Source organism: Lissotriton vulgaris, chromosome 10 (assembly GCF_964263255.1).
Source record: "Lissotriton vulgaris chromosome 10, aLisVul1.2, whole genome shotgun sequence".
Lineage (NCBI taxonomy): Eukaryota > Metazoa > Chordata > Amphibia > Caudata > Salamandridae > Lissotriton > Lissotriton vulgaris.
The window spans coordinates 905876482-905948570 of record NC_141698.1 but is presented as its reverse complement, the minus strand read 5'-3'; the positions used below and the strand labels follow the sequence as shown (position 1 = coordinate 905948570).

At 44.1% G+C, this 72089-nt stretch overlaps 1 protein-coding gene across 2 annotated transcripts; it reads right to left on the bottom strand.

Moving 5' to 3' along the window:
* Positions 1-30168: 30168 nt before the first annotated feature.
* GNGT1 (G protein subunit gamma transducin 1) lies at positions 30169-37375 on the bottom strand. Of its 2 annotated transcripts, XM_086939993.1 has the most exons (3): positions 37306-37375; positions 37093-37191; positions 30169-31369 (listed from the first exon to the last, which is right to left on the bottom strand). In XM_086939993.1, exons 2-3 carry the CDS (start codon positions 37186-37188, stop codon positions 31244-31246), a joined length of 222 nt encoding a protein of 73 aa, XP_086796119.1. In that variant the 5' UTR covers positions 37189-37191; positions 37306-37375; the 3' UTR covers positions 30169-31243. The 2 variants fall into 2 exon arrangements, with proteins under 2 accessions (XP_086796119.1, XP_086796118.1); XM_086939992.1 differs by lacking the exon at positions 37306-37375 and having other exon boundaries at positions 37093-37248.
* Between the last annotated feature and the right edge of the window lie 34714 nt (positions 37376-72089).

The following is a 72089-nucleotide window of genomic DNA, read 5'->3' as shown; positions in this document are numbered from 1 at the left end:
AGAAACGTGTGTAATTTCTAAATCGTTTAGAAATGTTAATCAGAATCCATGTTATGTAGCTGCTATTGAAGTATATGTAAGACTGCAACTGTAGAAATGTGCAGGCCTCATGGCAATGTATGAAGATCGACAACGTGTACTTACATCTTGGCATGACGTGGATTCACAATTATTCAGTAATTGATGCTCACATGTTAAGAAGCATGTTTTGTAGAATTGTTTTATATATTCGTGTTTTATAGAAGTGTTTTATATAATCAGAGTGTATTAACAAGAATCGTTTTAGTTTTAGAAATAAGGGTTCATGAAGCACAGGTCGCTTGCTAGATAATTTAGTAGGCCTGGAAAGATAAAGTGGCTTCTTTGATCTGCACGTGTTAGTTAGAATCGAGTCTCATTAGAGCATAAATTGTCATTCCTTTGTAAAGTTTATGGCCGGGGATAGATAACCAGAGAGTGGAATTTGGGGCCCTATTCATGGGTGTCTGTTTGCAGGTGCGAGGGGGGTCCCAATCAAGAGGGTGATGAATGGAGCTCTGACCGTAGAGCCAGGCACAGGCCTGGAGGAGTGTACTGGAATGTTCTGGGGGGTACCGGCGAGCTGGAGAAAGAGCCTGGGAAGCAAGGTCAACGCTAACGAGAGGCCCAGAAGAGAGCCATCATGGAAGAAACCCGAACTGAAACCACGTGAGGGGCGTCTCAGAGGGGCGTTCCAAATTTCGATTGTGATTTTGTATTAGGGACAGCTCCCTGGGGTGGAGGTAGGGCAGATGGCCTTAGGACCCTAAGAGAGCGGATGGGTAGGCAGAGAGGACATGATTGCTATGCATAGGTTTTTATCTAAGACTAAGAGAAGTGCGTGATCTTCTTTGGAAGTCACCACGGCTGACACCTTTTTAGGCTAAGATTCTGCTAAGTAGGGATGTCACTTAGTCTAGTGTAGGGACAGTCTAACCTAATTTTTCCTTTTCTGTAAATGACGCATAAGTTCCAACTTGTGTCTGTAATAGCTAACTTGCTGATCTTCGAAATAGTTTTGGTAGTTTTTTTCTGTCGTTTAAGAACATTCAGAGAATTCATGTTCGTATTGATGCCAGTGTATCTTTTGAATCTGATATTGAGATGTTTATACCTTCAGTTAACTCTTGCTTTACAATAAAACTTTAAAACTGATCCGTGGTAAGTGGTTCTTCAGAGTCGTACAATTATTGGTTTGATTAACCTAGTAGTGGATTACCTGTTTTACTCAATGACAGGCAACAAAGATTCAGTCGACTTGAGCAGGGATTTAGATCTAGAGTGATCAGATAAGAGATCAAAAATCCCACCCTCCCATCAGCATATAAAAATGGCCTATCTGCCCCTGGGGGGCGCATACCAAAAATAGTTTATCTATCATATGAGTGGCTCTTAGCCACTGTTCCTTTCCACCATCAACAAACGTGCCCTGGTGGTCCGGTGGGGCATATCTGCTGCAGAATCGAGGTCCCAACCTTGCACAGGAATGCAGAAATGAGAATCACTAACCTTCCCCCATTGAGACTTTTCCCTCCTGATACCGCCCCATCAAGCGGATCTTATCAAATTGAGGTCCAGGTTGGAGACGTGCTGGAAGCAAAATGGCACATTGAGGTCATGATCTCGCCAAGGGAAGTTTGGGGTGGCAGTGAAAGCTCTTCTGCTGTCATCCCCAGTGGGACAAATGTGGGAGCCCTGAGGGAGGAGCACCAGTGTTTCCCCTGAGGGTGAATTCTAGGATGGACTGGACACATTCTTAGAACCTCAGTTAGGTGCTGAGTACATGTCTAGAACTCCCTTAGCTGGCAAGCAGCTAAAGAGATTAGTGACTTCCTCACTAACTCTGGATACTCCAAAGAAATCCAACCTCATTAATTGGTTTCTGACCTTTAACCGTGCTCCGAGTTTTAGGCGCTGGATTGGTTCACTAATGTCCACATTGCAGGCCCTTCTCTGTGGGGTTTTAGGAGGACTGTCGATCTGTGACTCCAAAGTCCACTGTGGTCTAATTGTAATTTTAGACTCATTGTCATTTATTTGAGTGCTCGTAAAGTATTGCATGTCTTACTTCAGAATGCCTACAGATATGCAAGTAGCATATTAATATTGAAATGCGTATCTTTTCAATTGTACTTTCTGTTAAATGTACATATATAAACCATATAGTTTTAGATAGCCCTGTCTTTTCCCAGGGTAAATAGTAGATTCTATTATTTTCTTTAGCTTCTTACATAAAACGTCAATGTCTGAGGCATATCTAATTTCAAAGCGGCTAGTATGTTTCGATTAGCATATTTGAATATTAGTATCTCTAGTGAAGGCAACAGAGTGGCTGAGGCTCAATAATGTCTGGTACACACCTTTTGCTCCAACATTCCAATGTTTATCTTTCTGCCTATCCCTCTTTAATGTAGAACCTTCACCCTTTATTAAGAGGCTATAATGCTATAGAGTGACAGACATAAAAACAGTAAGATCTCTTGACATCTATTTTTTGCAACATTTTATATTGTGGGGGTTAGCCAGTCATGCCTAAAAATAATAGTCTCTTCCAATGCGTAAACAATGACTAATGTAGAGTTCCTCATTTTGTAGTGTGTATGTTTACTATAGGTAACATGGAAATAAACTTTTGAATCTATAGTAATCACACAAATGTTTGGAATCAACTTAAAGTCTATACTTGTATTTAATTAGAACCTTTGAGCGGTATAATGTGTTAGCCCAACTGGCCCTTGGCCTAGCCTTAAGTCCAGTACTAGCAAAGAGAGTGAGCTATGGCTAATAAGATGGATGTTAAAATGCAAGTTATCTTGTTAATGTGCGAATAGCACCCTTAGGTAGTGGGCGTCTAGAGCTAGCTGAGCACTTTGCTGTACTTACAGCAATTCTAATTACTAGTCCCGCTACTTTTCTACAGTGTTTACAATATTTGTTCTTATTTCATGTGCGTTTTTTCCCTGTTAGGGAACACTACTATCTATTTTCTGTTTGTTAAATGGCTGATAGTAGTTTCCAGTTTTAAAAGATTAAGAGGAGGAGGATTTTTCTTTACAGTCTGTGTTGCGGAGATCTGGAATCACATCCCTTTTCAACTCAGAAACATGACAGTAAGACTGCCTTTTGCAAATTGTTAAAAACTAATTTTTATTTGATTTTTTTAAAGAATTCTATATAGCGCTAGCCTGAACCGAAGGTATCGGAGCGCTTTACAACTTTGTCAGTTGTAGGGTTCATTAATACTTTAGTATGTACAAAGATTCAAGAAGCATCAAACAATACAGTTGTATAAAACATGTCACTTGTAAGATATGTTATCACCCTAGTATGTACAATGACCCATGTTGCTTTCCGTACTGTTGTCGTAGAGAGCACAATGACTCATGACAGGATGAGACCAAGGAGGGGGAAAAGAGGAGGTATTCATGAGGAAAGGGAGGTAGATGTCTTGATATCAAAGGTGTCTGTGTGCTACTGTGGGCAGGCTTCGGAGGTAAGGCTAAGGCTATCCATTCCGGAGAGATCGGTTGGGGAGGAGGTCTTTGAGCTGTCTTTTGAATTCTAGGTAAAAGGGATTGGTTCTGATATGGACTGGTATTTAGTTCCATATTTTGGGTGCATTTCCTGCGAAGGACCGAGATGCGTTTTTTGGTTTGCGAGTTTTCGGAGGGCCGAGTACTAGAGTGTTGGTACTCCTTAGGCTTATAGTCTGACCGGCCTTATGGAGTTTAGAGGCCAGGTAGGCGGGTTTCCCTGTGTGTAGCGCTTTGTGCGTGAGGCAGGCAGTTCTGAAGTTAGCATGCGTTAAGATTGGGAGCCATTGTAGCTCTCTGAGTGCAGGCGAAATGTGTTCATATTTCTTTACTCCAGTGACCATTCTGGCTGCTGCGTTTAGAGTTGATCTGAGGGGAGCTAGGTGCGATTTTGCTGCTCAAGTGAGGGTTGCATTTTTGTAGTCCAGTCTGGACAACACCAGGGATTGAGTGGCTTGTTTGAGATCGTTTGGAGGGATGAAAGGTTTCATTTTGTTAAGTAGTTTAAGATTGATGAAGGCGCTCTTTGCAGTGTTCTTGATGTGTTTGCTCATGTCTAATTTAGGATCCAGGGTAATTCCCAGCGATTTTACAGAGTCAACCAGGGTGGGGTTGTAGTTGAGAACGTCAATAGCTTTTAGCCATTCAGTGATTTGGGGGGTCTTCTCCTTGATGGAGATGAAGAGGATTTCCATTTTGTCTTGGTTTAGTTTCAAGTGGTTGCAGGATAACCAGTGTTGGACTTCTCTTAGAGTATCGTTTAGTCTCTGAATGTCTTCAATGTAGGAGGTTTTCAGATAGATCTGGGTATCGTCTGCATAGAGGGGGAGGGAATGTTGGTTCTTTTGAGTATGGCGGCAATGGGTTCTGTATAGATGTTGAAGAGTTGTGGGGAGAGGACTGATCCTTGGGGGACACCCCTGTTACGGGTATTAGGTCTGATAGGAAGTTTTTGATTTTTATTCTTTGGGTACGGTTCTGTAGGAAAGAGGTGAACCATTGTAGGACCATCCTCTTCTGCTAATATGTTTGGTCTATAACTCTAGTGTTACCAGGAGGTGCAGCCGGTGTAGGTCAGAGTGTTGGGGCAAAGCAGGGCCAGGGGATGAGGGGAAGTCAACACGCATTGGAATGGGGAAAATAAAATTAGAAAAAAAATAAAACCACTTACCTTGCGCTAGCCGCATCGCCGAGTTGCTATACGCATTTGTCAAAGATTCTAGAGAACAATTTCAATTCTATTTTGAAAACACATATGTATTTTTGCAGGTGGCACATAAAGATCATGTGGGACACAACAGCAGTTCTCAACAGCGTGACATCCAAACTTTCTTCTTGGATCCAAAACGCCTGTCAATGAGGGTGTGTGTGTGATGGGTGTAGGCAATTTCACGTCCACCAGAGGTGGATGCCATGTACAGAGGGTGAGGGCATCAAAAAAAAAAAGACTTACCTTACCTTCCTGGCTTGCTGCACGACATCCTCTTCGCTTGGGTCTTCTCTCCTTGAGACAGGCTCTAACGCAAGACCCAGCCAGTTCCCTTAACCAATCCTTCCGCTGCTCTCACTAGCATGAGATAAGCGCCGGGATTGGAGGGAGCAGCCTCACTCAGTGCTCTAAAGAGCACTGGAGGCCTGAATTTCTCTAACCCAGATGTGTAAGGCAGCTAAGTTAGGAAGTTTTAAAATGCACATGTCTGTCTGGCCATCGCACGACAGCCGACCAAAGAGACTTGTACATTTCAAACATTAGTGCACAGCTCCCTGCTGCCTCTCGGCAGCAATGGCCTCGCCCTGCCCTGACACTCAGTTCAGGACAGGCTCCTGAAAAATAAAATGTTAATAAATAAACTTTATTACCATTTTATTTTTCAGCTCTGGGGCTTGTGGTGTGACACAATGGAGGAGCCACCCCTGGTGGAACATGAAGTTAATGGAGTGGTGGTGTGGGGTCATGCTCATGTTGGGTCCTGTGTCAAGCAGGCTGTGTGATCTGTATCCTCGTCTATGAAGGCTTGAGGTCAGAGCCTGGCTCCAGAGCCAAAAGTATTGTGTCCCACCCAGAAATCAATGGGACCCGCTCTATCCTGAAGATCAACCTCCTATTGACCTTATCTCTGATCATTGCCCATTCCAAGAGCATGGGTTTCCAGGACTGGGTGGACAGGCGTTTGTCGCCTTCCAGTTCATCACTATTTTACGGTGACGCAAGGGCCAGATTAAACAAGGACCAGATTTATTTTTGGAATGCATGGAGATATTTGGCTATTTTTAGAAGTATATAACCCACAGGATAACAGTATATGTGTGCAATGCACAATTCTACTGATGATAACAAAATGTTTGCTCCACAGAATTTTTGTGAGAAGACAAAGGTGTGGTTGTACTTCTAAAGATTCTTTAAAACTATGCACATTTATATATAGACGAATATTTATCCAACAATAATGCACCTGTGGATGCTATAAGATATACAATAAATAGTAGGGTGTACGTGCTCAGTGGCCTGCCTACTAGTGAAGGCCTCTGCCCGGCAACCTATGTTGACACATGTTACTGTTTCCTGCCTTCTGGCAAGTGAAATAAAAATATCAACAGGCAATACCGTGAATACTTTATTTTCGAGTGTAAACTGCATGTAATTGGCCTCATTTCTCAGGGATCCAGGTTAAATAAAATCTATGAATTTCGCAAGTGTTTTGTCTCCAGTCATTAAACCCACATTTGCTTTGCCAAGTGTGCTCATACTGTCAACGTAAACAGAAGACTGTGTGACGGATTAGGCTAATATATAATCTAATGGCATTCTCTATCTTAACCATAGTGGCTATTAGCGTACCACGTGACCAAGTGATAAAGACAACTCACTTTTCAGTCAGCAACAAGAATTTTCTTTGCTGCAGCACTTTTATGCGCGTTTATAACCTTCATTGATGCATCTTTGCTTTCACGTAGAGTTGGATTATTAGCTCGGAGTGCCTTCTACTACAATGAAACTGTTTTTTTAAATGTAGCACTTACACCCTAATCGTTTTGTTTAGTAGCCCTGCTCATAACACCACTCACCATGTTTTAGCAAGTGGGCATTCATTGGATACAGTTGCATCAATTTTCCCTGACAAGATTTACAGTAGTCATATATCCCAAAATCTATCTTAACTGAAAGAACTCAAAGGCAAGATGGTGACTGCTAGACCTGGCATCATTGGTGTGAGTCTCTCTTCTATTTTTACTGATTGCCCCCTCTGTTTTTGATATGTCTTGCTGGTTATATGCTTTGGGCACGGTGTCACTGCTATTCAGTGCCGCAGTGCAAGTGCTCCCTATGTTAAATAGATGTATTAATTAGTGACACCATGATTGGGTTATTTGATTTACTTGTCAGACCCTAGTACAGTGCACCATGTGTGCCCAGGGCTGGTAAATCAAATGCTGCTGGTGGGCTGGCAGCACTGGTTGTGCCACCCACAGAAGCAGCTTGTAAAATGTGTCTCACGCCTTCCATTGCAGAGCCTATGTGCGGTCTAGTACTGCCATGCTGACTTGGCAAGTGCACCCACTTGCCAGTCCCCAAACGTTCCCTTTTCTTCATATAAGACACCCCTATGGTAGGCCCAAGGGCAGGGTGCATTGTAAGGATAAGGTAGGACATGCCCTGGTGTGTGTGGCATGTCCTAATACTGAATTACAGCCATTTTCGTTTTTCACTATTGCAAGGCTACCTGTTCTTCATAGGCCAGAATGGGCAGTTTGATTATTACATCTTATAATCCTAACTGACTCAGGGAACATGGTAGAAATTCGAATTTAGCATACCTGAACTCAGAATGATAACATACATCTTTTAGTAAAGTTAGTTGTAACATTCTGTGTTTGACAATACCACTTTTAGAAAGTAAGTATTTTCTTGCCTAACTATCCAAGCCTGCCTCTGCTAGGTTGTGTATTCCTTGCCTGGAGTTTGAGTGACAGGGGCTAGGGAGGCCAATAGACAGGATGAGTCAGCACAGTGTTAAATAGAGAGATCGGCATCTAGATGGGTGGGAGGAGTTGCACCTGGGACCTGAATAGGGATGTGCCTTCCCTCCACAAATCTGGCTCCACCTCCTGTGGTATGTCTGATGTCTCTGCCCTGCACTGTGAAAGGAAAGAAGGAGTCTTGCAAACAAAGTGATCCAGGACTGACCAGAACTGGTTTGGAGTAGGCAGAGGCCTCTCGGCCTTCAGAAAACAAATAGAAAAATAGTATAAATATTGGGACCCAGACCCAAGACCTTTGGATCATTTCTGGAACAACAAGACAAACCTCTGCCAAGGAGAAGAACGAAAGTAAGCTGTAGTAGTGGACTGCCCCCCTGCCAGTGTGATGTGTTGCTGGGTTGACCTACAATGGTGTCTTCAGTGCCAAGGAGAGGAGAAGGAACTTTGTGTGTACTTCATCATCTTGCAGAATATTTCTCCAAGGGCTTGAACTTGTGCTTGCCTCCTGCTGAAGTCTCAGGGACAAAAGACTTCATCACCAGGTCCCCTCTGAATTTCCTTGCTGGGAATTCTATCTGCAGAAGCCTGCGTATCGCTGGGAGCTGGAAACGCGACCCAACAAGAAGAAGTGTGTCGCCGCCACAGCTGTAGTCATCGCTTTGCCGGAGAAGCGTGCCGCAGCCGCATCTCCCCAGAAGCGTGTCTTCTTCACAGTTGTCTGCTGTCGCATCACCAGAGAGGCATGTCGCCCACGAGAGGGTTGCAGTTGCATCATCAGAGAAGCGTGTCGCAGGGCCTGTCGCGGCTCCAAAGTACAAAGTTGTCACAAGGCTGCCAGGGCATGTACGCACCGTCTTTGCATTGTCGCATTAAGGGTGCACCAGGATTGTCGCATCACATCGAGGCGCCATCTTGCGCATCGCAACCGGGCCGCAGAACAAGAATCTACGCATCACCTCCATTCCGGTAAGGATTAATACTCATCCCCTACTCTGCGCAAGCATTGAGGCACGACGCATCATCTCCCCCGAAGCACGGAACCAACGCATCTCCAGCGCTGCTAGCCTTTTGTTTGCTTTGCATTACGCATCCAGGTACTTTTGTGAGAATGGTGTCGCATTTATCACCAACTTGAACTAAGTAACTTCTACCATCTTTAAGTCAATTTAGAGTACAGTATTGTGGATTTTTGTCGTTTGTGGTCTTGTGTTAAGTCTATGATGGGAATTCTTATTTTTATTAAACCTGTATAGTGTCCATCTGTAGTGCTTTTACTGTATTACTGTGTGTATTCACAAATGCTTCACAAACTGCCTCTGAGATAAGCCTGTCTGCTCGTGCCAAGCTACCAAGGGGGTGAGCAGGGGTTATCTCGGAGTGTAATCCCCTTATCCTGACTTAGAAGCAAGGGTCCCTATTTGGACAAAGGTGTATACCATTGCCAACTAGAGACCCCCAGTTCTAACAGTGACTTTATGGTTTCTGACAGCATGATCCATGAAATAGCTGAAACTGCACTCACTCTTCCAAAAATGATAAGCAGCTGTGAGAAGGTCATACTTTGTGCCCTGATTTTTGTTGTTGTAAATCTGTTTATTATTTTCCACCACAATCAACTTACATAATGATCAAGTAGCACTTTTTGCCCTGATCACCCCCATTTTTTGACTGATACTGGTGGTAACTGACTCTGATTGTGCCCTGGGTTCTGCTAACCAGACCCAGGGCAAGTGTTCTGTGTAACTGGTATATGGTAATTTGGTGTTATAAGAATTGGTATAACAACCTACCTGTAGTCCCTAGTATGTGGTAGGGCATGTAGGTTAAGATGGCCAATTGATTTAATGCATGTAAGTGTGCACTGCTGTGGTGCCTGCTGTCATTTTAAAGGTTCTTTCAAAGTCTTAACCTACCTTATTTTGATATATATATGTCCCCACTAAGGTCTCCTCTAGGTACCCCAGGGATAGGGTGCCCTGTAACTATAACCAGGGGAAATATTTTTTAAAAATTCTACAGGCCCTGGTAAGCAAAAAACTGCAATTTTGTTTTCCCATTGTAGCACATTAGCACCATAGGCTAACATGGGAAGGCTTTATTAAACTTTAATAAAGTCTACCTATTTGCATGTGCAAATTAAAATAATACTTGAAACTAAGGCAGAAAAGAAGTTATAGAACTTGCTTTTCTGATGTTCCTAAATCCACCTCTAGAGTAGCCTCTCCTGACTGGCCAACCTTTGGCAGGCTGAGTCAAGCTGCTCTGATGAGGTACAAAGTTACCTGAAAGGAAACAAAGAAACATATGGTGAGAGGAGTCTGCAGTGGTAGAGCAAAAGGCAAGTAAGGGGCTGGGTAGCCAAACCAGTCTTCAGAGAGGGAAACACACATAGGAAACTGGCCCACCCCGACTTCCTCCACCCCCAGACAGATGTGAGCCCCTACAATTAAATTAGCAGAGGGGCTGGAAGGGGAGTGTTTGGAAAAGGTAGCCACACCAGTAGGTTGTTAGCCAGACCTTAAACTCCAGTAGCGATTTTTCCCATTTTTGATTTTAAAGAACAGTACTTTCTGGGCAAGAATATGCCATACTTTGCGGGAAGTTTTCATACCTGAGGGCGGTACCCTGCATTCCATTGTCCAAGCGTGCCCCCCAGGGCCGGACTAGCCGCAGCGGGCACCGGACATTTCCCCTGTGAGCCGTCAGGGTGGGGTCCGTTTGGGCCCCTGGGGGGCCATTTTGTTACAGGGCATTTTTGCAGCATAGCTGCAATCTCGGCCCCTGTAACAAAATCGGCTGAAATGGGCTCTGGCATATAGCTCAGCCGCAGCTCAACCCCCCGGGGAACCGTGCAAGCACTTTGCCAGGGCGGGTTTTGGTTCCCAGTCCGGCCTTGTTGTCACCCTACAAACCTGGATAAATCTGGAGATCCCTGCCTGAACAAACAAGAAGAAGAAGGACTGCCCTGATGGAACGCTCGCCTACACCAAGAGGACTGCACTCTGAATGACTGCACCTGCTTCACAGTTTGGAGCTATAGCAAAATAAGATATCTGCCTTGCACTGAAAGTGTATGGAGTGGGCTTCCTGAAAGCAACAGGTTAAAAGACCTCAACCGGCAGCATCTCCAGCAAGAAGAAACCAGCTGATCACCTTCAGCTGGACTTTAAAGGATTTGGCCAGGTGCATTGTGGGAACTGTAGTACCAACGTCCCAAGGATCAACTCAGAGATTCTAGAATGTTGGATTGGTGTTGTGAACACTTTGGAATCCCAAAAGAACCTTCTGCAGACATCTCCAGAAGTTTGAGATAATTTGGAGCATTTTGAACAAAAAAGAAAAAGCTCCAAAAAAGTGATGTCAGAAGGTAAAAACTTGACCTGGCCCTACTGCTCACTGTATCTGACCCTCTCTCTATTGCGGTCGGCCTGAAACTTTGACTTTATCCCGGTGCATGACCAGATGTCCCAAGTTGACTTTTTTTGCTTTACACACCTGTCTGCTAAGTTAAACCTCCATGCTCACAGCCAGATACCAAGGTTTGAGTAAGGGAATAATTTGAGACCTTGATTGGGCCTTTAGTTTTTATTGTGGCCTTATTACTAGTGGTAGGTACCTATTCACACCTACTTATAAAGCACATTTCAACAGCAGTATTCTAAATAGTCTTTGTATTTAAGGATTTTTCCTGTTTTTCTTGAAATTCCCTAATGTTGTTTTGGAGACAGATCTCACTAAAATAAATAGACTCCCACCTGATCTACCCAATAGGTTTTGAGCTTACTTTCTCTGAACCCAAACAGGTCTTTTTGGTTTAGCTGAAATAGTCCTTATTGGCATAGTTAGTTTTTTATTGACTGTTCAATTAATTAAAATCATTACAGTTAAAGAAATATTCAAAACCGTTACCCTCTACCCCCTCCCCACACACTCCAATGTCTCAGTCCTTGAATCAGGGATAGTCCCCTGGCTTGCATGTGCTCATACTCGAAGTTAATTGCACTTACTTATGGAAAGGGAGAATCAGAAGCACTGCTTTTGTTGGTGAGGAAGGATCCTCCTCGGGTTTGGCTTGCGCTATACTTTCCTGCACAAGGCCTTCCTCGTCATAATGATTAGTGGGCGACTAATAGTTCCAAAAATAAAATGAAATAATTTGAGGAAATCACAGTGGCCCTTGCCAATCCTCTCATCAGCTTCAGAAAAAGATTTACACTGCAGGAGCGTTGGATGAGTATAAAGTGCAAATAGTGCTGGTTTAAAAAGAAAAACTGTGTTTTCCCCCTGTGTGGCCTATTGAGAATTCCGTCCCAGCTCTAAAAATGCGTACGGATGGGTGCTAAAAACATAAAAATCTAGTCAAATGAGTTGAAATATGGATAAAACAATATGGTCGACCGGGAGGGTGAATAAAACAATATGGTCGACCCCCCCCACCCTGCTACCCCATTCAGAGAGTAAAGTGCACTGTGCTAGTACAATTGTGTGATTGTTAGCCTTTCAGGTGAGTAGCTTCAGCTTGTAGTGCCTCTTTAATATTAGTCCTGATTTGGTGCGTAAACTTCCCCAGTCAGTCTAGATTGCTTGCCGTGGATTAGGTTAAGCACAAGCCCAAAGCCTCCCTGCAAGTCCTGTCTCCCATTGCATTGAGAATTTGGCAAAGTAGGCACTGTCTCTCATCATTCAGTTTGGGGCAACAGCACAGGAGTTGGAGCCAAGATTCTTTAAAGTAGGAGCATAGCCTGCACAAAGCATTTTCCCCCTTGCGTGCCCAAACTGGATTAAAATCAGTGAAATGTAGCATGGTATGTCTCATGTAGAGTATTTTCGGACGGTTGCAGTGTCTTTTTCAAACTGTGTTACCAGTACCTGCTCTTTCACTACTTTTTTTCGAAGCCGATAGAGGAATGTCAGATAGTTGTGGGCCAACTGCATCAATCCTCAGGGTGTCAATGTCCTGGTCAAGAGTCAGGTGAGTCAGGCAGAGCCTTCCTCCTCAATTGATTTTTAATTGAATCTGCTGATGTCCTGAGGATCCTGATGTAAAGTTTAATTACGTCCCCCTGGGATGCCAGGTCCGGCCTCCCAAGGCCAAGCTCCAGTCTCAGCCTTGCATTTCTGGCGTGCTGTGGTATGAGCCCAATAAATGCCTTGGCCTGGGCAGTTATTAAGAACCTATCCAGTGCTCCTGGAAATGCCAAACTAATGACTGGTATCAGTTTTGCTTTTAGGAGTCTCAGTATTGGCTCAGCAGATGGGCTTAGAGGGTGGCTCCGTTGTTTCTATGAGTGGCTGACGCTGTTGGTCTTGGTGCTAAGATGTTTTTGGTGGATGTTTAAATTGGCCCTTTCTGAAAATCGGACCCCAAGGTAATTGTCGGCTATTGGTGTGCCAATTTGCAGTTCTCCCAGTTGCCAGTGAGCTTGCCTGGTATGTGGATGTTTCCCAATCACAACTACCTTGGTCTTACGCTGATTAACCAGTACATGGTTATCCTGGTTATAGTGATCCAGCATGTGCTGTGCTCTCTGGAGGAACACCCTGGTGTGGCCCATTATTTCTATATCATCCACATATTGCAAGAAATAGAGTCTCACCCTATCCATCCTTGGAGCTACGAAGCTGGAACCTTGCAGGGCGGCCTCCAAGTCTGCGGTGTAGAGGTTGAAGAGGAGGTGGGCAAATACACAGCCCTGTTTGAGCCCGTTATTTGTGGGAATTTTAGTGGTCACTGTGTTAGAGCTTGTTTTGACCCGGACCCATGTCCCTTCATATAGAGATGTTATTGCCTTTAAAAGTTTGGGTGGAATTCCCCCAAGTGGTTAGTTTCCCCATAGTCTGCTGTGATCCACCTTGTCAAAAATGGTGCTATAGTCATTAAAGCATCAGAAAATAATGATGGGCTCTTCTTCTTGACTGCTTGTGTGGATAAGTGTGTCTGCACTATAATATTGTCCATGGTTGGAGAGTGTAACCTGAAATCTGATTGATAAAACGGTCCTAACTGAGAAGTGTCCACTAATCTCCTCGAAATGGGACTACACTTCACTTAATATTTCTGAAAGACCACGTGTCACCACCATTAACTAAAGTAAATGTCACTTGAAATCCTGCTAATTAGATGCTGACAACAAACCTTTCTGTCAGTCTACCTACAAAAGATAACATCCCAGCATTTGCTGAACTCTAGGCTAAGCCTTGTCACACAAACCTAGTGTGAAATAATTTGTGTTTCATGAGTATACCAGTAACTTGGTTTAGCCATGTTGTTAGTTCTGCTCATGCTAACATATGCATCAAGTAAGTTCCCATTTCTGACATTTATGAGCCTCTCTTTCACATCGTGGGTCTGGAATGAGAAAGTGTTGATTAGGAGGCTCTGCTGAAATGTTTCTATTCTTTTTACAAATTGAAGGTTGTCTTCTTCCTTTTCCATGATCTCAGTCTTTTAATACCTTTATGATCCTGTTGTTTTAATTTATTATGTGTTCCTTATTGCAGAACTATTCATAAAATACTATAAGGTGTTCTTTGCCTTTGTTAACTCAAGCTTTATTCAGTCAAGACTGTAGTCCTCATCTTGGGATCCTCCCCCTCTGCCTGGGATGACTCTTGGTGTTCCACAGCGCTTTGAATCCCCCCCACACCCACGGACCACACATGAAACCTTGGCATCATACTGGAATCCTCGATCTCAATGAACCGCCAAATCAATGCTATCACGTCTGCCTGCTTTCACATGCTCTGCATCCTTCACAAGATCTTCAGTGGAACTGCCCTGAGTCCAGGAAAACAGTCCCCCATGCACTTATCAGCAGCAGACTCGACCACGGCAACACACTCTATCCTGGCACCACCCAGGAAATTCCAAAAGAAACTGCAGACCTTCCCGAATGCCTACCCAGACTCATCCTGAACATCCTATTCCACTACCACATCAATGGCCACCTGAGAGACCTTCACTGGCTACCGGTCAACAAGAGAATCACCTTCAAGCTTCTCACACACACCCTCAAAGTCCTCCACAATGCCAGACATGCATACCTCAATCACGCCTCTCCTTCTACACCCCCACCAGACATCTCCGCTTCGCCCAACTGGCGCTAGCCACCGTCTCACGGATTGGCAATACCACAGCTGGTGTAAGATCCTCCTCCTACGTCGGTGCGAAGACCTGAAACTCTCTGCCTCAGGCAATCACCATTGCTGCAGTAATTCAGGAACGACCTCAAGACCTGGTTGTTTGTCTGAACTGCAGACCCAGACCCTCCCCTGTGGTTCCGTGATCCCGAATTGGGCTCGATAGTTCCGGAACTCGATTTATAAAGATCGTCGGAAGTGGACAATTTTGGTGTCACAGACCGCAATTGGCGAGTGTAACGTGTCTGAGTGTTTTCGTATGAATCGATATAGGGGAACACTCTGCATTTGAGGATTTAGTTTGAACCCTCGGGTTCCATTTTGTATGTGGCAGCCATCTTGTGTGGTTGCCCTAACATAGGCCCTATGATCGTGGCTGAACGAGTCTTTGATACGCACGCCTTAGTTGACTTCTGGTTGACCTGGCCGAACTGACTCCTCGCCTGGGGCGAATCCCGCTGAGCCAGTTCCTTGTTCAGCAGCTGGACTGATAAAGATCAAAGAGCAGGACGTGCCCTGACTTGATGGCACACCGTTCCCACTCCTCTATCTCCTTTCCATCTGTTTCTGCCTTTCCTTTACGACATGTTCATCGATCTGGGTTGAAGGTTTTATGGTAGGTTTGTCCGGCCTGATCGAACAGGAAACTTAGCATATGTGCGATCATTTTGGTGGGCTGGACAACGGAAAGTGGGATTAACTTGGACTGTCGTGATTCGTTACTTTTTGAAATGCTACTTGTTCATTGGCTAGTTTGTATGCACCGAATGTAAATTGTGATGTTGCCAGAGGCGTAATTTTCGGCATAAAAGACCGAGTTTTGTTCATTGAAATGGTGCAGTCTCTGTCGAACTACCCGTGTGTACTTCGTAGACCTCTGTCCCTGGTTGCAACCAATAAACTTTGGTCTTTGACGTCATCGAGAAGTATCCCGTGTCTCTGTTTGCCAAGACAGGGGAATCCGGGGTCTTTGGGTTTTGCCCTGACACCGCTGGGTTATTGTAACAGTATTGGTTCCGAGAAAACCCAGTACCTCAATTGGCGCCCAACGTGGGGAGACTTCAGCGGTACCGGTCCAAGCCAGAGGTTCGTGAGAAAATTCCAGAGGTTGGCCAGCCACTTCAGCGACCCCTGTATGTCGACGTGGTTCCGAAGGTCTTTGCTGCGAGGTTTCCCGCGTCCCGACGGCTACGAAGGACTGCTGACCTGACTGTCGCCCTGTTTTGGAGCCTTAGACGTTTGTAGAGCGAGACGATTGACGGGTCTTCTGGTGACGCCATCGACAATTCAGTTAAGTATAAAGGGAGCGTCTCCTAGTTCTTAGTTTGTTTTGTATCCTTTAGTGGATAGCTTTGATTTGGTACCTGCAGGCCCCAAAGCCAAGGGATTTGTGTATTCATGAGCTTATCGATTTTAGATTACCCTTGTTGTTTGAAGCTAGACTAGTGAGCAAGATGCCTGACTTTAGCAGTCTTAGGAATTTGTTTAGTTGTGGTACGTTGAGGGATTCCCGGTTAGAGGATTTGTGTCCGGTTCCTCCGATCGGAACTCCTACATACGAGTTGTATGTGAAACATGGAGTAGGTCCTATTAGCTACAATGAGATTTGGGTAAAATATACGAAGAATGATGGTGTCCTACAGTGGCCCAGTTATGGTAGTTTTGAGACAGAAGTTTTAGATAACCTTGAAGTGAGGTTGTTCAAGAAGAAAGCCCGGCCGGCAATGTTTGACTCTTTCCGCATATGGTGCAAAGAAGCCAAACAGAAAGAAATTAAGTTAGCAAAGAAGAATAGAAAGGGTATGTCAATGGTGCAAGCTGCCGTTGCATACCGAGATGACGAAGAAGAGAAAAACAGTGAGCAGATGCTTAGAGTGAGGAAGTTAGCGGTAGACAGATGCTACCCAGTCTTGCCGGCTAAAGAGCAGAAAGACGATAAGGAGCTTGTGAAAGACCCTTTGATGTCGCATTTGCTAATTTCACCACCACCTTATGTGCAGAATGCTACTGCACCACCACCACCGGTTGTAGCCGCGCAAGCACCTATTGCTTTGCCTCCTGTTATTCCTCCACAGCCAGCTTCTTCGTTGGCTGTTGTTCCTTATGCGCAGCCTTCTCAAGGGTTGCCAACTTTGCCTTTTCCTGCTACTACTGCCTTTATGCCTGTTCCGACTATGGATCCTACTACTACTACTGTTTCGTCTCCTCTTGTCCTTCCGACTGTTCCTTCTCCTAGACAGCGGGTGACCGCTGCCTTTTCTAATTTTCTAACTCCTTTGTTGGAACAAATGGGTATGTCTCCTGTGAGTGAGCGTAGACAATTGCGTAGCCAATTGCCTGATACAGATGAGCGAGTGGTTTTGGACCATATGGCACGTAGATGGGTGACGTATAAGTCCCAGTATGATCTAGAAGGTATTATGGATGTTTTCCGACAATGGGAAGCACCAAAGCAGCGCTATGTTTTTGAGCGGATATAGATATGTTGTTTGGGAATGTTGTCCCACAGTCCATCTGGAATGTCATTCGGCATACAGATCATGATAATGAATTGGGCGATTAGTGGGTGAATCTTGTTGCAGCAAACGATAGACAAGTTGGAGGTGCTAAGCCTGAAGATGTTATTGCTGAACTTCCTGGTAGAATTATTACTTTCATGAAGACTTTAATGCCCGAAGTCCGTGTTAATTGGGACAAATTGTCAGCCTGTAAGCAGAAGAAAGACGAGTCTGTTTCAGACTTTTTCTCGCGTTTCGAGGAAACTTTTGTTGATCATAGTGGTCAGGATATGGCTACTGAAGGTGGCCAGAGATTGTTCGTTGATAAATTCGTGCACAATCTTCTTCCTGAGTTGTGTACTAAGTTGAAGGATTCCGAGAGTGCTTGGCCTATTTCTACGTCGGCGCAAATTCTTGCTACGGCTCAATACTACGAGAATAGGCGTAAGGATGAGTTAGAGAGAGCGGATAAGAAGACTAAAGAATTGAAGACTAAAGTTCTTCTACAGCAAGCTTATCCACCCCGTGTTAATAATCAGCGCGATTATCAGCCGCCTCAACAGTATTCGAGGAACTCGCAAAGAGACGAGACTCCTCAACAACAGCGTATTCAGTATGGGCCTAATCAGTGTGCATATTGCAGAGAAGAGGGCCATTATAAGAACAGTTGTCCGGTTTTGTTGCAACGTGCTAATAGTGCTCCTGGTGTTAGAGGTAGAGGTGCTCAACAAGCGCCTAGAGGTAGAGGTCGTGGACAAAACGTGCGCCCTTTGCCTCCGCAGAATTCAATGAACAGTTTCGATCAGCAGCAGAATTCTTCTGGTAGGTCTACACAGTACTACGTAGATGATTACTATGCTGAAGGTGATGAGGAGCAAGGTAATGATTGTTAGGACAGCCATGGACAAAGAGAGGGAGTTGTTTCAGTTCCGGTAGATCAGAGTGGACCTTACGTGGAAGTGATTGCATCAGGTGTGTCAGAGCCTTTTCTGCTAGACACTGGTGCTACGAAGAGTTCTATTATGCATTCTAAACTCCCTGGCGCACCTTTGTCTGGCTTTAATAATGTTTCTATAGGTTTTTCTGGCGCCCCCGTTATGAATCCGATTTTCGTTCCATTGCCTCTTTCTGTTGGTCCCCGTAGGTTCGAAGCACCCCTTCTTTTAACTACAGGTTGTAATGAGAACTTGCTAGGCCTTGACCTGTTGAAGAGATTGTATGCGACTTTGTACTGTTCTCCGTCAGGAGTACATCTTACTTTGGGTGAGAATGTGATCTCTCCGATATATGTTTCGAAAGATTGTCTTCCACCTGAGCTGTCTTCGTTACCGGATTCGTTATGGGCTACGGGTCCAAATGATGTGGGCCTGTTAGATATTCCCCCATATGTTGTGACGCTGAAGGCGAATGCTCAGTTACCGCGCATTCCGCAATATCGTATTTCAAGCGATGGTGAACGAGCGCTTTTGGCGATCATTTATGATCTGATCGACAAGGGTGTTATTGAAGAGACTCGAGGTAATGTGTGTAATAGTCCGGTTTTGCCTGTCTTGAAGAGAACTGATTCTTCACAGCCTCCTGTATATAGGCTTGTTATCGATCTTCGTGAAGTGAATAAAATTGTTGTTCCACAGTTTCCTGTTGTACCCGACATTACTGCATTATTGACATTGATTCCAGCTTCTGCTACCTGGTTTACGGTGATTGATTTGAAGAATGCTTTCTTCAGCATCCCGATTGCCATAGAGAGTAGAGATATTTTTGGATTCTCTTTAGGAGGACGAAGTTTCCGCTTTGAGCGCGCTCCTCAAGGTTATTGCGAGAGTCCATCTATCTATAGTCAAGCTCTGAAGACGCAACTTGACTTTTTGGCTTTGCCCGAAGGTGCAGCCCTTATCAAGTATGTTGATGATTTGTTGGTCGCTGCCGATACAGAAGACATATGTAAGGATGCCACTGTGTCTTTGTTGTCTCATTTGTCTGAATGCCATCATAAAGTTTCTCTCTCGAAATTGCAATTCTGTCGCCAAGAAGTAACCTATCTAGGTCACCTCTTATCGAAGGAGGGAAGGAAACTGACCCCAGAAAGAATTCAGACTATTGCGAGAATGAGTGTCCCTACGACACAGAGAGAAGTACGTGCGTTTTTGGGTATTACGTCTTACTGCAGACAGTGGATCCCAAATTTTTCCCTTCTAGCGAAACCTTTGATAGCTCTTACGGTTAAGGATACTCCAAATCCGATTCCTTGGACTGAGGAATGCCAAAAGAGTTTCTCTGAATTACGTAATGCGTTGTGTTCGGCTCCTGTGTTGGGTACTCCCGACTACAGCAAGCCTTTCACATTGTATGTCCATGAGAGAGAGGGATGTGCATTATCGGTTTTGACTCAACAATTTGGCGGGAAGCAACGCCCATGTGCGTACTTTTCGTCAACATTAGATCCTGTGGCTAGAGCATTGTCGAGTTGTTTGAGAGCAGCTGCAGCAGCGGCTGTTTCGATTCGACAGTCTGCTGGTTTAGTTATGGACAATACGCTAGTGGTTATGGTTCCATATGCAGTGGATACCTTGTTAAATCGGACGAAGACACAGCACTTGACTAGTGCTCGGTTGTCAGGGTATTAGCTTACGTTGTTAGCAAGCCATGTGCACATCAAGAGGTGCTATACCCTAAATCCGGCTACGTTGTTGCCGATTTCGCTTGAGACATACGATGATAGCGAAGAGCAACATGATTGTTTCTTGAGAACAGAAGAAGAAATGAAAGGGAGGATAGATTTAAGAGATACTCCTCTTCCTGATTGTAATGATGCTTTGTGGGTTGACGGCTCGTGTTTTAAATTACCAAATGGCGATACCACTGCAGCATATGCCGTGACGACTTTACATACAGTTGTCGAAGCTGCACGTATCCCACACAATTCTGCGCAAGCGGCGGAATTAATTGCACTCACGAGAGCATGTGTGTTGGCGAAAGGGAAACGAGTGAATGTGTATACTGATAGTCAGTATGCATTTGGAGTGGCTCATAGCTTTGGACGATTGTGGCGTGAACGTGGATTTTTGACATCGCATGGGATGAAGATCCAGCATGGGCAGCTGGTGAATGAACTTCTTGAATCTCTTGCGTTACCTTTGCAAATAGCGATCGTGAAATGTAGTGCCCATAGAAAGATTACGGATGATGTTGGTCGTGGTAATGCGTTTGCGGATGAAGTTGCGAAAGAAACTGCTAGGAATGTGATGAGTCGAATGTATGTTGCGGGTCCAGCGAGATGGGTTCCAGAGAAGAGTATGTGCGAAGACACTATTGAGAGCGTGAAGATTATCCAGAGTGAGGCCACTGGGAAAGAGTTGGATGAATGGAGCGAGAGTAAGGGTAGGTTAGATTCGAATGGTTGTTGGACTGATTTGTCGGAACATCAAAGATGGTTGCTGCCAAACGCGTATGTGCTTCCAGTTGTTACAATGGCGCATGGATTAGCACACATTAGTGTGAAAGGGATTTGCAAGTTGTTGGCTCCGGTTTGGCAGAATGTGGGAATACCCAGATGTGCAGAGAATTTGGTCAAGAACTGTATGGTGTGTTTGATGCATAATCCTGGCAAGGGAACTCTAACACCAGCTGGTCATTTTGCTCCTCCTACGTATCCGTTTGAGGCTTTGCAGCTAGATTTTATCCATATAGAAAGATGCAACAACTTAAAGTATGTGTTAGTGGTTGTTTGCTCTTTTTCTAGATGGGTAGAAGCTTACCCCCTTAAGGACAACACTGCTCTGTCCACTGCGAAAGCTTTGATCAAAGAGTTTTTTCCGAGGTTTGGTTTGCCGAGAATCATTTGGAGTGATAACGGAAGTGAGTTTGTGGGTCAAGTGATGAAGAGAGTGTGTGATGGTCTTGGAATTAGGCAGAAATTCCACGCTGCAAATCATCCCCAATCAGCTGGTTTAGTTGAGTGCTATAATGGCACTCTGAAACTTAAGTTGGCCAAAATTCAAGAGAGCACTGGTTTACAATGGCCAGATGCTTTGCCATTAGCACTTTTGTCCACCCGAATGACTGTGCATTCACGAATGGGTTTGAGTCCGTATGAAGTTGTGTTTGGTCGCCCGGCGAATGTTTAGGGCGTACCAAGACTGGCGAGGTTTAGTGACCTCGAATATCCTGTTTTGCTTGATTACTTGCGTGAATTGACAACTAAAATGAGTGTTTTACACCAACAGGTATATGACTCTCTTCCACAAGCTACAGAAGATCCAGGCCACGCTTTAGACCCTGGCTCGTGGGTCTTTGTCAGGAATTTTCAGCGAACGAAGAACGAGCAGCCCCGCTGGACTGGGCCCTACCAGGTCCTGTTATCTACGAGATCTGCGGTGCGAGTACGTGGGAAACGCCACTGGATACACGGCTCCCACACGAAGAAAGCACCCTTACCTTTGCCGTATGATAAGTGGGTTCAGGATGGTCTCGCAGATTCTGAAACTGAGACAATCCCGAAATTTGTAACGTTCAGTGATGCTCGTTTGATTGGGACTAGCTCAGAACTGGAGAGCGATCGTTTTTTGCAAGCAGCAATACCTCCTGCGAAGCGGTTGGACACTACTGATCCTCAGCTGTTGTTTACCGATCAAGAATTACCTGGAAGAGACAGATATAATTTGAGATCGAGAATTAAGGACAAATAAAGTGAATAAAGTTGATTTTTTTTTAATGTTTGCAGGTTAACTCTCCACCAAGGATCTACGTATTTTTGTTTTTCTGAACTGCCATCCGGTTCTTGCTGCTAGGGTCTTGGGAGTGTAAGCCTGAGACACTAGGTCCTGGGTTCTGCTGGTCCGAGGCAGTCTTCCTGGGTGCAGCAGAGGCACTCTCAAGCAGAATCAACCAACCACCGCGGGCAGCAACTTTAGTTTAGGATGGATTTCTTTGAGTTGGAGAGACCTGTGCAGACATTGACTTTTAGAAAACGCATTTGCAAAATCATGTCGAAGAAATGTTTTTTGATACCATGCATACTTTTACTACTGAGTTTCGTAATTTTCATAGTTGGTTATGTAGCATTTGTTTTCAAAATGACGTCTAATTCCACTGTGCAATCTACACCTTCACCTACTGTTTCCTCTCATTCTTTCCACCTTTGCCAGAATATGAGGTAGTCAGACGTAAGGAATTCTCCAATAATTCCTTCATACAGCTTTTGCACCAGCATCAGTTAGTGATCAATACAACGAACTGCTGGATTTGTGGTTTGCTGCCTCATACAACCGATAAAGGAATTCCTTATTTGGTCTTGCCCTTTAGTTTGAATGGTTCGATTCGAGCTTACAGAACCATGTTTATCTATGCCCACAGTGTTGACCCCTTATGTTCACCGAGAGATAATCCGAAGAATAGTCCTATAGCTAGAGGCATAGTCGACATGATTAAAGGGACTAATGCAGTAGAGACTATTCCAAAAGATGAGAGGCACCCATATAGTGGTTGGAACGTAACTGGATATGGAGTTAGTCTGAGTATTAACCAGCGAGCGAAAAGTCCTCTACCGATCTGGATAGTGCCCCATAAGGGCTACTATTGTCTGCAGGGCAACGGTAAGAATCCGAAGGCTTAGTTAGGGAAGAGCGTTTGCGCTGAGACTTATGTGTTTCCGTCTCAGTCTTCTCCAGCGTTCTTAGCTGCTAAGGGTACTTACTTTGTTTGCTATGACAAAGCGTATACATGGTTGCCCGCCGACTTCTCGAGCACATGTTTTGTTTCCTTTCTGTTACCCCCCACTTTTACAGCTGCGGCAGATTACCACAAGACGAGAATTGCTAGAGGTGTCTTTAGCCAAGAAGACACTGCAGGACAAGAATTGGGTGATTTCTTCAAGGGTTTTCTGCCGTTCTGGGGACCTATGGCTAACAGTAGGAACATTCGTCAGCTTACGAGAGTGGTTGAGTCCACCATAGTGGAGACCGCCGGTGCCCTTGGTAACCTGACTGCTGAGCTCCAGTCGGATAGACTTATGACACTTCAGAATAGAGTTGCCCTTGACGTTATTTTGGCAGATCGAGGGGGAGTTTGTAGATTGATTCAATCGAGCTGCTGCTTTTTTCTTCCTGACAATGCTCCGTCAATCCTCCAGGCCATTTCAAAATTGCACAAGATCTCCGGTTCTGTCCATCTGGACAAAGGGGATTGGTCTTTGATGGGATGGTTATGGGGATTGATATCCACTTGGGGTTGGAAGATTCTGATGGTCATTGGTATGGTCTTAGCGATTCTGTTCATGTTTTGTCTCTGTGTACAGTGTGCTCCGGCTATTTGTGGCCTTTGTGCTACTTTGTGCGTACGGAAACCTGTCCGGAGAGAAATGCATAGTAATAAGATGATGCTACAACAGCATATCGATGACTTGATGAATATAGATCCGGATTCAGATTAAAATGGGTCTGGGTTTATTGCCTATGATAGGGCAAAAGGAGGGTCTGTGGTTCCGTGGTCCCGAATTGGGTTCGATAGTTCCGAAACCCTATTTATAAAGATCGTCGGAAGTGGACGATTTTGGTGTCAACAGACCGCAAATGGCGAGTGTAACGTGTCTGAGTGTTTTCGTATGAATCGATATAGGGGAACACTCTGCATTTGAGGATTTAGTTTGAACCCTCGGGTTCCATTTTGTATGTGGCAGCCATCTTGTGTGGTTGCCCTAACATAGGCCCTATGATCGTGGCCGAACGAGTCTTTGACACGCACGCCTTAGTTGACTTCTGGTTGACCTGGCCGAACTGACTCCTCGCCTGGGGCGAATCCCGCTGAGCCAGTTCCTTGTTCAGCAGCTGGCCTGATAAAGATCAAAGAGCAGGAGGTGCCCTGACTTTATGGTACACCGTTCCCACTCCTCTATCTCCTTTCCATCTGTTTCTGCCTTTCCTTTACGACATGTTCATATATCTGGGTTGAAGGTTTTATGGTAGGTTTGTCCGGCCTGATTGAACAGGAAACTTAGCATATGTGCGATCGTTTTGGTGGGCTGGACAACGGAAAGTGGGATTAACTTTGACTGTCATGATTCGTTACTTTTTGAAATGCTACTTGTTCATTGGTTAGTTTGTATGCACCAAATGTAAATTGTGATGTTGCCAGAGGCGTAATTTTCGGGATAAAAGTTTTGTTCATTAAAATGATGCAGTCTCTGTCGAACTACCCGTGTGTACTTCGTAGACCTCTGTCCCTGGTTGCAACCAATAAACTTTGGTCTTTGACGTCATTGAGAAGTATCCTGTGTCTCTGTTTGCCAAGACAGGGGAATCCGGGGTCTTTGGGTGTTTCCCTGACACCGCTGGGTTATTGTAATAGTATTGGTTCCGAGAAAACCCAGTACCTCACCCCTACAGCGCCTTGAGACACTCACGGGTGAGTACTCATGCTTTATAAGTCCTTGATTCATTGATTGTTTACTCCCAATACTCCATTTCAGTTTGCTGGAGGGGGGCTCTCTGACTGGCTAGACCCATGAGTAACAGGTTACTAAATGTTCTTTTGCAAATAAAAGCTTTCTGAGTCTGCTTGACATGTGATCATTGTTTTTTTCAACACCAGGATTTCAGGAACTCGAGGGCTGCACTTGCAATAAGCCCAGGATTTTCTGAACTAAAAATGTTGGGCTGGAAAGAGGTATATCAGTAACTTCTTACTAAGATCATATCACGTGCAACACAAAAAAGGATGCAAAAATTAATACCTGCATATTTTTAAGAAAGGATATTAAAAAAGAAATATGGACAGATTTACTATTTGCTGCTTTCAAAATACTGGTTGCAATTTGAGACCAGCATTTATTTGACCAGTAAATATTTTTCTCAACCAACCAATGTACAAATGGATTGGCTCATAAAATTCAGATTTGGAGGGGGTCACAATCGGATCTAAGTCATTTCCAGATATTGAGTTGGTATCCATTAGGAATTCCATTCTTCTCACTTCTAAAATAGGATAAGTACATAGCTGCATGCTTCCTAATCTGACTCAAGCAGTGGTTTAGGATTGCTTCAATTTCCCTGAAAAAATATTTAAAAATAATCCATGGAGAACAGCCTACTTAAAAGATTAAATATCCCCAGTTATCCTTTAATGTTTCTGAAGTCATATAGTCTTGATGGGTAAAGGAAGCATCAATGTTGTCTGGTAAGCTCAGCATCACCACATGGGTTTGTTTTATGGCACTAAAAAAGCATAACCAATGACTATTGTGGAAAGTAAAGATTTGCTCCTGTTGTGTATGTGGCTAATGTGTTATGAAAGGCGAGGGGGACTTTATGTGTTCCCCTCACCAAGGCAAGCTCTTAAGGAGAGTCCCTATGATCAAAGAGAAAGAGACAATGAGCTGATTTGAGTCAAGGAGCTTTATTTACTCTTCCATTCTGCGCTTGAGGTACAGCTAGAGGGTACAGCCTCTAGCCTCCAGCTGTATTCTGTGCACTATTGTAACGATTTTGACCAGTATTTCCCACACTGTGGATGGGTCACAAGCCTATTTTGGGTGTGTCACAAAAGTCAATGCATAAATAATGATGCCTTTTAATTCTGTATTTATCTTGTCACATTTGCTGCACTTCAAAGACAGAAGTCAAATTTCAGGCTTTGTCTTTTGGCAAATTGCTGCTTATTTTTTTAACATTGGGATTGGTGTTTACAAACTCCTCTCACTATGCAGTCATAGAAAGAAAACGAAAGTGAATTATGTGGCAATCTTGCTGGGGTACACAGCGTGTGAGGAAAAGCTAGAGGATGTCATTTTTTGTAATATAACAAATGTAAATACTTGTAAAAAAAGACTGTACACATTCAGCAGTTAGGAAAGCAACAAAGAAGCACAATTCATTGTAATTCTGAAGTGTGATGGATGCAAATATTTTAATAAGATCAAAACAAACCAAGAGACATTACGTGGCAATGCACAAATGATAACTATTCCCTGAAACCTGATTACCTCACATTATCATTTGTGTGCAATATAGTTTTAGTAATAAAACTATATGTCTGTGCAAATGTAGTGGTCATTTCAATAGAAAATGTGCTGTCTGTCTGTGTTGTCTGTAAATGACAATGCACTACCACATGATACTTTAGTTACATCTCATATACATTGAAGCTAGGTGGGTCGTGAAAATTTGTTATTCTAAAAATTGGGCCATGGGTCTAAAAAGTTTGCTTACCGCTGAGTTATGCTATTACAGGCCAATTTGTTCAGCATCCCACTGTTACAGATATCTAGTTTTGTACTATTTCACACCACCTAATATTTTCAGACTCCGAGTTATCTTTCAGAAACATTACCTCTTGGCATTAGGTGTCTAACAGTGAATCCAAGGGCCCCTAATCAATAACAAGACAATAAGGAGGGCTCTTGTGGCCCCATATATAGTTGACACTTTGTTTTACACTTAATTGCCTTGGTTTCTTTATCAGACTCCTCTAATCGGCCCTTTTTAGGTCGAGCTCTGCGAGGCATCAGGAATGGACTTGAAGCTCTGCCCACTCTCCGCCCATCTTTTCAGTTGGTTCCTGCTACAGTTCTTTCTAAAATAGTTGCTTTTGAATAGTTAATTTGCTTGTTAGTCCCACCTTTGTAACACCTTGTCTGCATTTGAAACCTGTAAGTCAAAAGTTATACACTTCCTTAGAGAGAGTGAAAATGCAGGTATTTCTAAAAAGTGCCGTCAAACCCCGAAGAATGTCATGCTTCATTATTGGGCCTGCTCCTCGTCGGGCTGGCGCTGCAATGCCTGACGGGCACCCGCGAAGAGGCTCTTTGGCGGAGATCTTTTTATGAAGAAGCTACATGGTGTGTGCGGGTGTGTGGGCTTGGGTAGTGCAATGAGTGTGTGGGTGAATTATTTAAAATAGGTCTAGGACAACCCTATCAAATAATTTTATTCCTGGGGGGGCACTAGCCTAATTAAAAGAGAGTGGCCCTGAGTGGATGTAATGATCCTATAGGGCCTGTGTGGTGTATATGGTCGACATGTTTCATGCCAATGATAACCCCTAAAGGGTTTAGTGGCACTTCATCAGCACCTTGAGGAGGACAAATAGTTAAACTCTAGCACTATCTCAGTTCTGGTTCAGGAATTCGTTAATTGTACTGGTAACCACACTTGCAGTGAAGACCCAGGTCCTAGTTGGCCTTGCGATCTGTTACCCCTGGTACATTGGGTCTGATCTTACAGGGCAAGTGGCAGAGCACTTCGTTGCTCTGACAAAATAGTGATGCAGCAACTAGCTCGACTCCTACCCTTGCTCTGCGCCACTCTGTTGTCCGAGCAACGAAGTGCTTTGCCACACGCCCCGTCAGATCAGAAACATGTCGACCATATACACCACACAGGCACAGTAGGACCATTACATCCACCCAGGGCCACTCTCTCTTAATTAGACTAGTGCCCCAGGAATAAAATTATTAGATAAAGTTGTCCTAGACCTATTTAAAATAATTCACCCACGCACTCATTGCATTACCCAAGCCCACACACCCACACACACCATATAGCTTCTTCATAAAAAGATCTTCGCCAAAGAGCCCCTTCGCGGGTGCCTGTCGGGCATTCTAGCGCTGGCCCGACAAGGAGCAGGCCCAATGATATACCATGACATCCTTCGGGGTGTGTGAGGGCACTTTTTAGAAATACCTGCATTTTCCCTCCCTCTAAGGAACTGCATACCTTTTGACTTACATGTATCATTAGGAGCCTGTATGCTGGACCTACCTAAATAGCTCCCGGTTCCCTTTGTTTAAAAAATGCATTTGTAACCTTTCATGAGGATGGATTTTTACTTGAGTTGTTACAAAGTCTGTTTTAGCTACAGTCTGTGAGCACTATTTTCTTTAATGTTTTTAATCTAGCTGCTTTTGCAGGCACAAGAGGCTGTCCCATACCCACCCTGTTTTCATGACAGCATGGCTCCCAATCACTTTATCTTTCAAAAATGCTTCTTGCACAGCGTAGCACTTCTACACACGCTATGCTGCTTAACAAAGGCTTTTTATTTTTAACAGCACCCCATACAGTGCTTTTGCTGTAATGGTGACGCCACCTTCCTTTCGACGAGCCACATCTTACGAAAGGGGCGTGGCAGACATTAAAGTGAAAGCGCGGCATGGGGCGCTTTTAACAACTTGCAAACAAATGTGTTTTTTTTAAAGCACCCCGAACTGCGTTTTACCTTTAATGGGGACTGCACACCTTTCTTTACGCAAACTGCATCTAATGAAAGGGGCGTGGCCGACACTAAAGTCAAAGCACGGCATGGGACGCTTTTCCCCCAAAAAAATGTGTTCGACAACTTAAACAAATGCTTTTTTAGGTCTCGTCTGAGCCAATGCGCTTGCGCATTACTCCGGTGAGATTATAGTAAGCGGAAAAGAAAAGTCTACCAAAACGGCTGCGGATCGCATACAGTTCATGTGATCAATGCCCGTGCACACATAATGCCAGCCACATAACACACCATCATTTGTCTGTGCCTCGGTATCAGACTTCAAAGGCTGCCGCTCCCCCGCGTGCACATTGCGCACCACCATTTGTCTGTGCCTCGGCATTAGACTTCAAAGGCTGCCGCTCCCCCGCCCATCCCACCCCCGCCACAGCAATGCCGAGAGCTTGTTTCTGGACGAAAGTGAAATCCTACCGTGCTTGTTTACAGTAGCCTTGCTCCTCAAATGCTGTTGCTGTGTTGCCATCTCTCTAGGGACATTCAACTTGAAAACACTTGACTTGCTAGCTGCAATACTACATCCGCTATGCTTTGCCTCTAGACACGTTGATCCCTCGCAGACTGTGCTGACCCTGCCCCTCCTGATTCTGAAACTGACCAACGCAGTCACCACGCAGTCTCTTCTCTCTATCTTATGATGTCTGCCCTGCCACCATTTACTTCGGACCCTCACCCTCACACCTCCTCACCCTCACACCTCCTCACCCTCACACCCGCTCACCCTCACACCCCCTAACCCTCACACACCCTCACCCCATCACCCTCACCCCGTCACCCTCCCTCACCCTCACACCCCCTCACCCTCACACACCCTCACTCACCCTCACACCCTCACTCACCCTCACACCCTCACCAACCCTCACACACCCTCACTCACCCTCACAACCTCACACCCTCACACCCCTCACCCTCACAACACTCTCACCCTCACTCACCCTCACAACCTCACACCCTCACACCCCTCACCCTCACAACCCTCTCACCCTCACTCACTCTCACCCCCCCACACACACCCTCACCCTCACACACCACATCACTCAGGAACACCACCACATCACTCAGGGACACCACCGCATCACTCAGGGGCACCACCACATCACTCAGGGACACCACCACATTACTCAGGGACACCACCACATCACTCAGGAACTGACCAACGCAATCACCATGCAGTCTCTTCTCTCTATCTTATGATGTCTGCCGTGCCACCATTTACTTCTGACCCTCACCCTCACACCTCCTCAGCCTCACACCCCCTCACCCTCACCCCCCCTAACTCTCACACACCCTCACCCCATCACCCTCACCCCCGTCACCCTCACCGTCCCTCACCCCCCGTCACCCTCACACATCCTCACAAACCCTCACTCACCCTCACCCACCCGCCCTCACTCACCCTCACTCACCCTCACAACCTCACACCCTCACACCTCTCACCCTCACAACCCTCTCACCCTCACTCACCCTCACCCCCCACACACCCTCACCCTCAACCTCACACACCACATCACTCAGGAACACCACCACATCACTCAGGGACACCACCACATCACTCAGGGGCACCACCACATTACTCAGGGACACCACCACATCAGCAAAGCATAGTGAAGATAGTGTGTTAAACAAATATCACTACCAGTTGTGAAAATAATATGGTCTGTATTATTTTCACAACTGGTAGTGATATTTGTTTAACACACTATCTTCACTCTGCTTTTAATCTTGCCAGTATGATGACCCCCCTTAATAAAGTCGTTTCTTGGCATCACACTAGGCAATCTTAACACACACATTCTTTCACCACTTCACAAAATTTCTTTTCAGCACTGCAACAATACTCCATCTTCAACCCACCTATACTTTTTTGTTGGCTCTCTATCACTGGTGGATCTGTCGCTAGTATTCCTCTACATACAATCAAGGAGGTACTTAGCAGATTCCAGTTCTTAACAAAACCCAGATGACGAGACTCCGCCATTGGGTGGGCTGATGGGTAATATTCCACACTCTTCTTGCTCTCCTTATACAAACTACTTATGAATGTACTGGTTCTTTGTAGCTTTCTCTTTAGACCCTTAGCATCCCTGTTGTGTTTTCTGTTAGTTAGATTGGGGGATAGGATGCAATTTGGTCTTTAAATACTCCCCTTAGACCCTTCTCACGTTGTGTTTTTGATTGTCTTTACAATGCCAATAACTCAAACTTGCGTAAATGCAAGACCTATTCCATTGCAAATGCTTGTTTGCAATATTAGGAGCTCTTTATATACCCAGGTTCAGGTACGGCAGCCAGTTAAGTTTTTCCTTCGCAGGGAGACGCTTGTAGGTCACTTCAAAAACCTGATCTGGATGAGTTACACATGCCTGGACCTCAATAGCTTGGAAGCTCTGTATATATTTTGGGATAATTTCCACATCAGCCATGCCATAGACTGGCCCTTGTACAGTAACACAACAACAATGGTTAGTCTTTCTGTTTGTGAAGTATCAGCAAGCGAGGGTTTTATAGACATGTTTTATTAAAAGACTTTGAAGGACAGCATAAGGAGCTAAAGTATATGATTGGATACTAAAATGAAAGACTTGTTCACAAGCAACACGTGTCCTCTTCGATAATGAGCTTTAGTAGGTAGGATGTTGTTACATAGATTTATACTTTGTACCAAGAGCTTCAGGATTCTTCATTAGGTTTTCGCTTTGGTTTTGTTTGATGCAGATCTTGCATAATCCACTCTGGGGATTTGTAGGATCTGTTGGATCTGGCATTATCTATTTCAATGAAGATGAAGCAGGTGCTTGTCCAGGAAGTTATCTATGCAATGATGCAGCCTCCTTTCTCTTTGAAGGGGTTCTTGTCCTCTGGAATGCCTTTCAGCAGTGGATCTTCCCCAGATTGTCCCTCAATGTATGTCTTTATTTCTTCACACATTTTAGATACCTGGAAAAGGGAAGAAATATTTTTCGGTTAATCAGACCATGTGATAATTGATGCGTCTAATAATAACCTAAAATCATAAAACTACCATGACTCAGATCAAAAGTGACTAAGGCCAAAATTGGCTCAATTGCGATAAAAAAAGAGCAAAAATAAAAAATTATAAAAATTGCACAGCCCATACAGATATTACTCATGGTGTCACACTGGTACACCTACCCTTAGATTATTATATCACTTTGGGAAATAGTTTGAAAACGGTCACAGTGGTTATTTAATATGTGTCCAAGGGGGCAGAATCCATGTCATATTTTTGGGATAAACATCATGGGCCAGATGTATGACGCATTTTACTGGTCGCAAACTGCCTATTGTGCCGTTCGCGACCGGTAAAATGCATTCTGCCATTTACAAAATGCAATGGGCAGTTTGCAACCAGTAGAATGCATTTTGCCATGTACAAAAGGCAAAATGTGACTTGATAACTTGTTACTGAATCGCAGTTTGCAATTCGGTTTTAGGAAGGGGCATGTTTAGGGTGTTCCTTCCTAATTCCAAATAGCTCTGGTATGTATGAATGTTTTGCAAACGGAATACGATAGCAAAACATTCATAACTTACCGGCTCCGTAGAGAATGTGGTAACCCATTCGCAAATGGGATTGGGTCTACAAGGAATCCCTTCCCCTCTGTGAATGTGGGTGAAAACATTTTTAAGAGCAGGCAGTGGGTCTTGGACCACTGCCTACTCTTAAAAATTAAAAGAAAACTTTCATTTTTATTTTTGTAAGGGCAGCTCATTTTCTTTAAAGGAAAACAGGCTGCATTACAAAGATTTTTTTTCCGCTTGATTAAAAAAGCAATCACAGGCATGGAGGTCTGCTGACCCCAACAGGCCCCCATCGCTGTGATTGTAGCCATTCCCAATGGGCTGCGAGTTGCGACCTGCATTATGAATATTGATGAGGCAGGTTAATTTGCGACCCATTAAGAATCACAAACAGTGTCTGAGACACTGTTGTAAGTAGCTGTCTGTGATTAGGAAATTGCAAACAGAAGTCTATGTGCATATGGTCCTAAGTTCATAAGTACAAATTCGTTATGTGAAATGTTATTGTAGTGTAGCTCTTGCGTGAATCTGGCCCTCCTTGGCCTACTTTGGACACCAATTTTATACAATCTAAAATGTTGGCATTCTCATTGAAAAGGTGCCTACTCACTGTTTACCCTTGTACTGTGATTCTGGGGTGGGACCATTTGCTCCTGCTGCATATAGATCAGAGGACATTTTTATGCTCATCTTACCTTCACGAACAGGGCCAGCCATTATTAAAGGCTGTTGTGGGCTCAGGTATAATTGGTACTTTGTTGCACACTTAATTGCCATGGTTTTAGGGTTTAGGTTATTTAGGGAAATACATTTATTTTCTGCTGTGCTTTCCCTAATCTGCAGTAAAAAAAATGTTGCTGAAAGGGTGTTTATCTACAAGGTACATTTATTCTAAGACATTACTTCAGCAACCTATTATGTTAAACGCCTTACAATTCTTTGAATATATGGAGCTTAGTATATTTCACCTTTTGTTTTTCATTACTTTTAGGGGAGAGATTTTATTTAACAAGTTTTACATTGACTCTAAAGAGGGCGGATGGACCAAATCCACTCCATAGCTAACTAGTGTAAATGCTTTCTTCGTACCTAAAAGCAGAAATGACGTTAGAATGACTATGTTAAGCATATTTCCTATTTGTTGGCAATAATATAAAATTGGCAGAGAAAACAAGTTGAGTAAAACAGCAAGTGCATGCCTTAGTGTGGAATTTCAAAATCTAGAAAGCAATTTTTGTTTTGCTTTTTAACTGTGGTTTGGTTAGTATCTAACTAGCCTAACTCAGAGTCTAAAGCCTGGTGAGTTTTAATTATCTCAAATTAGGGTGGTTGAGTGTGTGGGTGCCTGCTTCAGAGATCACCACAGCTACTTTTATTTAACGTTTCTGTAAGTCATTGTGTGCACTTGTGAGAGATAGGTGTCTTCAATTTCACTCGTATGTGTAAGCCACACTGGAGGATCTGCACGTAAAAGACCCAGGAGAACACTTCCTAGCCCATGAACAAGGGCCGAAGAAGCGGCAGCCTGAATGAACCCAAATGGATGAAGTATGGAGCTAGGACAGTGGGGGTTCTCAGAGGGTCCAGACAAACATTGGATCAGCGGGTTGTTCATCTTTTTCAGCTCGAGGAACCTCTGTCTTTCGCTGGGCAAATGCATCACAAAAGCATGTAAAAAACCTCCAGAAACTTCAAACTGGACTATGCAAATGCATTGATATGTTGCTGTATTGATCTGTCTCTGAGCTGTAATGTATTTGGTTTTAATAGTTCAGCTAGAATGCCTACAGACAATTAAGTTTGAAGTGCCAGCCATATTACCAAATACATTCATCAAAACAATATTTATGCAAATTACTTCACAATATGACAGATGTCCCAAAATTCTGACAGAATTTGGGAGCCCACTTTTTCAGGATTAAAAAGAGGGCCATCCTTTTCATTTGCATGCACATAGCAAACAGAGCAGCCATTTAGTTCATTTTTAAGAAACAGGATACTTTCTGTCACTGATGTACACTTTCTTCGTAGGGGAGCTTGAACAGTGCCCAGATGCAGCTCGCTAAGCCTTGGTAGCTTTAGAAGAGCACCCCCTCTCTCGCTGGTTCCATGTGGCTCATTCAGTGCACGTGTACTCATCACTCTTAAACGAGTCACAATTATATGTCATTATTTAGTTGGAAGTAAATAGGGCTTACAAATGTACCCATAATGCATCACCTCAGCACTCAGGAAAGATTTTTAAAGACGTTGTCTCTTAGATTGATTTAGACTTAAAATCCCTCATTGCTTTTAGAATTTAGAAACTGGTTGAAAAACTTGGATCAGCACATCCTAAAGAAGCATATTGGTGAAAGGTAAACATGGTGCTCACTGAATGGAAATATACCAAGCCTAGTAAGTAGATGTTTCGACTAAGAGCTGTGGCCTGGTGGTTGCCGACTAATCCTGGCTTCAGAGCTTAACAATACATTGTGTGATTCTGGGCATATCCATACATGTAGCTGCTTCTCAAATTGTAATAACGTAAGACAGAGAAACATGTATAAGATCTAGGGCCTGATTGATGTAAGTTTACTATTTTCTGTTATTTACAAACCACAAGTAAGTTTAATTTTACTAATAGTAATTTTACGACTGTGGATACTCCAGACTCATGGAGTAGACTCTCTGCATACAAAGATAGGCCTGTCCCATCTTTTTAAATGTGGATTTGTCCGCCCTGACTGCACAATCGTAAAATTACTATTAGTAAAATTAAACTCGAAGTTTGTGAATACCAGAAAAATAGTAAACTTACTCAAAAATTCTAACAGCTAGATTCATCAAAGAGCCGTTTTGCGAGTCCTTAATAGCGATTATTAAGGAATCACTATTAAGGACTTGCAAAACGGGATTCATGTAGGAATCGCTAAATAAATTGCGATTCCTACACATTCCTTATTTGCAATTAGCAAATTGCTAATCGCAAATAAGGAATAATTCCTAATTCATTCCTATGGGCCTAAAGGCTCATAGGAATGAATGGGGAGTATTCCTTCTTCTTCTAAAGGCCCATAGGAATGAATGGGGAGTATTCCTTCTTTGCGATTAGCAATTTGCTAATCGCAAATAAGATAGCGATTTCAAGGGTGCCAGGGGTGTCCAAAGGACACCCTGTAGCACCCCTGAAATGCAAATTTACACAGGTGTTGCGCACACACATGTCCAAAGGACATGTGTGTGTGTAACATGCAACAGAGAAAAATGCCCTAAAGTGCATTTGTCTATTTTTTTGCTATTTACCACGAAGTCAGACTTCGTGGTAAATAGCGGCCAAATATTGCGAATTCGCAATTTAAAATTGGTTAATGAATTGCATTTAAGGAATCTCTAATAGAAATTCCTTAAATGCAATTCCTCGCAAATATGCAATTTCGCAAATAGTGATTTTTGCATTTGGGATGATGAATCCCAAATGCAAAAATTGCGCTCGCAAAGGGCAGATTCTCAGAATCTGGCCCTTTGCGAGCGCAATTTCCTTTCATGAATCTAGCTGTAAGTTTGCCTTTGTGAATCAGGCCATAAGAGGTTACAGCTGCGATCTGGGAACAGGGGGCACTAGAAATGAATCCCGGCCTTGGCGCTTGACTCGACATGGTGGGATTCTGGGCATATCACTTAATCCCACTGTGCCTAAAAGTGAGACATGCAATGTGTGAAATGTATTTGTGTAATCACAGCTTCATGTACACGATCTTGTAGATTGTCTCCCAACCCAAAACAAGCTAAAATCGTGCTCATAAATACTGATATATAATAAAGTTATTGTGCTTATCTGCTGGTAGGCGCTATCTTGCGGTGTTCAGATTTTCAGATAGGTGCTACTTTATTTACAAATATGTTATTTCAACCAGGCTTCGTGCTTTAAAGACGATTCCTCTAGGGTAAAATGGTTTTATTGAGAAAGACTGTTTCCCATTAAAACGTCGTTCTTCGCAATTCAATCTGCCCAGCTCCTCCAAGCGTGCTCTGCAGTAGATATTATATAATAATAGTTTATTGAGTGAGGAAGCTGTGTAAATAGCTTCCTATTTTTCCCTACGATTTCGCCCGCAGACACTCTGTTATTCGAAGTCTGTGACAACGTGAAATATAAAAAGACCAGCATTGCAATGAAGAGAGTATTCGTCACAGATACAAATCTATAATTGCAATCTAGGACACAATGTCTGATGAGGAATTGCTTCTCATGGCGCTAGCCATAGTGCTGCACGTGTTCACGTCTGTCCTACAACTAACAATTGTTTAGGCAGGGAGGAAAGGCACTAGAGTGACAAAAGCTACTGCTTGGCCAATGGCCTGGCTTTCTACTTGCCACTTCTCTGCATGCAACTACATCCTTCTGTTCATAGCAATTCTCAGATCTCCTCCGCCCCCAGATTAGCATGAATACGTTGCATTTCCGAACCAGATACTACGAGCTGGGAAATGACATAGCTCGAAACGTTTATAATTGACATGCAATTCTAGTTATAGATTGCATCTGGCTTTGAGAGAGAAATGCAATTGGTTTGGCACTTGGCAGCCTCATATGTACGTTATCCACCTAAAAATGATCAACATGTTATATAATTAGGCACTCGTATGTATGGGAGCCAAGATGACGTATTCAACCACCCCCGCCCCCCTATATTATTTTAGCTACCACCAAACCAAATGAATATCCTTATGGAAGGCGATGCCCTAGGGTCGAGTAAAGCCTGCATGCACAGCACCGTCTATAGGAATGGCAGACTGTGAGACAGGTGCAACATTATTTCACTAAGTTTTATATTTGTTTGATTGACTGATGCTGCTACCCTTTAACTAAAATTCACATTTAGTTTGCATGCACAAATATCCTTATTTCCTTAATGGTTGTAAAATAAATTTAGGGTTAGTGATATATGACAATACTTAGTGTTTGTTGCCTCATCTTAAAAGGCCAGTAACGTGAATTCGAAATGACTGAATTGGGAATGAACTGAACTGCAGCTAACGCAATGCATTGTGGGAGGGCTGGAGCAACACGTGAGAGAGCTGAGCGCCCCTATTAAATAGTGCCTAAAATCTTTGCCCTACTGGGATACACTTACCAGCGCCCTCTCCAACTTCACCTCCTTCTTCAGCTGCTCCACCTCCATTTTGAGCTTATCCTTGTCTGTGAGGTCTTCTATGTTGATCACCGGCATTCTCTGGTGGGGAAAAAAAGGGACACCGTATGCGGATGAAGTTTTGCGGGTACCAGACATGCCGTAGATAAAATATGGAGAGTCCCTCCATTAAATTCTCCAAGGACATGGACTTACTGTCGGTTCAGTGGCCCGGAGTCCGGATTCCCTGAAGTGGCAACTTCTCCACCTACAGCAGCCTCGCCTGCCTCCCAACGCCCTCTCACAATCGCCTCTCAATGTGTTTTAAAGTAATCCCTCTAATCTAGACTAATCTGATTAGATCCACTACTCAAAGACCCTGCTTCACAAAATGCATTTCGATTTTATCTGCAGAAACCAAACCATAAAAGGCAATATTCAATATAGTATGCACTTTTAGTGCAACTCTTTTTGTGCAGCTGTACTTTGAGCTTTCTGTGATACCTGATGCACCAATCGATACAAGAAAAATTGAGGTCAGAGAAGTTTAACCGATTCATCCAATTAATATCAGACACAGCTAATCTGGTATTAACACTAAGGAGATACATGTGTGCGATGCCCTTGATTTTAAGTGCCTAATTGTTCCATATAAATAAGAGGTGAGTGACAAACAAAAACCCACTATCACGCTACATAGTTACAATATTTTAGTAGGCTTGAAAAACTGTGTGAAGAAAACAGACTTGTGGCAAAACGTACTTCTTTCAGGTATTATTATACAAATATATTTAATGACATTATAAAATATGTAATTCCTTTTTGGGTTATAATTTCCCTTGTTTTAGAAGTCTTTGTATTTGTCTTTGTATTTGTCTTTGTATTGTATCTGTATTCATACCCGATGTATTACCTCATTGAAGGGATTTCCGCATTAGGTGGGCCTTCAATGAACGATCTTGTTTAAAAAGACCAGTTGTCACAGAATGCATGGTGGCGTCAGAATATGTGTTCAGGTATACACAATAGATAATGTATTATGTAGTTCACTGCAGGGAATACAATGAGGGCAGTTTCAAAACATAAGCTTAATAAGACACTTCAAGATAGGCAATGGCACACAGTGAGACGTGGCAACCAATAGCTCATGAAATGGGGTGAATGATGAAGCAGAAAAAGGTGAAGCTGGCTGAAAAACAAGTAAATGGATAACGAGTTCACATAGAAAACAATATCAAACGCTCAAGAGGAATGTACAAGTGTGCTGCCTGTAAAAGTAGAATTATGTGAGACAAAAATAGAGAAACAAGTGCAGCTTTATTTATTTAGTATTTTTTAGGTTTCGTAACCTGGCGAGGGGCGAAGCCCCTCCCAGATCGAAATCTGTTGATTTCAATAGTGAGGTTAGGACAGCCTCTGTTTCCAATTGGTTAGCTCCATAAATGGAGGCTAGCCATTGGAAGACAGAGGCTGTCTATCACGCTTTCTCAGAGAAAACGCGATTCGGGGGCGTTTCTCGGGCTTTTTTTAAGCCCCGCCCCTTTGTCCCGGGCTGCGCTGCGATTGGCTGCCGGCCCGGGACACCCCCGTGACGTCATTCCCCGGGCCGCGCTGTGATTGGCTGGCCGGCCCGGGACCTGACGTGTTTAAAATGGTTGCTACTTTGTCACCAACAACGTGCGCTCCTTTTTGTGCAGGGGACCGCTAACCATTTTTGACACGCAGCCCTGAAATGATTAGATACCTTATATTGGAACACGTCACTAGGGGGGTGCGGACCGCACGGGTGACACCGTCACCATCTGGTTACGCTGTCCGCCACTCCATACCCTTCAGGTTTTTGCTCACCGCAACTTTGTTTACCTTGGACGGTGGCGCGAGGACAGTGTCAGCCTGACGCCACGGGGCCCAGTCAGGTTACGTGCTGACCGGCGCCGCGGGGAACCGTCGTCACATCCTGATTACTGAGCGGGGAGCCGGAAATCAACTTGTGGAGGGCTGGTTGTTGAATTTGGCTTGGCGCGCCGCCCCGCCCGCAAACAATGGTTCTCGCAGCTTCCTGCTGCATCTCGCATCAGCCCGAGCCGGGCCGGGTCGCAGTGTGCTCTCAGCTGCTACACCCTCCCAAATTTAAGTCTTGCCGCAGCTGAGGGAAGGAGTCAGTCACCCGCGATGCAGCGGCCTCCAGGACAGTCTGTCACCGACTGGGCGGTCCCGCTCGGGTCTCACTGGACATCCTGGACGACGCTTCTCCCTTCGGAAACGTGAGTGATAAAAAAAAACAAGTTTAGCATTTACTCTTTCATTTGTAATAAGTGCTGCACTGCACCACGTGTCGGCCTGTCGGCCGTTTGTTTTCTTAGTGCTAAATGTCAATACCAGCTTCAGTGAGGTAATGGAATCACTCACGGCGCTAGTTTTTAATAAAATTAAGAATATGCCTTTAAATTATACCACACTTTCCTGTGCGTGGCGCTGGGCCGATCGGGGTCATTGAGCCGCACTGTGACAAAGTTGTGGTGGCAATCAGCACTGCTCGCACCACAGGGATTATTTAAAACATGTCACCTGTGACCCTCCCGATCCCGGACCATAGACCATGAAGGCTGTGGCGCCCTGAGCACTCAGTTGTGCAGCTTTGCTGCTTAGCTATGTTTGAATCATGCCCAGCACGCAGCGACATCACATTCTGGTAGTGCTGCCGGAGCTGGTGTTCCCTCCTGGTTGTGGCAAAATCATGGCAGCGCTGCTCAAACTGCCGCCTGGCTGCAGTGAATTAAAAATCGTAATCCTGATCATGACCATCCCCTCCACTCCCCCCGTGAAGTGAGAGGGAATGACTGTGCAGGCCAGGACTGGACTCGGAATCTGAAGTAAATCAGATAAACACTGTGTTACCTGATTGCTATTTTTTGTGTAAGCGGCACCTGATCTTACCTATAATATGTGTTTTTAGTGTAAGCGGCAGCGCGTTATCAGCCGTCTGCAGTGTTGCTGAAGTTCTGCCCTGGGCATGGCTGCAGACTCGAGGCTGCCTGTAGGCCACGACCAAAATTGTGTGCTGCCTCACAGAGCCTGAGGCTGCCAGCCTTGCCCAACATGCCCGGGTTGCATGCTGCTGTCTGCCGCCAACGTTTTCATTCCAGCCAACAGCACCAACTAAACACGTTACTATAGGGTGCTTTTACTAACTTGTAATTTTGACCAGGAAGCAGTAAATTGTTAACATGAAATTAAACACAATTCACGTATTACTTGTGTGAACCAACGCACAAATATTTGTGCAGTTCTCTGCATTGCTTTGCTAAAGAGTCCAATCAAAGGAGATTATTATGCACACCTGAAAACACGGCTTCAGAGTTCAGACTCTTGGGGGTGGTTCTGGTTCCCCTTAACAGTAGCATTAGAAACTTTATAAAGTGAAACTTTGAAAGGAAACCCAAAGTTTTCTAAGTATGTGCATTAATACTTTGCCCTCCCTGAACACTACTTCCAAGAATAACTGCAACATTTAAATCATTAAAGTGCTGATTCTATTATGGGAAGTGTATCATCCAACATTTGGTTTACGTTCATTTTAACAGAACAAAACTGAAAACTTTTTTATTCCAACATGGTATCTATGTTAGTGTGCATTTCCAGTTGAACTCAACTGTCTTACCCGGAATTACGATGACAGTTGACGTATGTTCATATATTTTTTTCTTCATGTTGTATTGTGAAGTTTGTGTTTTAAAACCCTGCCCCTCAGTCCACACCCATGGCTCTTCATCTTTCGTTCCAGAGATAGGTGCAAGTTACATTTTGCGAGTACCTATTGCTTTAGGTATTTTAGGGCTGTAGATTACTAATTGGACGAATAAAATTGTCTTGTATACTCTTCCTTGTGCACATAGTTTAGTCTTGCTCTAGCTGATTGTAACCTATGTGAGCTTCAGCCTCACTCGCCGATTCAGACTCCGGTACCTCGGACCTACAGGGTGTGCACAGGCCGCACTCACCTGATGCTTGCCCGATGCTGAGTGTCAGTGACTACTGTCCAATCAGGTTACAAGGCCACTTTTATTTCTGGTGCTATACAGCAATTTTAAGATCCTCTTAAGAGTTTCCTGTTGCTCAAATAGGTGTAATTTCTGATAATTAAATGTTTCCCTGGTCTTCATTGCTTGCTTTTGCTTGCGAGAAAGTGTTACTCATAGTCGTTAAAATGTCACTCATAATTACACTAAAATTATGAAAATGTCACATCTGGCAATCTGAAACCTTGGCAGCTATGACATTCCTGTGTGCGTAGTTTTCCCGATATACTTGTTTTTTCCCAGCATACTGACTTGCATGTTTGCCAATAGATAACAGCTCGCAGGTATCACGCGTCACTGACAGTGGGCGCCGTTATTAGCCAGATTTGTGCCAAAGTCAGCTCGACGAGGGAACCCCGAGGGGGACACTGGAGGAGTTCGCCAGCCATGACGTCTGTACTGCACCTGCTTATTAGCATGTGTTTACTGGGTCATACTGGAGCAGGTAATTTTCGAATGAGCGATTGAGTTCCTTCATTCAGACTCCGGTACCTCGGATCTACAGGGTGTGCACAGGCCGCAGATTTCAGGAGCCAGTTCCGTACTAAGTTTCACAGTACTGGCAGCATTTTACTCTGGTACATGGTATTAATGGAAACAGGGAATCGGCCACCAAAGTGCCGTGCACCACCACTAGACTCACGGTCAGTCTGAAGGCAGATTCCCACCCCCAAGAGGATGAGGATTACTCTTGGATTCAGGATGTTAGAGAGCCATGGAGAAGCATAGAGGAAGGGGTGAAATCAACAAAGGGGTTGTTTGGGACTATCTTCTGTTTTACACGTCGGCAAAGTGTTGCTGGTGTTAACATATCGAAGATGAAAAAAGTTACATATCTTTAGCAATGTTGGCTCCATTGAACTGAGCCATGTGGCCGTGCCCAGGGGGGATGTGTGCAGATATTGGTATCAATCAGCATACTGAGCCCATGGCATGACTGCAGGGCATACTGCATGCCCAGTGACAACTAGGAGCTGGCAAGCCAAGTGATTCACGTGGGCAGGGATATTTTGCCCTGAGCATGTCTGTGGTGCCCAGGCAATCAATTAAGGTACCAGATCTGGTGAAATCCATGTGTATAGCTATTGGGTCATAATGATAACCCTCTTTCAGCAGTTGTTTCAAATTGTATATTCCACATCTATGGTGTCATACATTATTTTTTTTAATTTCCAATAATTCACTGAAATGATATAATTCTGTAAAATGTGACTTTCAGTCAGTGAGGATGCTAGGAAGTAGAGCATTACACTTTAACATACAAAAGTGTTATGAAGTGTTATTTTCATTATGCGTTTTCCTATTTCAAAAACATGTAATATGAAAATGCGTAACAGGTGTGTTAAGAAGTTTAGGTGACATTTACCGCCTCGCCTCTCCTCTATGACTATTTAAACTTATCCTCAGCGGCGCGTGCACGAATTCAAAGCACATTTCATGTGTTTATTTCAGTCACTTTGAGAAAAGCCGAGAACTGTGAGGGAGAAACCATGGAGGGGGGGGGGGGGGTTGAGAAGGCGACGAGGAAAGGGTTAAAAGAGCAGCAGGCGGGGGAGGGGGTGCAGGCGGAGGGGGAGGGATGGTGCAGGCAGAGAGGGAGATGGTGCAGGCAGAGAGGGAGATGGTGCAGGCAGAGAGGGAGATGGTGCAGGCAGAGGGGAGAAATGTGCAGGCAGAGGGTGAGATGGTGCAGGCAGAGAGGGAGATGGTGCAGGCAGAGAGGGAGATGGTGCAGGCAGAGAGGGAGATGGTGCAGGCAGAGAGGGAGATGGTGCAGGCAGAGAGGGAGATGGTGCAGGCAGAGAGGGAGATGGTGCAGGCAGAGAGGGAGATGGTGCAGGCAGAGAGGGAGATGGTGCAGGCAGAGAGGGAGATGGTGCAGGCAGAGAGGGAGATGGTGCAGGCAGAGGGTGAGATGGTGCAGGCAGAGAGGGAGATGGTGAGGCAGGGGGTGGTATGGTGCAGGCTGAGGGGGAGATGGTGTAGGCGGAGGGGAAATGGTGCAGGCAGAGGGAGAGATGGCGCATGCAGAGAGAGATGGTGCAGGCGGAAGGGAGATGGTGTGGACAAAGGGAGAGATGGTGCAGGAGGAGGGGTGACACCAACCCTAGTGACGCCACTGCAAGTGACTACAATATGCCAATATTGTCCAGGTATGATCGCCACTGTGTGCACAATGATTTCATGTTTTGGACATGTTTTAGTTCGAATAAAATGCTCCGAATTCGTAGAAAAATGTTCAAAAGTCGATTCTTCTTTTTGTTTTATTTTTATTTTTTAAATGTTGATACCGACTTAATGGCTATGCAGACCAATGTGTACAATCTCTTAAGAACGTCAACATATATCTCCCTCCCTTTTCTCTCTCTCTATCTCTCCTTCCTTCTGTCTCGCTCTCTATCTGCGTCTCTATCTATCTCGCTGCCTCACTTCCTGGGACCGTTCTGCGTTTAGATACATATGTGTGTTTATATTTTTAATACCCACATACTCTTGTTATGGACGAGCAACTTATCAACTGCGTTGATTTCCTAAACAGTAGAGAGTCCGGCAGGTGGTTTGCTGAGGAACTCCGTGTATGTGGTCCCCACGGGGAGAGAGAAATCAGCCATCCAAGAAATACTAGGCCTTCCTCGTGCATTTATTTCCACGGAACATAGGAAAGCCGGCATGCAAATATCAAACACTCTTTAGAAATAGCACTCCCTAGGACAAACAGGTGGAAATGGCTGTTTTCTCGCCGCATGGATTTTCTTGGAAATGGAGACGTTCGCCTGCGTCTGGACATATATTCGCTGTAAAGTACTAACAATGTGTTCCCTACGGTGACTGCCTGCACGCCGCAGAGCTCTTTCTGCAGGCATTTATTCAGTGATTTCTGCCAGAGTGCAGGCACAGACAGGCGCGCAGTGTAGGGGAGCGTAAATGTGTCTCAGAGGGACGGACACTCGTAAGCCCTGGCGATTCCAAGTAAAATATCAGGCTAAAATCATAATGTACAGGCAGCGTCATTATGAACGCGAAGAACAGGGGGAAATGGCAGATTTCAGCGGGAGAAACAGTTTATATGACAGGGAACGGGTTTTACAACCACCCTTAGAGTTTCACTCGTGTGCAATGTTCCAAAACTCGAACACACTGAGTGATCCTGGCCAATTTACTTATTTTGCTCCCCAGCCTTCTCTTTAGCTCCAATACTTTGATATACCCAAATAATTAAGATTAACTTACACACATGCTGAGTTACAATAGCATGCTAATGCTATTTCTTAAGAATGGGTAGAACAGTTTACCGGTGGGTACATCACCCCGTCGTAGTGTCGCGATATTCTGTGCCACAGTTAAGGAAAACAAAGCAGGCCAGGCACGTGGCACTAGCAAATTAATTCAGGCAGGATAATGACAATTTCAAAGCTTTGGTGATTAGAGGGCGAGGAGGCGCAATGGCTGAGCGTCACATGACAGACCAAAGAGACAATTGGACGTGTGTCTGTGGGGAGAGTGTGTTGTTAAAAAGCTTTCTATTGCTGCATCTGAGAACCACCGTTTTTTTGTTTTTGGGGCTGTGTGTATTGTAGAGGGCGTTTTCGATTGTGCCACGAAAATAAGTTGCACAGTTTTGCAAGACCGATGTTTCATAGATGCACGTGCAAGCGTAATATGATTTCAAGGATCCTTAAACGCTGTTCGTGCCTTTGAAACTTGCATTCCTGCCGCTATCTCAGCCTGATGTGGTGTTTTTATCCTATTTCACATGGAATGTCAGCCATCTTTGTTCTCCTGCCGTGCCTTTTGGGTGGTGTTTTTCAGTCTGGCCTGTCATGCTTGTCTTCTTCTCAGCAGATCTCCCAGCAGACATGTCTAGCACGGAAGGGGCACGTGCGCCTAATCCAGGCTTGCACACACATAGCAGGTTTATTTATTCTGGGATGTCGATTGTGGGCACGTGCAGAGTGAATCGCTCTCTTCCGGCTTTAGCAGCCACCATTGCTGTTTCACCACTGTCAACTTTAAAATATTCTATCCCAGGGCTATGAAATCTCATGTTTCTTTTTCACTTGACAGTATTCGCTCTTCACTGAAAGTAGCCACGTGCTTCTGAGAAATATAAGCAATAACAGAGATGCTGCTGGGAGCATTTTAGGTAGGCAGCAAACTGGGCACACTTTGGAAAACTTAATTCATGCATTTGTGTGTATGTGGATGGATTTTCAGAAAGTAGACAATATAGGTGTTTTTTTAAGGAAACTGTATGACAGAGTCCACTATTGTATATCTTTTTTAATGTAGCAGTCAATCTTCAAATCTGTATGTGACTTTTTACTGCACTATTATGAGAACTGTTCAGTGCTTTTTATTATTATATTACAGATGTTCAAGTTCTGGGACCATGATTAAGCTATTGCCATTGTAAATGACAATGTCATTTATTTATCTGTTTTCAAAACCAACATGTAAATAAAAATGTTGTCATTTACAATGCCAATAGCTCTAACTTTTGCAAAGGCGAAACCGTTGCATTGTAAATGCTTGTTTAATAGAGCGGCCAACACCACAAGTGATGGAGAGCTTCGCATTGTCCAAGGTAGTAGACAATAGAAGGTGTAAAATATAGTGTTCACCCTAAGTCAGTGTGGCACAGAGAAATCAGGCTTTACTAGAAGAACATGTGTTGAGCAATTCAGAGTGCCAACATGGAAGATAAGTAACTGAGACAACTCACAAGAAATCGGACACCAATTTATAAAAATAGAGCAGATTTTTATATAATTCTAGACACCAAAACAAAGACATTCAGATGAGTATAACTGGAGTTTTGAATTTTTAAGGGAAAAATAAATAAAGTGCACTTAACTTTCGCAAAACAATAACTTTACGGTCAATGGTAAAATATACTTGTAACATTTGGCCGCTTGCAGCCTGAGTCCCGTGGAAACCGCTGGAGGTGTAAGGTAATGCAGGACTCAGGACCAGGCTCTGAAAGTCAGTTGAAATGTACCTGGTTTGTAGTGCCTGGGTGTAGATTTGTCTTGACTATCCCTGGTGCTGAAAGCTGGAGATGCCATTGCTAGTTTTGCTGCTTGGACAGTGCGGGTGAGGAAAAGGATACAAAATCACCACAATGGGACCACTGAGGTGGCTGGTTGAGGATGCTGCAGGATAACCTCGAGGTGCAGCATCAAAAGAAGGTAGGGGTTGCCCGATTGGCCACCAACAAGCCCTGGAAGTAGCAAACACAGCTTTTGAGTACTACAGCATCCTGGAGTTCGAGGGAAAACAGTAGACTATTTACTTTAGGGTGATCCCTTGGCGGGTCCAACGGCAAGTTATTATTTGGTTCCGGGAGCATACTTTACCTGCGGGCTGCAGGGGATTAGTACTTCTAGTCCACGGGAGTTTTGGAGTTGCCTTTGGCTTGCAGAGTGGTTCTCTTTTCTTTTGGAACTAGTCTCTAATCTGGGAGTTGCAGGGTGGTTGCCACAGGCACATGTTATTGCGCCTTTGCTTTGTGGAGGTTCTGAAGTCACAGACTCAGGTCTCTCTTTGTCTTTGGTTGTAATTCAAGCAGATCTGAGGTTCTGGTGATAGGAGTGCACCTTAAATCCGAGATTTATGGGTGTTAGGGGTGGGGGTGCAAGTAGCCAATGGGCTACTAGCCCCACCGGCTAATCCTCTCCTAGGGCGACCACATACCGGGATGTGTCCCACCTTTTCTCCCCAGGACCCTCTATTCTGCCACTTTTAAAATTAGCAGAACCCATCCTCAGCTGTACAGACCCGGTTGCCAACATAGGGATGTGGCTAGATTTCTGGGGGTGTACGCCTCCTGACTACCTCATTTTCATGCCTGCTCGGGTTCAATTGTGCCTGGGGACAGGAGAATGACAATTTCCTCCCTTGAGAGGCAGCCTGGCTGCATATCAGAGGCAGTGAGAGCTTTGAAGCTCACCGCCTTGATGTGCCACTTCACTAACCACCCTGTCAGGGAGGGAGGTGACACCTCCCGCCCAGGCAGGTTGTTGTTTCTGACTCCTAGGAGTGTTCACACCTCTTGGCAGGGGGTCAGGTACCTGTCTTAGCGACAGCAGCTGCATGTTGTCAGTCAGGGCACTAGAAAGGCTGTGGCAACCAAGTGAGCAACCTCTAAGGTAGCCACCTGGATGCATGTCACATCAAATCCGACATGTGGAACATGTCAGGCTTGAAGAGACAAGTTATTTGATACCAAACATGACAACTTTCAGTGGGACCGTAATTGATCTGGCAACCTCAGGGTACGTAATAGAAAGAGGCTACTATAGCAACATCTAGGCTTGCACTTATGTGTCCACACCTTTATACAATGCATCCTGTCTCCTGGACTTAGGAGGCCTACCTTCAGGTTGACTTACATATATTAAAAATAGTGCTTTGACCTTGCCACTCATGGTGAGGGCAAAGTCGAGTTGGAGCAGTTTGCACTGCTCCTGCAGTCCTGCTGTCATCTCTCAACTTGGGTCACTCACGGTGGCACAATCAGTGCTGCAATCTCTGGTGACTCCTTTAACTCCCATGCCCTGGTACCGCTTACCAGAGACTTATAAAGGGGTTAAAGTCCTTGCCAACTGGGGTTACCAATTCATTCATGCCTTTCTTCTCCCTCCACTTTGATTCCCTTGTTACCAATTCATATACATCATCTTTTAGGGAAAGAGTACTGGCCTCAGTTTCAAACAGCTGATCACCGATCCCACCTACACTGCAGGCTATACGCTTGACCCCATCTTCTCAGCCAGCAACAGAGTAATATACACTCACCCTAAAGAGCTCACCTGTACCGACCACCACTGCGTTCACTTCATCATCTCGGAACTCTCCAACACCCCTGCCTGCACCACCAGCGAGACACGGTGCAGCTGGTCAAAGGAATCAGAGCAATGATGGACCAAACCCCTCAACCCACCACCACCACAGCACAGAACAAGTGGTGGACAAATTCATTAAGTGGAATACGGCAAGAGCTGATGAAGTCACACCAAAGAAACCACAAACCCCAAGAAATGAACATGACGCCCCAACTGGTTTACGGCAGAACTGAAAACTCAGAAATGTGACTGTAGACAGAAGGAAAGAAGATGGCATGCCAGTAAGACCCACAAGGACCAAAAACACTTCAAAGACACCCTCAATCGATACCACCATCTCTTGAAGAACACCAAGAAGACTGCCCTAGCCACTCGCACCAAGTACAGCTCTAACAACAGCAAGTAACTCTTAAATATAGTTAAGGAGTTCACCAACCCCATGGCAACCCAAAAAAAATCACACCCTTGCAAGCTCTCTGCGACACCCTCGCTGACTTTTTTCACCACAAAATCATCATCTACCTAGACTTCGCACCCCAATCCCCCATTGAGGGCTGCATCAACCGTAGCACGCCAATGATGCAAACCAACACCAGCTCACCTTGTAGAACACCCTCACTGAGAAGTAAACGCATCCATCATGAGATCCATCTGCACCGGAGCACCATCAGACTTCTGCCCCCAACACACATCCAACCTTGGCAATCAACCCATCAGGAGAGAACTTACCAAGGTCCTCAACTCGTCGATCACCATGGCCCATTTCCCCCAGATATGGAAACATGCTGACATGAAACTGTTGCTGAAGAAGCCATCCGTGGACCCAAGAGAACCTGAGAAATATCACCCCATCTCGCTGCTACCTTTCCCAGTCATGGTCATCAAGAATGTCATCACCATCCAGCTCAGCTGACATCTGGAGAACCACAACCTTCTGGACCCCTTACAACCAGGCTTCAGAGCATCCCACAGCACCGAAACAGCTCTAGTCTCAAGCACGGACAACATCAGAATGCTGCTAGACCACAGAGAAACAGCAACCCTCATTCTCCTCGACCTTTCAGCAGCTTTCAACACAGTATCCCACCACACACTGATCAACAGACCCCACCAGATCAGAATCCAAGGAGCAACCCTCAAGTGGATCACTCCCTAAGAACATCACCTGCAGTGTAACTCAAGGCTTATCCCTAAGCCTAACCCTTTTCCGAATTTTCCTGACAACTCTGGCCAACATAGTCAAGAGCCATATACTCAACATCATCTCCTATGCCGACGACACCCAACTCATCCTCTCCCTGACAAATGACCCAACGACCACCAAGGACAAGTTCCATGAAAGACGTGGCCACTTGGATGAACAACAACTGTCTCAAACTCAACTCCGACAAGACGGAAGTACTAATCTTCGAGAAAGGCAAGGACCCCCTCTAGAATAACGAATGGTTGCCATTTGAGCTGGTTCCAACTCCCAAAACCCACGAAACACGCCTGCAACCTCGGCATCATCCTCAACAGCCAGCTATCCATGAAGAGGCAGGTCAGCACCATATCCTCCTCTTGCTTACTCACCCTTAGAATGCTCAGGAAGGTCTTTAGAGTGCTCCCACCCAGCACCAGACGAAGAGTCACACAGGCTCTCGTCAGCAGCAGACTCGACTACAGCAACCCCCTCTACTTAGAATTCACCACCCAGCTAACGAGAAAACTCCAGACTAGCGAAAACACAGCAGCCAGACTCATCCTCAACCTCCCAAGACTTACGCACATCAACCCTCGGGACACAACACTTACAACACATCTTTTACAACGCACTACCTTTACAACGAAACTTTTACAACGCAACATCCATTACAATGCATGCCATTACAATGCAACCATTACAATGCAGTCATTACAACGCATACCATTACAAAGCATACTTACACTATCCAACACTTACCCTACTGTTGCACCCCCTGGAGTTAGAATAGTAATTTCTACCCCTACACTATCCAATACTTACCCTACTGTTGCCCCCCCTGGAGTTAGAATAGTAATTTTTACCCCTACACTATCCAACACTTACCCTACTGTTGCACCCCCCTGGAGTTAGAATAGTACATTTTACCCCTACACTATCCAATACTTACCATACATGCAATGTAATGGTATTTGTTGTAATGGTATGCATTGTAAATGTAGTATGCGCTGTAGTGGAATGCGTTGTAAAGGTAGTTTCAAAGAATTTGTTGTAATGGTATGCGTTGTAATGGAATGCATTGTAATGGATGTTGCGGTGTAAAAATGCGTTGTAAAGTTATGCGTTGTAAAAGTATGCGTTGTAACGACATACATTCCAACCCTCACCTCAGAAAACTCCACTGGCTACCGGTCATGCAGAGATGCCAGTTCAAGCTGCTCACCCACGCTTACAAGGCACTACACAGCAAAGTACTGGCATACCGCAACAAACAAGTGAATTTCCACCAACCCACCAGGAAACTCTGTTCAGAATCCATCTCCCTAGTAGCCAGCCAACTTATCTGCTGGAAGAACAGCGGAGGGTGCTCCTTATCCCAGCTGCCGGCTGAGGCCTGGAACAACCTCCTGTTGTACCTCAGAGCATCACCATTGCTCCAGCAGTCTAGGAAGGACCTCAAGACCTCGATGTTCCACCAGTAGGAGAACAGGCTGCATGATCTCCCAGCACCTTGAGACCCTCATGGGTGATGCAACTGCGCTCTGTAAATCCCGATTGATTGATTGATTTATTTGGGCCTAGATAGCTGGCTCCAGTGTATTTTCAGAGTCGTAACCATCAGCATTGGGGAAAGAAAGTGTGGGAGGTGACAATATATAAAGGGAACTTTCCTACAGACGGTGTTAGAGGTAACCAAATACATTCTGTATTGAATGAGCATTTCCGTCAATAATAGGTAGGTAGTGATCGTCATTTTGATGGCAAGTACAGGCTTCTATATTTGAGGGTGTACAGGATCATCGTACCAACCAGGGCCAGACTGGGAACCAAAACCGGCCCAGGCAAAGTACTCGACTCCCGGTGCCGCCGAGCTCTTTGCCAGGGCCGGTTTTATGCCGTTTTTGTTCCAGGGCCCTGTAACAAAAATGACCCCCAGGGGCCCAAAACCAGCCCCCCACCCGTGCAACGCACCAGGGGATTGCCCGGTGCCCACTACGGCCAGTCCGGCCCTGTACCAACAATTTAAAACTGGGAGAGATAGATTTTTTATCTTTGCCATCTGAAGGCCTGCACCCGGTGCAGAGGATTCAGAGGCCCATGCCCTTTCTATGTGGAATTGGTTTTTGTATAGCAGGCCTTTCAGTTCTTTTTGTATATGCCATAAGATGGTGTCATTACCATACCTGAAGTGATGGAATTCCAAATTACGTAAGCACTTTTGGAGAAGGATTAGTTGATCATTTTTACATTTCTTTATAATTAGAGTCTTGAGAAGGAAAGTTTTAGGACTTCTCATTTGTTGTTGTCATAATGACATCCGTAGTTTCCTGGTGTGACTGTGGTGCCCTCTGAGTAGTGGACATCAGTCAGAAAGTATTCCTTACTTCGATGAGGATCCTGCTCAATGAGTTTAGGGTGGAAATATATGGTTGAATATTTGTTGCCCTAGAGACCAGAGTTGTGGCTCTTTGAAGGGTTGCTTTGTGGAGGGTGAAAGAGACCTTTGGTGATTGCTGCCTGATGGATGAGACCATACCACAGTCATATTATCACAAGGGCATAACTGAGGTATTTAAAATCAGGTAGTATGATTAACTGTATTGTGCTCTAAGTAGTTTAACTTGAAGATGTGTACCCCTTTGTGATATTATTGATGTGTGCTTCTATGTTCAGGTGCTTGTTCAAAATGCAGGTCACACATTTTTGCTGGGTCTTTCAATGATTGTGTTACTGTTATTTTTTTTGTACCACTACCAATATTCTACTGGGTAACTACAAATGGGAGGGGTGGTGGTGGGGGTGAGAGGAGTAGAAATTGTGTCTTTAGAACATTGTGTTGTAGGCAGTGGTCAGACATTTAGTGCTGCCATCACTGAGGATTTGAGACAGCATGTATATGTCTTTTGGAATTAGAATTTTTAAGTGGAGCTGCATGTCCTTTGGTAATTGGTAGAAGCAATTGTTTAGTATAGAGGCAAGAAGCCCTATGTAAATTCGGAAGAGTTACGGTGGCACTGTTGAGCCCTGAGGAACTCCTTGGTGTATGCCTCAGGCATTGGAGATGGTGTTTGGATATGGAAGCATTAGCTGTGATTTTCCACGAAGTATGATAACCATTTGAAGACTGAGCCATCCTAGCCCATTCTTGCATGAAGTGCTATCAGAAGGAAATCACAGTTCAATGTGTTGAATGCCACTGAAATATTTAGTAGGAATTTGAGGCAGGAGTCTTCATCAAATAAAATGCGGAAGGCATCATCAACCATTTTTAGTGTTGCAGTTTCAGTACTGCAACATGTTCTAAAGTTGTACTACAGATCATCTAACTGTTCATTTTCACGCAGTAATAGACTGCAGTGAGTTTCTAAAGTTCTTCAAGTCTGTGGGATCGACTCCCTCTTTTGTAGGTCTGGCATTAGCTAGAGGCTTTCAGCTAGCCCTCTTCATCCATTGGTCTGTTATTGTGTCATTCACATTTGACTTCTGCCCACAACAGCATACACCATTGGGCAATGGGTCAACCAACTTCAACTATTAGGTAACTGTGAATGAGGGCACTCTTCCTTTTTACAAGCAGCACATCTATACACAAAGGAATTCTCTTCAGTGAAAGAGATTACCATGGTAGTAGGTTCTTTTGTAAATTCAAAAAATATTTTGCTTTTAGCCGCTGCTTTTTTTTTTAGATTGATGAAGGCCCAGCAGCTTACCAAACAAAAGGTTTTTGCAAACACCTTGAAAAAACCGGCATTGACAATGTCAAAAGGCTAGCAGTTAATGCCAGACCTATTGGCTTTCTGTAAGAAATTATTATTTGAGGTGGATGGAAGTCCACCACAAGGAATAATGCTACATACTTGTTAGGCTAAAACACAGTTTTGATAATTTAAACCTCAGCTTAACCCCCTGCTAGCTATGGCACAAAGCAGACAGGCTTAACTTAGGAAAATGTATAAAGTATTTAGCAGTAACAAAACAGTTAAGAAGTTCTACCTAAAAATAGAAAAATAGTGAAAAAGTTATGAATAAAATGACCCCAAAACAACAAAAGTCCAATGCGGGAAAGAAGAGATGTGACTTTTTAAAATTATAAGAAAGCAAAGCAGGTGAAATTTCAGGCTTACAGTGCTGGAGTCAGCTTGGTTACACCACACGCGCTTCTGCTAGGCAAACATTCTACCTTCTCACTTTGTCTCTGCAGTGGGAGTCAAAATCCTTCAGCGGGTCACGACTGCAGGTTTATCTGCCAAAGTCCTCTTGAAGCTGGTCAGCAAATTTACAAGGATTCTGGTATGCTGTTGAATTGGTCGGAAAAGCAGGTGAAATTGAAATGTTTAGGTCACCAAAGTCCTTGCAGTTGGCAGATACTTTTCCCGCCTTTGCCTCGTCAATTTTCTACTGTCAGACTTAGGGCCTAAATTATCTGTTGGAAAAAAAGGGAACTCCATCGCAATAGAAATAGAGTTCCCTCCCTGCAAACACAGTGGTTCGCTCTCCCGATTTAAATGTGGGATGACCTAACGTTCAGGGGTGGCTGGTGACATTTGAAAGTGGTGGGGCGTAAAAGTTCAGGATGAGTGGCATGTAGCGAGCGAGCGGAGCATACCTTTTAATTACACTTCCACCACACACAACACAAGGATGCTTTATTCCTTCTTCCGTGACACAACCCCAGCTGTGGATCTAGCACTTCACTGGTTCTACACCAGGCACACACACACACACACACACACACACACAGTCACACCCCAGGTCAGCTGTGATTCAAGCAGCCTGCTGTCCACACAAGACGCCCACTCAATTCAGCTGTGCACCACCAGTGTGCCAGGCTGTTTTAGGGCAGACACCCACCCATCCCAGCTGTGCACCAGTGTGTCAGGCAGCCTGCTGTAAACCAGACGCCCACGTGCAGCAGGTGTCCCCTAGTCCCCTTGGTCAGCTTTGCGGCGGGCACCCACCCAGCCCGGCTGTGCACAAAGTGTCTCACAGATCCTATTTGTCCAATAGGACAAATCTGCGTGTGAGAGGGTCTGGGGTGGTCTAGTCTGGATTTGGCAATAATATACGGTTGCTGTTTAATATGCTTGTTTGTAAATAGACAATCTTAAACCCTTTGGAAACATATTCAAAAGACAAATTAAAAAGACATAGAATGCTTGTACTACAGGGTGACTCTAATAAAAATTAATGTGAAAACAAATTGCGTTCTGGTAGAAAAATACAAATGTATTCTTTCAATGCAAATAAAACATGTCGTGGTATTAAAAACAATGGTAAAAAACGTGAATATCAATACACACAATATTATACATATAAATAAAAACAAATTGGGTACATAACATCAAGAATCGAAGATTTAGGTCGACGCGGCGTTTCGGTTTTCTTTATGTGACACCTTCTTCAGGACCGAAGTGTCGCTACTTGGTGATTCAAATCCATACATTCACCAAGTAGCGACACTATATAACATGGGAGTCTCTCATCATACACAGTCGGTATAAATACGGTTGAAAGCGGCATGACCTGTAGAAAATTTGCTGTTTGATTAACAATTAATCATGCCTTTCATCAAAATGATGTTTTCAATGCTTTTTTATTAAAACTATAGAACTGTACAAGTGCAGGGTGCTAAACAGCCATATGTATAGTAACAACAATGTAATTTTCTAACTGTAGAACATGTACAAATTAATAAACAGTGGGTAATTGTATGTTTTCTAAAATAACCTTTTAGAATCGGTCCTGAAGAAGGTGTCACATAAAGAAAACCGAAACGCCGCGTCGACCTAAATCTTCGATTCTTGATGTTATGTACCCAATTTGTTTTTATTTATATGTATAATATTGTGTGTATTGATATTCACGTTTTTTACCATTGTTTTTAATACCACGACATGTTTTATTTGCATTGAAAGAATACATTTGTATTTTTTCTACCAGAACGCAATTTGTTTTCACATTAATTTTTATTCGAGTCACCCTGTAGTACAAGCATTCTATGTCTTTTTAATTTGTCTTTTGAATATGTTTCCAAAGGGTTTAAGATTGTCTATTTACAAACAAGCATATTAAACAGCAACCGTATATTATTGCCAAATCCAGACTAGACCACCCCAGACCCTCTCACACGCAGATTTGTCCTATTGGACAAATAGGATCTGTGGATCCACAAGCGTGGGACATCCTATATTTTCTATACCTATTCCCCCTAGTCCCAGACAACTACTTAAAGGGGGCCTCCTCATTAATTTCTTCTTCCACAAAGTGTCTCAGACACTCACCCCAGCTCTAAGCTGCCACCGCCACAGCAGCAGCGTCACAGGTTGGAATCCCAATACATCCAACTCCTGCAGCAATGACATCCATCCATCCTCAATCCTTGACATCCATCCATCCTGCATCAATGACATTCATCCATCCATCCTGCATCCATGACATTCATCCATCCATCCTGCATCAATGACATCCATCCATCCATCCACCCTGAATCCATGACATTCATCCATCCATCCTGCATCTATGACATTCATCCATCCATCCTGAATTCATGACATTCATCCATCCATCCTGCATCAATGACATCCATCCATCCATCCATAATCCATGACATTCATCCATCCATCCTGCAGCAATGACATCCATCCATCCTCAATCCATGACATCCATCATCCTGCATAAATGACATTCATCCATCCATCCTGCATCAACGACATTCATCCATCCATCCTGCATCCATGACATTCATCCATCCATCCTGCATCAATGACATCCATCCATCCATCCTGCAGCAATGACATCCATCCATCCTCAATCCATGACATCCATCCTGCATCAATGACATCCATCCATCCATCCTGCATCAATGACATCCATCCATCCATCCTGCATCCATCTATCCATCCTGCATCCATGACATTCATCCATCCACCTGCACCCATGACGTTCACCCATCCACCTGCAGCCATGAATTCAAACTGTCCTACATGACATTCATCCATCTACCCATCTTCAACAGAATTCAATGTATCCATTCTCGCAGCATCCAGGAGTCACCACCCCCTTCTCCCTCCCCCCATCCACCAGTATCCCGGCAGGTTGCTGTGCCTGATATCCACCTGTGGGTGCCGCACTGTCAATTGAGGCAGATTCAACATGCCCTTGCGCCACGGCCTGCAACGCTTTGCATTATGGACTTTGTAGGCCCCAGCAGACGCAGCGGCATCCTCGCTTTTCACACAGCTCCTTTGCGTGGCTTTATTTGACCCCTCTGGTGGTGTCCATTGCATACATTGCAAAGACCAGCCGTGTGCCATAAAAAGGGGGGCCGCTGGGGGTGCGGGGCCGGGGGATTAGAAAGAGCGCCAAGTAAACTCTGCTCCGCATTAAATGTTTCCCAAAATACCGACACATGGCAATTGGAGAAAGCAACAAAAAAAAGAAATGATAAAAATGACAGCATTCTAACTTCAAAGCGCGGACTGAGCAGCTCGCAAGATGTCTGTCGGGGGCTCGGACAAAGCTGGCTTAACACTTCCCTGCAGCAAATCAAAGTGACATGCCCTGGGGGCACAGGGGCAGGCACCCACCCCACCCGACCCCAGCGCCACCCCTGAAACCAGTCAGCAGCAACATTATGCGTTCAGATACACTGCAGTCGCGGCTGGCTCGCGGGGAGGAGGGTGTGAGGGGGGATGTCACGCGGGGTGAGGGGGTGTCGTGGGGGGGTGGGGGGAAGGTGGGTATTGAAATAAAAGTAAAAAATCCTACCTGAGGTCCTGAGCAGGTCCGCGCCGCCCCAAGTCCGTCCATTGGCGCCTACAGCCTACAGCCCCTCTAAGCCAATCCTGGCGCTGCCAGCAGCGCCAGGGCATGGCTATTCTTCGCCCGATGCATGCCCATTAGGAGCCCAAAGGGCTCCTAATGGGCATGCACAAACAGGTCATAACACAAGTGCGCATGTGTTGGCACGGTGCGAAAATTCGCCCTCCGTCCCCACTCATGCACACTTGTGTTGTGCTGCTGCCTGTTGCCCCCACTGGTCTGACAATCATGTCAGTCAACATGACGCGGACCGCCTGGGCGGTCTGGCGTCATGTTGACTGACATGATTGTCAGTTCTCCCTCGGCGCCTTTGAACTTAAGTAAACTGAGAGTTTACTTAAGTTCAAAGACGCCGAGGGAGCTGCTGCGGGCGGGGGCTACGCCCCCACACCCCAATGGATGCACCGTGCCTGCTAACGTTGAAGAATCTGCTGCATGACCATCCGCCCAATTATTAGGAGTGGATATATAGTAGTTCTTTTACTGCCCGTAACCACCAGGCAAACCCTGGTAGTAAGGGACAATAAAAACGAAATATTGCCCCCCTCGCCATTGGAGATGACTCCCATGACGAGGACGGCACTGACCGTTTTATTTTCAAAAAGAAAGTCTAAATCTCTGATTTTTCTTTTGAAAAGAAAAAAGAAAACTGTTTGATGAGGGATCTGTCATGCTGCTGGAGCCTTGCACTAAACTAGGAAAAGCATTGACCGGAACCACAGTCACGCTTTCTAAATAACCTCCAGCTTGGCAGTCATTTGTAGCTTTTTCCATCACTCTTGCCAAGCAAGAAATCCGCCAACTAACCATAGATGTCCATTTCTACGTCCTGGGTACATTTGGGGGCAGGTACGGCTCTTCAGGCCTTTGAACTGGGCTCAACCAGCAGGCCCATTCCTTTTCTATTCAAGTCCAGACAGCGTTGTGATGAGCTGTGAGTGAGGTACCACCTTAGTAGGTTTCACTAGCTAGTGGGTGACTCCTCGGCACCCCTTAACCAATGAGATAAAAGTTCCCAGCTGCAACCATCCTAGCTTTTGCAACACATCCTGTTTATCTTACTGAAAACTATTTCACAGGTCACTTTTCTAAGTATAATGCAAGCCCTTGGGGGTGGCTTGTCTGCCAGCCAGGAGTGTGTTTTAGGTAATTAGCAGTTCCCTCCTCCTCAGCTACATCACATTAGTTATAGGACCAGAACCCCTTCCCACTTGGCTGATCCAAACTGGCAACAGAGGAACCTACAGAACAAAAGGCTTCTTTTCCCCAGGGCTCACTTTACACTTAACTCTAAATGGACATGTCTCAATCTGGTTCCTTTCAAGTTAATGAAGTTGCTGAACCTCCCCTGCTGCCCTTCCTGAGCTGTTATATGTCACATGCCTCACATCCAGATCATCCTATGAAAATGGCCTCAGCCATAATGTATGCTCTCATTGAAGGGAAGCACTATCAGGGCAATACGCCAACAAGCTAATGCTAATCTTTGGCCCATGCGCTGTGCACTTTTGAGCTGGAAATAAGGTTGTTTCTCAAACCACTATTCCAGTCACTGAACATTTGATCCTGCCAGGAGGCAATCCAGCACTGCTTCCAGGGAAAAGACTTTAGAATTACAGTGAGATTGTCAAACTCCATGGACAAAGCTACAGAGAGAACCGTTCAACAGTTAAAGGTGGACAGCTGCTCCAGTGAAGCATAAATAATAGGACCTGCACTATGCACATTGCATTTTCTCACAGTTGCTCACATAATTTGATGTAGGAGGTTTAAATCACAAACTCTATTTAATCTCATTGTAACAGAGAGCTGCTGCAATTTTATAAAACTGCATTTTAATATTTTATCTGAATATTTAAGTTCATATCTATTCTTTGTATGCAATTTTCCCACTTTAGGAATGAATTGCATTTGTTCCTCTACATTTGAACAGTTGTAATCAGCCATTAAATAAAGTATTTATACCTACTGGGGAGGATCAGAAAAAGCTTGATGTTTTATGAGCTATTTTTCCTAAACATTCATTAAAAATCTGACTTCACCAGTGAATTTAATTTTTAATAAAAATTAAAAATAGGGTTTGAATGAGTTTAGTAGCTTGTCTGAAACCAGAGGTAGCAGGCATGTGAATGTATTATCAACTCTAGTTTTTCTCATGTGTTACTTACAGCCTTCTACTTTGGAAATAGGGTTTAGCTAGTCACAGTAGTTGCAAGCCAATGCTAAATGTTTGCATGTGCCACTTTTAAATACTAGGGACCAGATGTAGGTAAGTATATTTTACCGACTCATAAATACCGAATTTTACAGATTCAGTATTTATGAATCGGTAAAATTGAAGGAGGGAGATTTAGGTAAATTCGGTAATTGAATTACCGAATCTGTAAAAATCGGTATTTACTGAATCGGTAAATACCGATTCGGTAAAGCCCATTGATTCCTATGGGCCTTTACCGAATCAGTATTTATCGATTCGGTAAATACCGAATCCTGCAAGGGTGCAGGGGGTGTCACTTTGACACCCTCTAGCACCCCAAATACAGGCATGTGTGTCATGTGACACACAGACATGCCCTAAGGGCATGTCTGTCTGTCACATGGCTTAGGTGTGCATGCACACATGTGCATGCACACCTGGATTCGGTATTTTACCACACAATTGGATTGGGTGGTAAAATACCGAATCTGTAAGGCCTTTGGGACTCAGAAGAGTCCCACCTACATCTGGCAGTTACCAAATCGGTAAAAATACAGATTCTGTATTTTACCGATTCGGTAAATTTACTGATTCGGTAAATTTACCGATTCGGTAAAATTGGCCCCCTACATCACAAATACCCATTTACCGGTCGGTAACGGCCGAAATCGGCCGTTACGGGTCGGTAAATGGCCTCCCACATCTGGCCCTAGGCACCTTACCTTGTGGACTTAAAGGCCTACTTAAAGTTGACATTTGTGTAATATTTAAAAGTAGGGTTCTTTTCTGTCATCAAGGGATATTTTTATGGGTTTCCCTGCAATTTTAAAACCTGCAGGGATCAGGCTTCACAGGTAGGCCTGAAGCAACATTTTCTTAGTTAGCTAATTGGATGGCACCACATGTGCTGTAGTCCACAGGTGACTTTCAACTTTTCTATTCTATTGCTGTAATTCCTACACCATATGTTTTGGCCTTATTGGGAAGTTCTATATACAATTAGGATGTTGCCAATTTTACCATGTTTTAGAGGTCCGAGCCTATACACTAGGAACTAGACAGCAGTGCCAGAATGTGCAGAGTTAAAAAAAAGCAGCAGCATCAGTCCAAATAAATAGAGGATTCCATCCGAAAATAGGCATGCTCTCACATTTTGCCAGTATTTATTTAGAATTGGAGTGACTGCTCCGGTGGTTAAGCAAGCTGGGGCAGATCCTAGTACCAAAGCTGTTATGATGAGTTTTAGCCAGAGTGGTGTCACTGCCTGCCTGATTTCTTTCAGAAGAGACAATGGATTGGGCTCTGGGAAATGTGAGGGTGGTTTGATTGTGGTGATAACAATGTTGAAGTACCACAATAACATGTGATATATGGCAATACTCAAATCACTTCACTTTGTTTTTTGGTTGTGATAGTTTAGCCATTTATACAGATAGATTTAAGAAGTAGTAGCAATGGTCCTATTACAGATGCTCCTCCAGCGGCCTCTCAGCTCCACTGTGGAGAAGTCTGAGGTTTGGACACTAGAATTCTTGGAAGTGAAAGCTTGCCAAGCTGTGCAGCTGTATGCACTCATCTCTTCTACTTCTCTTCAGCTGCTGTTTGGCACAGAGAGACCTGTTAAGGACTCCAGACTAGAGCGAAAAAATAGTAAATACCACACCAGTTCCACACAAACATTGTGTGTCTTTTTTCCACCGGATGCAAATTCTCTTTGATTTTTGAGGATAATTTATCATCTGGACATTGTCAGGAGGGGAGCCTGGGGTCCGTTCGCACTCCTGTCATTAGCGCAGTATCCATGAATGGGGTAATTTTATCCTTTTATTCACATGGAAACATAGACGTTGATTCACTAAAATGCCAGGAGTAGCTGAAGTGACATCATGTAAACTTTGAATTTGCTGCCATCAACAAAAGTGAACTAAAACAATAGAGTGAATAGTGATAAAGAACTGAATAAATATGAATGGACATTTTTCTGTTCAGTCAAAATTGTAAAGTTACTGATGCCCCTGTTGTGAGAAGCTGGCCTGGTATGGGATGTCCACTAATGTAAGTGGGAACCCTGCACCAGTTCAGACAACCCTTATGATAATTTAAGTGGTCTTAAATAACCTTAGAAAGCTCTGTAAGTGGTAGCTGTGGAGAGAGGCTTCAGGCTTAGTCCAGAAGGAGTGTAAAGCAGCTCGTTTTACCAGAATGCAATCGTATAGTAGAAATTAAGTGAAAAAGAACCTCACATGATATTTATAAAAAATATGTATTTATTATAATATACTCTCTAACACATTTAGATATCTCCTACACGGAGATAACCACAATGTACACAATATTGTGCAAAGAAACACAATAAATAGCACAGGATACACAGTGGACCCGGGGGGGGGACCAAACCATATACTAAGAAAGTGATATAAGAACCACAACTCGGGTCAAGACAGTGTTGAGAGGATACAGAAATGCTGGGGAACCAAGGAACCACCTAAGGTGAGTAGATAGGGTCCCCACGGAGAGCGCGTGCAGTGTGGGAACATGACTGCGTGCTCTGTACAACTCTACGTGTAAGTCGTGGTTGGATTTTTAAAGATTAAGGACCCTTACCAGTGGACCCTGAAGAAACCCAGCGGAAGATAGAAGGTTGGAGAGACACCCCACCCGTGGATACCCTAGTGCCCATGTTACCTACACCAGGGAAGCCGGGTGCATAGGTGTGAATTTGTGTCGGAAATCGCTGTCGAACCCAATGGCGGACTTCAGGAAAGTGCCGCTTCTGAAGAAGGAGAAAGTGTCTGAAGGTGGATTAAAGTTTAGAGGTACCTGCAAGCAAAGGGTACAGATTTTATGTCACTCAGGAGTGACCAGAGGACTTGGAAGATGAATGCCCTCCAATATCGGGTGCTGCACGACGGATGATGATGACTTTGATTCTGCAGCTGTGAGGAGCAGGTGATGCTGAGGAGGACCAGGAGTCATGCACGAGCTATCCCATGTTGGATGTCTATTGCTGAGGGGTCGGTATCCAGCGGGAGCATCAACAAGACTTGGCCAATTCAACCCACGCAGAAGTCAAAGATGGTGCAATGTCGAGACCAGCAGGGTCCAGAGAACTCACCAAAAGCAGGGGAGTAAGGGCAGGCCCGAGCACTCAGGGGAGCCCAAAAGAAACAAAGGCTACCCTCATATGGACCCACAGGCTGGAGGCACTGGAGTCGCGAGAGCAGCTCACCAAAAAGATGCAGGCCATGATGCGCAACGATGCGGTGTGGCTGAAGATTCAGATCTCTGAAGATGCTCGAGGTTGGGGCTACTTGGAGCCCAAAGATCTTCTTGGAAGAAAGCCAACAAGTTGACACGATGCACAGGGGTTCGGTTATTGCAACCCTCACGAGGGATACTGGCCTCAAACGAGTTGAAAAAGCAGGACAGGCCTCGGGATCTGTGGAAAGTCATCACCTGTGTTGCAGAACCTAATGGAGTCAGGAGGAACTCAGGATCATCAGAACGCCTGACTTAGTTGCGGTGCCTGCGAATGCAAGGGTGTGACTCCTTCACTCCAAGGGCGATTCCTTCAGGTTTCTCTGATGCCCACAGGCCTCGAAAGGTTCCTGTATGGTGCACAGGCCCAGACGATGCAGCAGACTGGAAGCGAGACAAAGTTGTGCCCAAACAAAGTCCAATGAAGTCCAGAGTGCCCAGACGGTAGAAGAAGAAGTGGTGTCTGATCTGAATCTTGTCCCACGACAAATCTAGGGCCCCACCCACAGGTAAGCACTTAAGTACCATTAGCAAAGGGCTGACCTGATTCAGGGGAGGGTCTGGGCAGTGAAGAGGTTACTCCCATGTCCTTTGTACAGTTTTTTCCACAGCGGGAGCCAATGGCTCCCAGAGCTCGTTTGAACTGGACTATGCATGGGGACACCAAATATGCCCATCATGCAGACTGAGTGGCACTGGCATGAGCACCCACCCTGCCCCAATACACTAAATCCTGTGTAAATTGTGTCTTGGGTTAGCAGCAACCATTTTGTGCCATCCGGGTCAAGAAGGAGCACTGTGAGCCTAACAGAGGGCTCTTCTAGTGCTTTGAATCATACCTCCCACCCATTAACGGTGTGGGGGGTATCATTCCAACATGTTTGATGCCAAACTTGATAGGATTTGTTGCAGCCAGTTTTGAGATGGGCATTGCGTACTTACGTGATGCCCCTCTCTAAAGTATATGGCTGCTTCACTTACAACCCGGGAGAATGGACTTCGTAGGCTATAGGGGTGTCCTGCTCATGCAGGGGCAACCTCACACTTAGAACCAAGCACCTTAAGGCCTGCTACAGGTCTACTATAGGGGTGACTTATCAGTTTTAAGTGAAGTGACCCCAGATATAGGAAACCTATATCTGTAGTAAGTGGTGCTAACACCAGCTTACACAGGTTGCAATAACAGGCATGTAGTTCCGTTTTGAATAGTCTCCAATGGATTGTATATCGAATGTTTCAGTGCATGCGGGACCTCTGAGTACCTATGCCCTGGGTACCTTAGTACCATATACTAGGAACTGATAAAGGTAACCCGGTTCCCAATCTGGCATGTGCCTAAGTACTGAACATACCAATGTAAGTGAGTAAGCAGATAGAACGGGATCCTGATTAGCAGGATCCCAGCCAGACTAGTCAGATTAGCACCAGGCAAAAGAGAAGAATTAGGGGTAACCATGCAGAAGGATCCTGCTTTCCTACACCTGTGTATGAAAGTGCCCTTTTTCTATGGTCACTACCACACTTTTTCCCCCAATGCTTATAATTATGACTCTGAAAGTGCACTGGAGCCTGCAATCAAGGCCCCAGTGCCAGTGCTCTCGCCATAGAAAATGATGTAAGTAAATTGGTTACCCCAATTAGCAAGGAGTTTAACCCCCTTATATGCCCCTGGTAAGTGGTACCAGGGGTACTAAGGGCTCCTTATGGGAACAGTCCAGCCAAAATTGCCAGAGCAGGTTCTTCCCTGGACAGGAAACAAGCATCATAGGACCGGTTTTGTGGCATCACCCCATATCAGCCAGGATAGCTTGAATCCAAGTAACTGGTTGGTGTTGTATTTCTTTCAAATTGTCTCTATTACATATTGTCCATGTTGGTATAGTGAATTGCTTAACATATGTCCCGCTAGTAAAGCCTGATTTCTCTGTGCCACACTACAAGGACTGAGCTAGGGATTTATTATTGTGAATTCAAAAGACCTATCTTGGGGTATTGTGAGAGTATTGCATAGAGAAACTTAACCAGCCTCACTTAATAAAGCTCCACTTTCCTACACCCTGAACCTGTGAAATACTGAGCAAACATCCAGGGTTATCTTCTAAGATATGATGCTGTTTTCCTTTATCCCCCACTGCCATACTTTAAAATGCCATTCACCAATGCACACACCTTTTCACTATATGGTAACGGTGTGTGCATTCAGTCAAGCATAGGTTTTGTACTCGAAGGGGACATTTCTAGTATAAAAACTAGGCTTTAATAAGTGTCCCACTTTGCATGAGTGTTGTACAGTAGAGCACACATGCAATGTTGGAAAAATGTGGATCAAGATTGCATGGGAACACCTATGCACCACACAATCACCAAGGGAGAAAAGAGGAAAATACTCATCCTCCTACCAAACTACATATATCACAAATAGTGCTTGAGTTGCAAATCTCCTTTACTACAGTTTGCTGGTTCACCTGAAGGGTTCAAACAAGAAATTGAAGAGGTTGCTTTACCCACAATTTAATGTGGTATGCTTCATCCTTGGTGACCACCCCACACCAGGGTAGGACAGTGCCACTCTGGCGGACTCAGCCTTAAAGAGAGTTCTTAGGATATTCTATTTAGGGACAATAGCAAGGGCCCAGATGAAACATAAAAAGACCTAATAGTAAAACCAAAAGTTTTCCTTTTAATTAGCAGGTACCCTTGATATGATTGATAACCATATAAGACTCCAACATGTTCTGACCAGTATCTAACCCGATGCAGATCATACAGGGTTGTTTCACACTATCAGGAACTTCTACCAGTTCTTGCTCATGATGTGTTCTCCATAACATTGTCTCATACAACAGGGCTGACTTCAGTGCTGGTGGTGCTCAGTGCAACAATCTTTGTTGATACCCCTGCTCCCCACAAAAATCACAGTCTCAACAAATTCCCTAAATTCCACACTCTGCCAGTGCCTCTCATCTCTCCATGGCCTTTCTCTCACATTCAAATTTTTTGCTTTATAGTGCTACTCATATCATTGTAGGGTGTCAGAGCAAATTTAATCAGATATACATTATATAGAGCTAACAAATCCTTAACGTGTAAATCAGCTTATAGGAAATGTTACACAAGACAATGAGGAATACAAGGTGTAGCAGTCTCATATCACCGATACTAGTAGGCAGTATATTTTAAGAGTGTTTAGTCTATAGAAACACAAACTCAGGATTTCAAATTTGCAACAGTGGTTGGCATTGCTAAAAAGAAGGTATTTATACCCTATCAAACCCTTTTTAGCAACTTTAGGATAATGAAAGAGTGGGAAAAAAACATGACGTTCTAATCTATACCTTGCAGTTTGTATGCAGCTCTTCTTTGATAACAGTTCACAGCCCACTATCTTATATTAGGACTGTAACATATGAACTGCAGGTAACAAAAGCAGTCACCTTCTGAGCAATCCACATACAATACTGTTGGGTAATTTACATGGTACACATTATTTGCACCAGGCATCTTAACCGTCTACGCTACTTTGTCAGAAAGGGAAACTGCCACTAGACAAACCTCTGATCCCTCCAACAGGAACATTAGGCACCAGAGTTATCTTTTTTTTTTAAAGTTAAGAAATGCTTTATTAACCAGAATGCAAAGAAGCAATTACAAGACGTAGAACAAAAACCACAATCAAATCAGTCCAAGCGTATATGAATAAATAATGTAATATTAACAATTCACCTTTCAACAAGCAGAAAAAAGAAAACGTAAATATAAAAACCATCCAGAATTAGTGGAGCATAAACTAATAAACTAAGAACCAAAAAGCTTGAATTGTAGTATATAGACACATTACTAAAACATATGCATTTTAACCATTTTTGAGAAAAGAAGAGAGGACAAAAAGTAGAAGAGAAGAAAGAAAAAGAAGAGAGGTAAAGTAGAGAAAGAAAGAAAAACAAATATATAGTATTGTATATAAGAATAGAGCAAACGTTAACAGCAATGCATTAATGATAATAACAACTTAATAAACATTCCAGTCCTTATGGGGGTTCATAACTAATCACCTTAGATATGAATTATGCAGATTGCCTGGATAAGAATGATGTGAGTGGCGGCTATATTACATCTTTTTTAATCATTAAAGGAACAGAGGTAGCGTGAGCCCGATTCAATCTGTGGTGATTACAACAAGCAATAAAATTAATTTTAGTAGTATCTTTCCAATTTGTTGTAATTATTTGTAAAGTGTTTATTGTGCCAAATTGGAGATTGTGAAATAATTTCAGAACAGGAATTAGAGGAAGTAATTAAAGGTTTACCAACTGCTATAGAAGGAGTAAGTATAGGAGAGAAAAACACCTTTGGGAGTTGAGAAATTTTAACCATCTCCCTTAAAGCAAATGGAGTAAATTGTGCCTGTTCCAATTGACCCCAAACTGCTGACACTTTATGAGGCTTCAACAAAAAGGAAGTCCAAATGTGTTTCAGTGTGAAGGCAGAATGGTATAGCCTAAGATTAGGAAAATTAACCCATCCAGTACCTTTGGATTGCTGAAGGCGGGCTAATAAGATTCGAGGTTTGCGTTTGTTCCAGCAGAATTTCATCAAAGAGCGCTTAATGGTTTTAAAAAAAAGTAAGTGGAAGTGTAATTGGGAGCATGGACAAGTACAAATTTTCAATCGGTAACAATATAATATTAATTGTAGCTAATCTACCCCACCTGGACAGAAATAAAGGGGACCAACACTCTACTGAGTAATTTTTGTTTAATTTCATTAAGATTAATTTTAATAGTTTCTTTGGTGTTATTTGAGTATACGATACCTAAAGATTTAGTACAGTTTGAAATCTATGTGAACCCAGAATCCTTGAACAAACCCGGGAGGCAATATTTATTTAGGGGCAAAACCTCTGATTTATATATATTAAGTTTAAACCCATAAACTGCTGAGTATTCATATAATAATGAATAACTAAAAGGGGGGATAAAAGGCAACCCTGTCTAGTGCCGTTCTGCAGAGGAAAATAACTGGATTGATTACCATTGACCCATTTAGAGGTAGAGGGTTCAGAATATAATAAATGAATATATTGAAGAATGTAGGAACTAAAGCCGTGCCATTTCAATGCTCCGATCATGAATTCCCAATTCACCCAATTGAAAGCTTTTTCAGCATCAAGAGTTCAATTTGGAGGCCAAGTGAATGATGTTAAGGAAAGTTCTAGAATTGTCCGAAATAGAGCATCTCTTCACAAACCCTGACTGATGCAGGTCAACTACATGAGGAATAACATGATTAATAGCATGATTAATACGTAGTGCCAATAATTTAGCCAAAATCTTACAATCTGTAATAATCAGTGAGATAGGTCTGTAGTTAATACTTCGAGAAAGATCTGTACCTTTTTTTGGGAGCAGACAAAGCATAGCCTGAGAAAAAGAGCCTTGTGTCCACCTCATGGTTAAAAAATGAGCAATAAAAGTAATAACTTGGGAATTAAAAGATGCTTGAAATGGAGATAAAAGCGCACAGAAAAGCCATCAGGTCTGGGAGTTGTATCCTTTGGAAGGTGATTAATGACATTTAAAATCTCTTGCTCAGAAATTGGTGTATCAAGAGAGGACAAACCTACAATGCTCTCTGGGAACTTAGAAATTGATTGAAAAAAAAAGCATCTAACTGATCTGTTGAAGGAGAGGATACTGGAGTATATAACTTTGTATAATATTTTGAGAAACACTTCAATATTTTCGAATTGCTAATATGCCTGACCACAGTTGTGTCTGTTATGGCAACAATCTTAGATTTTTGCTTTTTTTATTTTAAGGTAATTAGCCAGAGATTTGTCAGTCTTATTTCGACCACCAAACATATTTGCATTAAACTTAAGTAGGCTACCACAAGCATTGTCCCAGGATCGTTTGTTATATTGCAATTTTACCTTGATAAGTTTATATCAGTGCGATTATACGAAAAAAAAATATTCATGTTCTAAAGATTTAATTTGCTTTAAAAGTTGCACAGAGTCTTTAAAGTGCATTTCCTCTTTTTTGTGACAAAATCTGATATAAAGCCCCTTGCTGTAGCTTTAAAGACACCACAAATGAAATTCATCTGCATGCCTGAGCTAAGATTATCTAAAAAAACTCATGTAAAAATATTGTAAATTGTTCTGTAAATTGTTTATCAAGCAGAAGGGCATTATTTAAACCTTCACCTGTGAGAAGAGGGTGTACGGGTAGGATAATCCAAGTCTACAATAACGGGAGCATGATCTGAAATAAGTGTTGAACATATTTCAACATGTGTCAGAACTTGGAGAGTAGTCTGAGTAAAAATATATAATCTATTCTAGAATGGGAGTTGTGAACAGGAGGAAAAAAAGTGAATTCTAAGACATCGGGGGAGAGGTTCTCCAAACATCTACGAACCCTCTAGAGGACATGGCTCTGTGAAAGGCTCTATGCATTTCATTAGAAATAAACTTAGTCTGAGATCAACGATCTAAAAAGGGATCTATTAGTTGATCACTCTCTCTCCCCACTATAAGATTTTCAGATGCATGGGAAGATAATAGATAGGAAAAATCATTCCAAAATAACAAATCTACACCGTTAGGGGCATATACATATGGCAAACTGGGTATTATGTATCTTAATATTTAGCAAAAGCCATCTACCAACATCATCTTTAATCTCATTCAACAATTGAATACTTAACGATTTTATTTATGGAACAGTATCATAACACCATTTTTCTTATTTACGCAGGGGAGCTAAAAACTCTCCCAACCCATTGCCTACACAGGGAGGCTATATCCTGTTCCTTATGGGGTGTTTCATGTAATGAAGCAATTTGACAGTTTAGTTTTGATAAATGTGACAATACCCTTTGCTTCTTAAGTGGGTTACGAAGACCTTTAACATTCCATGAAACAATATGCAAGCTACTCATGGAAAATACATAAAAAGAACCATTAAAAAACACACAATAGAAAACCTACAGTATACATATTTTTCCTACCAAAAAGAATCGGATAGAAAGTGGTGGAAGACAAAAAGAACAAAATTGCAAAAAAAGGTACGCTGTACAGCAAAGGAGTATATGAGAAGATTTAAAGAAAGAAATAGAGATAGGTGTAAAAAAAGAAAAAATAGGAAAAAAAGGAGAACAAGGGCTCTCCCGGTATAAATATAAAAGAAGGATGACAAAAAGCCACAAGACTTTAGCCAGAAGAGTGAAGAGCAAAAGAGACAATATTGTTGAAAGGAGAAACAAGAAAAACAGAGGCCGTTCAAAAGAAGAAACACCAAGAGTAAGTAAATGAGATATTAACAAATAACAGAGGAACAATAAATAAAGAAAGAAAACAAAAAGATAATAAGACAATTCCAACATGGCGCCAAAGGTACTTATCAAATATTAAAGAGAAAATGTGGTTGAACAAGATGTGAACATTGGAATAGAAGGACAACATTGAACAAAGACATCTTCATCCATTACAAGGGGGGACTGGGAAACCGCAAAGAAGACAGACAGCCAAACAGACAGCTCCTGAGGCAGTAGCCGGGAGAAACGCTCGACATTTTTTAAAGCATTTAAAATCAAAAAATGTTATTTTTACCTGTGATTCCACATTGCCCTGAGCACTCCCCCTCCCCTAGAATCGCTGATCTTACACCGCGCAGCCGATGTTAACACTGCCGAGGGTCTGACCAATCTTTTTGCCGCCATTAGCGAGGGAAGTGAGGCCACGCCCACCGTCCTGAGGCCACGCCCCCCCTGGCTGCTATTTAAGTCGCGCTGTTCTTCAAGCCCGCATTAGCCAAACAGACAGCTCCTGAGGCGGAAGCCGGGAGAAACGCTCGACATTTTTAAAGCATTTAAAATCAAAAACTGTTATTTTTACCTGTGATTCCACATTGCCCTGAGCACTCCCCCCTCCCCTAGAACCGCCGATCTTACACCGTGCAGCCGATGTTAACGCTGCAGCGGGTCTGACCAATCTTTTTGCCGCCATTAGCGAGGAAAGTGAGGCCACGCCCACCGTCCTGAGGCCACGCCCCCCTCCCCCAATAAGAATGCGCCTGGGCCGGACGCGCAGCGGACGCGCGCTGCGGGCGCGCCTAAGGTATGCCCGTCTGTGCCCCTCCGGGCCCAGCTGGGCCTAGGGCCAGAACCTATGCCTGATTCGATAGGGGGACGCATTAGCTATACACGAGGAGACCTCATGCTACTCAGATCCTCTAAAAATACGAACTGCCATTATATACATAAAGGAGAAAAGGTATTCCTCAACTGCGACTTATGCAGCTCACCCCCCCCCTATTAATGAACATTACTCCCTCCAAATGACCCTCCTGAACTGTAGATCCCTCCCTAAACACTCCCTAGAGATTAACTTCCTACTTCAGGACCACAAGTTAGATATCCTGTTTCTCACAGAGACATGGCTGACACTCAATTCTGAGGCCGATATTGTACGCGCTCTCCCCCAAGGATTCCTAATCCACTTTCAGAATAGGCCCGTTGGTAGAGGAGGTGGTCTGGCCATATTATATAGGGATACATTTGTATGTAGGGCAAAAGATTGCGGCATCGCAGACTGTGAGAGCTGTTATTTCTCTTTACAAATATCACCTACAGTCTCCCTCTCTGGCCTACTTGTATACCGTCCACCGGGATGCCCTAACCATTTTGCTAGTGCCCTGATGGAAACTGTTACTGTACTGGCATCCTCTACTCCTAATTTCATGATTTTGGGAGATCTCAATCTCCATTTTAATCACCCTCTGGACATAGTGGTGACTGACCTCCACCTCGACCTTACATCCTACGAGTTGGGACTGGTCAATACAGGGGCGACACATAACAAAGGACATTTGCTTGACCCGATTTTTACCAACGCTCATGCATTAAAAGCTAGACCACCCTATCCTCTCCCGTGGACAGACCACTTCCTGGTCCCTTTTTTAGGTTGAGCTGGAGTTAGCATCTGAAGGATGCGTCCAGGCTCGACAACTATAGCCGCCCGTCTCATGGGAATCAGGGACAAGAGGGTGCCACGCGCATTTGGTGTCGGAGATTTGCCTGCGTGAGCACGCCTTTGCTGCTGTCTGCATAGCTGTGTGGGCGCGCTTTCGCTTTCAGGCACACTCACACGCATGCAGGCAGGCAAGCACACACACATGCGCGCATGAACACACATACAGGCACCCCCCCTTACGTAACCGGGCTCGCACCATCTGCCACAGACACACACACAAGCGCAGACACGCACACACACACACATACAGAGACACCTGTCGCACACACACACACAAGCGCTCCTCCCCCCTTCAACTAAGCTCCACTTATATTACGCGAATCCCCCACTTACCGGGTCTGAGGCAGGATTCCAGCTGAATGGCGGCTAGCTGCTGTTTCGGTGCAGTTTCAGTCCGGCAGCACGACGTGGGACTCTCTCCTTAGTCACGGGAGCCCCGCACTGCCATCTGGTGCTCTTCACCCGGGCCCCATCCTGGGACCCGGGACTTCAGCTCCCACATTTCTTTTCTAGCGCCGGGGCCCCCTCTTCACCACGGGAGCCCCGGAAGGAGACAGGCGCTGCCTGCAGCGTACACATG

Excerpts from the sequence above, each read along its gene's own strand:
- GNGT1 (XM_086939992.1), bottom strand. The coding sequence starts at position 37,248 with ATGTCTGGTACCCGCAAAACTTCATCCGCATACGGTGTCCCTTTTTTT. Across the intron at positions 31,370-37,092 it reads TGAAGTTGGAGAGGGCGCTG|GTATCTAAAATGTGTGAAGA; the intron begins GTAAGTGTATCC and ends TCCCTTTTCCAG.